The 71,724-nt window shown below is 39.8% G+C and overlaps 4 protein-coding genes and 2 non-coding genes across 12 annotated transcripts; all 6 read right to left on the bottom strand.

Annotated features, from left to right (window-relative positions):
* Positions 1-6,387: 6,387 nt before the first annotated feature.
* On the bottom strand, positions 6,388-11,184 carry SNRPE (small nuclear ribonucleoprotein polypeptide E). The gene is made up of 5 exons (XM_019711470.3): positions 11,039-11,184; positions 10,524-10,550; positions 9,388-9,450; positions 8,438-8,516; positions 6,388-6,628 (listed from the first exon to the last, which is right to left on the bottom strand). The coding sequence occupies exons 1-5, from the start codon at positions 11,090-11,092 to the stop codon at positions 6,573-6,575; spliced, it is 279 nt and encodes a 92-aa protein (XP_019567029.1). The 5' UTR covers positions 11,093-11,184; the 3' UTR covers positions 6,388-6,572.
* An 8,582-nt stretch (positions 11,185-19,766) lies between these two features.
* ZC3H11A (zinc finger CCCH-type containing 11A) lies at positions 19,767-52,275 on the bottom strand. 7 transcript variants are annotated; one of them, XM_074322048.2, is made up of 19 exons: positions 52,101-52,275; positions 46,243-46,296; positions 44,843-44,900; positions 39,123-39,320; positions 37,924-38,043; positions 35,081-35,204; positions 34,335-34,538; positions 34,097-34,213; positions 33,747-33,827; positions 32,798-32,908; positions 31,892-31,954; positions 30,453-30,545; positions 29,685-29,753; positions 25,750-26,253; positions 25,325-25,404; positions 23,762-24,074; positions 23,115-23,281; positions 22,662-22,729; positions 19,767-21,755 (listed from the first exon to the last, which is right to left on the bottom strand). In XM_074322048.2, the coding sequence occupies exons 4-19, from the start codon at positions 39,174-39,176 to the stop codon at positions 21,497-21,499; spliced, it is 2,427 nt and encodes an 808-aa protein (XP_074178149.2). In that variant the 5' UTR covers positions 39,177-39,320; positions 44,843-44,900; positions 46,243-46,296; positions 52,101-52,275; the 3' UTR covers positions 19,767-21,496. The 7 variants fall into 7 exon arrangements, with proteins under 7 accessions (XP_074178149.2, XP_074178150.2, XP_074178152.2 ...); XM_074322049.2 differs by having other exon boundaries at positions 52,120-52,224; XM_074322051.2 differs by lacking the exon at positions 46,243-46,296 and having other exon boundaries at positions 52,120-52,257.
* On the bottom strand, positions 45,676-45,774 carry LOC141569321 (uncharacterized). The gene has a single exon (XM_074322054.1). The coding sequence runs from the start codon at positions 45,772-45,774 to the stop codon at positions 45,676-45,678; it is 99 nt and encodes a 32-aa protein (XP_074178155.1).
* On the bottom strand, positions 47,322-50,543 carry ZBED6 (zinc finger BED-type containing 6). The gene has a single exon (XM_074322046.2). The coding sequence runs from the start codon at positions 50,392-50,394 to the stop codon at positions 47,455-47,457; it is 2,940 nt and encodes a 979-aa protein (XP_074178147.1). The 5' UTR covers positions 50,395-50,543; the 3' UTR covers positions 47,322-47,454.
* Positions 52,276-56,900: 4,625 nt separating the features above from the next.
* LOC141569393 (small nucleolar RNA U13) lies at positions 56,901-57,004 on the bottom strand. The gene has a single exon (XR_012493011.1). It is a non-coding gene; the product is annotated as a small nucleolar RNA U13 (small nucleolar RNA).
* Positions 57,005-67,720: 10,716 nt separating this feature from the next.
* TRNAK-CUU (transfer RNA lysine (anticodon CUU)) lies at positions 67,721-67,794 on the bottom strand. The gene has a single exon. It is a non-coding gene; the product is annotated as a tRNA-Lys (tRNA).
* Positions 67,795-71,724: the final 3,930 nt, after the last annotated feature.

Genomic DNA, 71,724 nt, shown 5'->3' on the forward strand with positions numbered 1-71,724 from the left:
ATTTGACCTAGCCATCCCACTTCTAGATATTTACCAAGAAAGTTAAATCATGTCTGCACAAAGGACTATACATGAATTTTACAGCAGTTGATGCATAACTGCCCCAAACTGAAAACCCAAATGTTCATTAACTAATTAATGGATAAACAAAATGTGGTATATCCATAAAACAGACTACTCAGCAATAAAAAGAGACAAACTACTGATACATGGAACATGAATCGATTTCAAAAGCATATTATATGAAGGAAGCCAGACACGACAGGCTATATACTGTTAAGAATCTGTTTATATGACATTTTGGTAAAGACAAAACCAAAAGGTCAGAAACTGGACCAATGGTTGCCAGGATCTAGGGTGAGTGGACGGACTGAATGTGAAGGGGCCTGAGGAAACATTTTGGGTCATAGAAATGTTTTGACTGTGGTAGTGGTTACATGACTGCAAACATTTGTCAAATGTCCATCAAAGTATACACGTGTAAAGTGTGAATTTTAGTATCTGTAATTTATGCCTCAATAAACTTAATTAAAAAAACAAAACTAAGCAGATTCCCCAAATTATGTCTTCTTTTTTGGTTGAATGAGTTTACTTTTCCCAACACATATTCCAAGACAGGTTCTTTCGACTACAAATTACCATTTTTAACTAGACAAATACTTCTTGGGCAGTCCTGAGGCCTAATAAGGTACTTTATATGTATTGTCTCATTGAATTATTCCAACTTTATGAAAGTGAGGCTGAGAGGTTTGGGTAATTCTATAGTTGGGATTTAAACCCAGGTATGTGCACTCCCATGGTCATCTTTCCCTCTATACCTCACTGCTTCCCCCAATCTCTAAAGACAAGGACTAAATTTTATATACTTCATTATGTTTAGCATGTATAATCCAATGAAAGCTGCCACTGGTGAAACGTAAGAAACACCTTCCCAAACTGAGTACCTTATCAGTATAGGATCTGAAGCCTGCTTTTCTGGAGAAAATATTCCCTTCCCCACTCTACTTCCACCATCCAGGAAAAGGCCTTCATTTCTTCTCCCCAGTACCCTCTGCAACTTCTTAGTCTAGCAAAACATCTCTTAACTCATGACGGCCCTGGGGACCAAGCTAATCTGTAAATACTCCTGAGACAACAGTTTCTATGGACATGGAATGACAATCCAAGATCATCTCTCTCAGGAATTATTTTAACTACGTAAGTATACTGTTTTATTGAATAAAATCAGTCACATCATTTGTATTTCCCCATATATTCCAAGGTTATCAATTCAACTGTCAACTTTCTCAACCATGGCATTCAACAATTCTTCACTGAACAACTAATCCCCTACCAAAGCTTAAGAGGTATTGAAGACAGGTACCCCTGTTCTGACATTGTTCTGTTACAATGCTTTAGTTGTAACAAAAATCCCAACCAGGAAATTAATTTTCTCACATAATTGTTTGGTGGTAGAGAAGTTCCAGAGTTGATTAATTCAGTGGTTCAAAAGTCATCAAAGATTATAATTTTTTTCCATTTTTCTACTCTGGCATCCTTAGGATGTTGGGAGTTAGTATTTCATATAGTAGCCTCACAATAAGTCTGTGAGTTTCATTAAAACTGATACCTGATGGCTGGCTTGTATGAGGAAAACAATTTTCTCACGTGTACTTTGGAAGGCAATTTAAACGTACCTATAGAATTTTTAATGTGCATATCCTTTGATCTAGCAATTCCACTTCTAAGAATTCATCTCACAGAAAATTTAAGTGGACAAAAACAGGTATAATGTTATTACAAAACTTTTAAGAGCCTAACAACTGGAAATAGCCTAAAATTTATATCAATAGGGATGACTACTTAAATTAAGACTCATATAATGGAATACATCTCAGCTGTTTGACATATGTCCAAGTTTTGTTAATAAGAGTCAAACTGCAGAGTATATCTGCGTAAATAAAAATAGCTATAATACCAAAAGCACAGGCAACAAAAGTAAAAACAGATAGTGAATTACATCAAAATTAAAAACTCCTGTGCATCAAAAGACAATCAACACAGTGAAAAGGTAACCCACAAAACGGGAGAAAGTATTTGCAAATCATATATCTGATAAAGTTAATATCCAGAATATGTGAAGAACTACCTCAAGAACAAAAATATGTTTAAAAATGGGCAAACAATTAGATGGGAGGGGTTTGGGGAATGGGGGAGAAGGCAAAGGCATTAGAAAGTACACACTGGTAGTCACAAAATAGTCATAGAGCTGTGAAATACAGTATGGGGAATATAATCAATAATGTTGTAGAGATTATATAGGGTGACAGATGGGTACTGGACTTAGATTGTGTAGATGCCTGACCACCACTGCGCTGTACACCTGAAGCTGAAGTAGAATATTGAATGTCAACTATAATTATATATATAGTCACAGGATGTGAAGTACAGTCTAGTCAATACAGTCAATGGTACTGTAAAAGCCATGCACGATGTCAGAGGGGTAGAAGACTTGGGGGAATTATCACTGTGAGGGGTGTAAATGTCTAATCATTATGTTGTTTTGTATACCTGAAACTAATTTTAAAGTCATTTACAAAAATGGGCCAAGAACTTGAATAGACACATCTCCAAAGATACACAAATGACGAATAAACATATGAAAAGATGCTCAACATCACTGTCATGGGAAAGCAAATCAAAACCACAATGAGATATCACCTCACAACCACTAGGACGGCTGCTATCAAAAGCAAAGTAAGTTTTACTGAGGATATGGAGAGAAACTAGAACCCTTGTGCACTGCTGGTAAGAATGTAAAATGTTGAAGCTGCTGCAGAAAACAGTATGATGGTTCTTCAAAAAAACCCAAAAAACTTCTGCGCATATCAAAAGCAAAGTAAGTTTTGCTGAGGATATGGAGAAACTAGAACCTTTGTTCCCTGCTGGTAAGAATGTAAAATGCTGAAGCTGCTGCAGAAAACAGTATGATGGTTCCTCAAAAAAACAAAAAACAAAAAAACAAAACAAAACTTCTGGGCATATACTCGAAGGAATTGAAAACAGAGTCTCAAAGAGATATTTGCACACCCATGTTCATAAGAGTATTATTCACAATAGCCAAAAGGTGGAAGTAATGTTTCTATCAGACAGCTGAAATGTATAAACAAAACATGATATATACACATACAATAGAATATTATTTAGCCTTAAAAAGGAAGGAAATTCTGACATTCTGCAACATGGATGAACCTTGAGGACATGAAATAAGCCAGTCACAAAGACAAACATTGTATGATTCCCCTTTTATGAGATATCTGGAGTACTCAAACTCAGAAACAGAAAGTAGAATGTTGGTTGCCAGAAGCTGAGGGAGGGAGGGATGGGAAGTTGTTTTTTAACGGGTACAGTTTGTTTTGCAAGATGAAAAAGTTCTAGAGACTGGCTGCACAACAATGTGACTATACTTACAGTTAAATATGGTTAAGACAGTAAACAGCATGTGTATTTTACCAAAATTAAAAAAAAAATTTAAAAGTCAAAACACCAAAATGGTAAACAAATGAAACTATACATATTTGTAAAGAGTTTAAAAGGGTAAGCATCTAACTCTTAATAGTGGTTACCCATGGAGAACACTGATAGGAAAAAGAAGCACTTTTGTTTTCTAGTCTGTATCCTTCTGTACTGTTTGAATTTTGATCATAAACATGTACTAAGCTAACATCTTTAAATTCTTTTTTTAAAAAATTCCATTGGATATAACTTTTAAGTTAAAATTAAACAATAGGTACTAACAGACTTAAGTCCTTATGCCATCTTAAGTTTTACCTAGCATCTCATCTCTTCCCAAAAGCATGCCATGAGTAGGTGGTTATTAGTTCTAAAAGGAGTAAGTAAGGAAAAGTTCCTGTCACTCAGTGAACATGAGACGCTGCCTGTTAGGCTTACCCCAGAACTGCCCATGACACTTCCTAGCCAGGAATGCCATATACAAATTAGAGATCCTCTCTCTAATTTTCAAACTGACAAATAGGATACAATGATAACAGCTAGTGCCTACAAACACAAAATCCTAGGGTTTTCAAATTATTCTTAATTCTTCTTTCTCCCGACCTACTAACAGAATACCAAGCCCACATCAGCACTTTTTCAGTCAGATTTTCCTCCCTTCCCCCTTTCAAGAATGTTACAAGAGAGTTAGTGGGTGGTTAGTAAGACCCTCTCAGAAACCAACAGCCATTCCAGAAAAGTAATTGCTCACATGCCAAAGACTGCCAACATGAGCAGCTGCAGCATGTTTTAATAACCTTAATGAAGCAGAGCACAACACCTCCTGTACCACAAATTCTGATTGGAAGAAAAAAAGATTGTGGAAAAGTACTCCTTAAAAAGCAAACACCGCAAGCTTTGGTAAAGCACAAAAGCAAGCAGATTTCTAAATACAGAGCTCAATTGTAAGAGTTCAACTATACCTTATTTCTCACTATCATCCTTTGCTCTGTTAAAAATGGAAATTTCCATGTCTTGATCCATTCAGAATAAGCCACAGCAGGCAGTTTTGCTTAAATAAAGCAGCCAGGTCAGAAAGGCCGCACAGGGAAATGGAGGTAGCAGCCAGCAGGTTTTCTTAGGGATTATATTGCTCCAGCTTTTATCCTTCCCAGGTATTCTGGTGCCAAGAAAGCTGCAGTCTTTGCTCTGAAAAAGCTTTTCACCAGAAAGGCTAATGCAGTCTCAGGGCTCCAACCCCCTCTGCCGCCCAATGTTTTCTTTGCATGTTACAGCAGGTTCAATGAATTTCAAACTCAAATGTTAAAAAAGCTAAAGCAGCCCTTTATTTCAAAATATTACCAAAAAAGCACAAGTTCAAATAGGAGCGGAACAGCTTATTTGAGTATTAAATGAGTTCCCTCAGATCAAGCAATTATGGTGCCAGGCACAAAGTAAGTGCTCAATAAATGCTGGCTGTTACTCTCATCTCTCTTCTGGTACCGAACCCTTTTCTATATTGTATTGTAGTACACTTACGTAAATGTCCTTGATGAGATGGTCAACTTCTTGAAGATAGGAATCATCTTTTGAATTCCTTTCAGCACCAGTCATAATGCCTAACACAACAAATATTTATTGATCCATTGATCTATTCTATACTTTTTTTTTTTTGACTCCAGAGTTTTCTTGTTTAGAACAAGCAATACATTTCCATCTAATTTTTTCCTGGGGATTGAAGCATTAGCTCTAAGTTCTAAGCTGAACTGATTTCTACACTCACTTACAAATCTTTTTCACAAAAGGTTTTTTACTCAGTTTAAAGAAAAGTTCTGTATCTCCCTCATAGGCACCGGGAAAAGCAGGAAAATAAACTTCTTGGTCCTTCCTCACTTGCACTTAATAATACTGCCCATCACCAGAATTTAAGATAGGCCTTTCTCATCTTTCAACATCCAATTTAAATAGCACTTAGCACATGGTATTGAAGCTATTTGTTTGCCAGTCTGTTTCACTGTTATTTCTTCAAGTTTGTGCCTAACAACCGATGCTCAATAACCATTTAACAGAATTCTAACTAGACCCACCCTGAGATACTGGGGGAGATTTGTCCACACAATTCTATTACCGTGTTTCCCGAAAATAAGACCTAGCCAGATAATCAGCTCTAATGCGTCTTTTGGAGGAAAAATTAATATAAGACCTGGTCTTATTTTACTATAATATAATATATATTATACAGTATCTTATATAAGACCGGGTGTTATATTAATTTTTCCTCCAAAAGACACATTAGAGCTGATGGTCCGGCTAGGTCTTATTTTCGGGGAAACATGGTAGGAAATGAGCAATTACTGGGGGAGGAACGAAAATTCTTAGAGATAAGAATAAGAGACAGGTGTTTCTCCAACTAACATAGTATTATTCTGCCTAACTTACCAGTGCTGCTTGTAGTCTTTTTTCAGGTTACCAATCTCACAGTGCCCCTCCTGTTAACTCTTAACAGAGCTCTTTTTAATGTACTTTTAAGGCATTTCATTCTTTGCCTGTACCTAAATACTTTTCACATTCTGATCTTAGATCACAAAGACATCACAGTGACTCTATGAAAGTGCTAAACAAATACTGAAGCTGGTATAATGTCCCCAACCTACTGTAGTTACAAACTCTAGTGTTCCAGTATCCAGAAATAGAATTGATGAAAATTACACATATTAATGTAATAGCCTTTATTTTGTGAACCGCCCCCTTATCTACAACTCAATTTTCAGAAGCTTACCTGTTAGGTAAAATTCCTACTCTTTGCCTTAAGAATCTATAGGTCAGGCTCTGAGAAAAACAAATGCCCAAGGCCAACTGCCACCATCCAGAACACTTTTAAAATATCAACAGCTAATGGTAGAAACAGCCACTGAGTAGAAAGAAACAATGTAAATTTTTTTAATAAAAACAATTCCTCAGCATTTATTGTCATCTGGTAATAACATAAAAGTAACTGGAGCAATATGAATAAATGTTTAAGAACTATACTCCTAACAAAGAAGACCTAAAAACACAAACTGTATTGCCTTCTCAACAATTTCTCACTTCGTTAGTCATTTCTAGTTGGAGACACTTTGAAGCAGAGTAATATTATCTCCTTTTAGCATGATCCGACCTGCAATACAAAATTAAAAAAAAAAAAGCTATTAATAGCCATTCAGACAACCCTTTTTAGCCTCAGAATTCTGAATTGTTCTTAAGCAATTATGAAAATACTTTCTCTTGTATGTGAACATTTTCAAATATCCATTTGTTGAAAGGCTGTGAACATGAGAGCACGCACTTTTTAAACAATAACCTAATGAAGGTAGACACATCTAGTTCAGGCTCAGGAGAATCATCAGGACCTGGAAAAGAGACCCTGAAGCCCACCACTCATAAAAGTGCTAGTGAGCTGTGAACCAGGACATGAAACAATTAAAGACAAAATGCCTGCATAAACCTAAGTTAATGGGATTGTAACAAAAATGTTTCAGTTTGTCTTGATGAAGTCATGAATCCTGAAAACCCTCTGTTAACTGGGTTAAGAAATTATGTTTATTGATCAAATGTTTTGGAGTTATGACTACATGGTAGGCACTGAGCATATTAGGGAGCAAAAAAGATGGGACTCGTGCATTTATGGAGAGATATAAGAATCCCATTAATGAATGTTCCACTAAAAACTCAGAGAGCACAATATACTCTGCTTCTTCCCATCGCCACCCCAAGCAAAACTAAATCAAACCCCAGGAGGAGGTGATCTGAGTCCTAAAGACCCGGGGAACAGGATATGCAAAGATTTATAGTGGGGCAAATGTGCAGATTCAAAGAACTGAAAAGAAGACAAATGTGGATGAAGTTCAGAAAATGAAGCAGAGAGTGATACAAAACAGATGGCGGTAAGACCAGATCATGAAGATCCTTGCAGAATGCATTAAAGATTTTATCCTACAAGCAGCAGGAAGCCATTGAAGGATGTCAAGCAAAGGGATGACAAGGTCAGACTGGTGTTTCTAAAAGATGACTGCAGCATGCAGATCAAACTGGAGGGGAATGAGGTAGTTGCAGAGAAATAAATTAGTCAACTGAGTATCTGTGCCATTCAGTAAGGCAGGGAACACTAAAATGGCTCTGAAAGTGTGAGGCGTGGAGATGGAGTTTGATTTCAGGTATGCTACCTTTTGAGAAGCCACTGAGACATTCAAGTATTCAAGTGAATAGGCTCAGAGAGATATAGGGCTGGACGCAAATTTGGGAGTCAATACAGTCACGCACAGCTTAACAATGGAAATACATTCTGAGATATGTGTCAATTAGGCAATTTCATAGTTGTGCAAACATAAAGAACATGTCCACAAACCTTGACAGTATACAGCCTACTACACTCCTAAGCTATATGGTATACCATTACGGTATATGCAGTCTGTTGTTAACTGAAATGTCATTATGAGGCACATGACTATATATAGATGGTAACTGAAGGTGTAGTCTTGAGTGCCTAATAATACTGAGTGACGGGGGGCCTACAACCAAGCCTTGAGCAATTCAAACATTTAATGGTTGTGTCCCAAAGAATGAATATATGAAGAAAAGTCTGAAAAGGAGTAACTGGAAATTAAAAATGAAAAACTTAGTATCACAGAGCCAAGGGAACAAATTGTTTTAAGGCAGGAGAGGCCAACAGTCCCAAATGCTGTTGAGAGTTCAGTAAAGTGAGGACTAATATTGACCATTACATTTAATACCATTAGTCTTTGGTGACCTTGGTGAGAGCTGTCTGAGTAGAGAGACAGAAGTAGAAACGGAGTGGGGTAAGGAGTAAGCGGCAGAGGATGATTTCACCAGTGTAACCCCCCACCAAAATAACTTCTCAAGGGGAAACTAAATTTAACATAAAGTGAATACATTTCTAAAATTCTGTTAAGACCATCTATATCCTTACCCAGCTGTTTTCTTGACTTTGTTTTAGAATGAATCTCTTCTGCATCATCTAATACGAGGTTCATATACTCATCAAAACCCTAGAAAAACAAGCCATTGACTGTCATCGTCAAGTAAGATCACATCCAAACCATTCTAAATAAATATACCTATCTAGATACAGAAATGCCAACTAACTTCAGAGATTCACCCCTTCACTGCTCTTCCTGCTACACCACCACCTCCCACCTCAAGCCTCTTTTTAAATAATAAAGCAAGCCAAAATTTACTCCAAATTATTCTGGAACCTTCTGGACTTAAGATTTTATTAGCTATGCCAAAGAGCCACTCTCCCCAAGAGTTTATTAGCTATGACAAAGAGCCACTCTCCCCATCTTTTATAACCTGCCAATGTAGAATATGTGTGTAGATATATGAATTAACTTCTGCTACCACTTGTCCCATGTTCCTCACAAAATACTATCACCACTATCACTCTTGTTTTCCAACTAGTAAACAGGGACGGTGACATTACTGAGGAAATCTATGATATCTAAAGGCATACCAAAATATCCTAACAATACTTTCGGCCATATTTCATTTTTCTTTAAAACATCATTTAGGGTATTCTGCCATCCTGGAAATCTTATTTCACTAACCCCTCCCAGCTCTATCAGGTATCAACCCAGAACTAACAATCCATTAATCTTCATCCCATTCTAATTTTATTTGTTTTTCACCTCCTTTTAATATTAACATTGTTTAAATAATTTTTAAAAATTAATTTCCCCTCTATTTTAAGAATTACCCAGTCTCTATCAAGTAGAACAATGAGACAAGGACAGTGGGCCCTGAAAAACTTTCCTTGGGTTGTGGTCTTTGACTTTTTTATACATTGCTCTGGCTGGCCATTTTTTGTGAGATCTTTTTCTATAAGAAACTGCTTTGAGATAAAATATCCTGGGTACTCACAATGATACAGCCCTCTATCCGCATATTCACTTGCTCATATAGCCACACCTGAATCCGAGATCTCTGAAATAGTCATAAAAATAGAAATGTTAAAAAATAAGTACAGAATCCAATCACTTTGGTCAAACAACAGAAAAATATGGCTCCTGAAAAAAAACTTTAAAAAATAAAAGCCAAGAGTTTTAACCTTTTGACTCATATCTTAGAATTAGTAACCAAAATTAGTTACTTGCCAAGAAACATTCTCATTAATAAACGCTACATTGAGACTATCTAATTTGATCTTCCTGTAGTCTTGGGCCTCAATCATATTTCTTATTGCTTCTAGTTTCAATCATTTAGAATGGAAATTGATGACATAGCACAAAGTAGTAATTTCTGAAGACCCAGGGCTTCTTTCTTATCTGCTATAGCAAAATCCAGCTCTAAAACAGCTTTCTCTAGTTTCTCAGTTTTCCATATCTCACACCTAACAACTAGGGAGAGACCCTCAATTCTGGTGATTAAAAATTACAATGCTTGAGATTAATCTGTTTTTCAGTTGTGTTGTCACACACTAAAATTTGTCAGAACAAGAACTACGTTTTCTTTCGGAGATAAACACTCTGCCCTGCCAACTCTGAATTTCAGCTGCCAAAACCCCCCCCCCCGCTAGGAAAGCAGGCTGCCACTAAATGCTCTGAACCTATCCTTCCCCCTTTAGTGTCTTTTCTGCATTTTTCTCCCAAGTACTAAACCCACCACCTTATTACGTGGTTTAAAGCTAATTGGAGTTTTCTCCCAATGTTTTATCGTAGGGAGAAGACGGAACAGTTCCAATGTTCCGGCCATAATCACTACCAACAAAAGTACCGATACCCAAACACCAGTCCTGTCTACCAATAATTACTTTCTGAAATTACTAATTTTGGTCTTGCAAAGTAACCACACAGTTCTTTACATGCTTGCAGCTGGCACGGCTACATAGCATTTTATGACGTTAGAACTTTCCTTGCACCCCTTCCCCTCAAATACTCCTCCATCTCCACAATTTCATCTACTCTTAACTCTAGAACACTGATCAAACAGGACGACAGAACAAGCAAATAAATTAACTCTTTACTTAAAAAGTACGAAACAACGAACAACTTACGTACGTTTTGCAAGTATCTGAAGATGAGGTTCTGCACCAATGGTTAAGGAAAAACACACGCATAGCCTCTGCTTCCTGAAAGCGGTCAATCCTACCCGCATCGCACTCTGACTTCGGAACGCAGTCTGGAGCCCACACCACGAACACGGCCTAACTAGGGACTCAGCAAGGGACCTAATACCCGGGAGGAGCTCCCTCTCACGCTCCTTCTCTCGGAGCTCCCGGCGCCGCCATCTTCCTCCCCCCCGAGGCCGACGCCTCCCGACGGTACTCAGTGTCTAATTAGGGTAGAGCCCCTCCGCTGCCCACCCCTCGCCGCCCTCGCCCACTGCCCGGCGGGAGGCCTCAGCCCCCTCCCACCCCTCCCGCCTCAGCGGCCCGCGTCTGGTCCCAGCCGCGGATGCCCCGGGGGCTCACGGGATGCGGGTCCGCACTCCGCTCCCTCGGGCCTGCTCTGTTCGCTCCTTAGCGCCCCTTTTCTAGCCGAACCTCGGGGTCCTAACTCCACGCGTAGGATACGATGGGCTGCACCATCACCTTCTGCACTTTTTGGCCCTGGCCACGGTACGCCATGGTGGAAGCTGACAAAGACCACACTGAGCCGCACGCTACCTCAGGAGCTACTTCCGGAAAAAGAAACGGAAGCGGAAGTGTGCGGTGCTCGCGTGGCGACCTGGGAGACTCCTGGTAAACGCTTCTCTAGCTACGGGGATACGCTTTTCCTTGGTGCTCTGTAGCCTCCGGGGGAGGCCAAATTGAGGGGACTGCGCTTTGGAGCGGGGGTCGGTCCTACAATGCCACCTGGAGGGAGGCGGCCGAGATGCCGGCACCGGCGCGTCTCCGTTTCCTGAGCGGCCGCAAGAGCCAAGTCGTCCCGTTGCGTACCCGTCTGGGAAATGCTTAGTGCTTTTGTGACGCCTGCGTTCCTGGAACTGAGCTTGATGGCAGCGCTGTGCGGGACAGTAGGGCGGCAAGAAGCCCAAACCCAACACTCACGCCGGCTGCTGTCACCCACGACCTATGCGAATTCAAAGGCAGCCTCTGTGGTTTGCGCCGTCAACGATTCCACTCTCATCTTGGTGGAAGTTACTGTGAGGTGGCGACAGAGCGTCGCTATTTAGAGCGAAAGCCCTGACATCTGACTGCTGGGCTCCACTCCAGCTCGCTTGCAGTGTATGACCAAGGAGAAGTTCGTAAGCCTTGCTGCATCTCGGCTTAGTTGTCACCAAAACGGAAATAAAAACATTCCTTCCTCCTTGGCCTGAAGTTTCAGTAAAATAGTACTGCACAGTGTGTGTGTGTACACGTTAAGGCCGGAGCGTTTTAACATCGTTTCCTGGGTGACACAGTTGAAAGGGGAGAAGCTGGAATTCGTTAGGTTATGTCATGGGCTCTCGGCCTCGCAGAAATGTCATTTAATTGGAATACCCATTCTATATGTGAGGAAACTGACGCTCACAGTTGAAGGAACTTGTGTAAAGGGGACAAGTGGCAAGTGGCAGAAACATAACTTGAGGTCTTCTGTTTAAGGAGGATAATACTAATGCCACCTCATAAAGGTGTTGAGATCAAAGAATATGAAAGTGATTTTTAAACTATAGAGAGCTAGAAAATGCATGGGATAATTATTTCTTTTAAGAAATTTCCCTGCCCCAAACCTAACTGAGTATCATGTTGTGCACAGAGGAAACTCGAGTTAGATTTGCTGAATTTAAAGATAGCGTGGATAGAACTGCTATACCTACTCCATCTCAGATGCAGAGATGCTTAGCTCCTTGCTTTTGCATTTTCCTGTTTCTGAAATGATTTCTAAACTTTGGGGGATTGATCTCTATAACCGATTTTGACCGATTTGACCGATTATACATCGCATCAGAAGTGATTTACTTTTTTAAAAAATGATTTTGCTTTTTTACATTGAAGTCTTTTAATGAGATTTAATCTACAATATATCCCAGTGTATGCTAGAACTGATACAGCTTTTAGAAATGATGGCTGCCCGGTTTCCCATCTTTACTAAAAAAATATAATCCTTTTTTCCCATTCAACTTAAAATGTTACATTTATAAATATACCAAGTATATGTAGGTGTGTGTATGTATACAGTGCATATTTTGTTCAATTGATCTTTGTGTATCACTGTTATAAGTATTGTAGATTTACAATGTTTTGTTATTTGGTAAGACTAGAAGTAATAAACATTCATAATAAACTAGAAGTAGTCCTACCAAATAGAATTTTCCTAGCTATTCTTGGTTATTTTTCTTATAAACTTTAGAATTAGCTTATCTCATTAAAAAATCCTTTTGGTATTTTTACTGTGGTTATGTTAAACTCTAGAACCTTAGAATTAATTTTTAAAAATCTAAATACATGATGTCTTTCTACTTGTTCAAATTTCCCTTTAAGTCTTTGAGAAATTTTATATATATATATATATATATATATATATATATATATATATATATATATTTTTTTTTTTTTTTTTTTTTTTTTAATGGCTATTTTTTTTTAAGGGGAACAGGACTTTATTGGGGAACAGTGTGTACTTCCAGGACTTTTTTTTTTTTTTTCCAAGTCAAGTTGTCCTTTCAATCTTAGTGGTGGAGGGTGCTGTTCAGCTTCAAGTTGTTGTCCTTTCAGTCTTAGTTGTGGAGGGCGCAGCTCAGCTCCAGGTCCAGTTGCCGTTGCTAGTGGCAGGGGGCGCAGCCCACCATCCCTTGCAGGAGTCGAAATGGCAACCTTGTGGTTGAGAGGACACGCTCCAACCAACTGAGCCATCCGGGAGCTCAGCGGCAGCTCAGCTCAAGGTGCCGTGTTCAATCTTAGTTGCAGGGGGCGGAGCCCACCATTCCTTGCGGGACTCGAGGAATTGAACTGGCAACCTGTGGTTGAGAGCCCACTGGCCCATGTGGGAATTGAACCGGCAGCCTTCAGAGTTAGGAGCATGGAGCTCCAACTGCCTGAGCCACCGGGCCAGCCCCAAGAAAAATTTTTGTTTTCTTTATTTTTTAGTTTCTTTTTTCTCATTTATCTAGTTTAATCATAGATATTTCATCTCTTGTTCTTAAAAATTATCTTTTCCTTAATTGTAATAGCTGTTTTTAGAAGAAAATGATAAATTCAATTATATAAAAGTTATAGTTTTGCATGTCTAAAAAGCCACCATAATAAGCAAAGTCAAAAAATATAGGAAAAACATATTTGCACTATATAAAATATATTTGCACTACTATAGCAAACAAATGGCTAATTTTACTAATATATAAAGAACTCAAAAAAAAAAAAATGCTGTTCTGATTCTCTACTGCTGTGTAAGAAATAGTCCAAAACTTAGTTTAAAACAACAACTGTTTTGTTATAATTCATGATGCTGTGAGTCAAGAATTTGGGCAGGTTCAGCTGGGTGATTTTGCTGCTCCAGAAGATGTATCTAAGGCTTTGGTGTGTGTTTTTGGAAGGCTGGCCTCAGTTGGGACCCTCTCCATGTCTGTCTAGCCCCTGGCCCTCACCACATGGTCTCTCTGGAGTAGTATGCTTTCTTGTATGGGGGCCCAGGGCTCTAAGAAACCAAGGCTGAAGTTACCCTTAAAGGCCAGGCCTAGAACTAATAATGTATTCACACCCCAGATTCAAGGGCTAGAAAAACAGAGCCCACCTCTTGACAGAACGTGTGTTAAAAAATTTGCAGCTATTTTTAATCTGACACAAAGACCCCCCAAAAAATTGGCAGTGTATATGAACAATCAATTTACATCAAAGGAAATACAAATGGTGTTCAAACATATGAAAAGTTGCCCAACTTCACTCATAAGACAAATGCAAACTACACCACACTGAGAAAGCATTTTCCCCCATTAGATTGGCAAAGATAAAAAAAATAGTGGTACTGTCAATTATTAAACTCTACTTGTAGGTATTTAATTCTACAGATAAACTTACATGTGTGATATAACTTAATAATTGCAGCATTGTTTAAAATAGCAAGACAGGAAACAACCTAAATGTCCATCAATAGGGATTTGCTAAATTATTGTATATTCAGAGTGTAATACCATAGACAACTATAATCAAGATTGAAGAAGCTCTTTGTGTCCTGATATGAAATTATATCCAATATACAGTAAGACAAAAAGCAAGCTGTGATATGTCTGAGACTTACTTCAAAATAATCTAGTGGAGCCAGTAGGGCTGGATCTCTAATGGGATAAGCCTAAGGAGCAAAATTTAAGGATTCACAATCATATCTGCGAGTACAACCCCAAGAGTGAACACCTCCTTGAATTGTGCCCAGGCACCTTGCTTACTTTACCCTAGTCTGAGCCTTGGGGGCCAGATAAAGGGATGGATAAGTTGGTATGGGTATAGATGAAACAGGATTTGTAATGAATTTGTAATTCACAATTTAAAACTATTCAGAATAAAAACATAATAAACATTCATAATAAACAAGGTGCAGAATACCATGTGTTTTATACATGATATTGTATGGAAATATATTTGCTTATATAGCAGATACTCAGATAACATAATTTCTTTCAGCATCATTTCATTATAACATTGATGAGATGCGTAGGAACTTAATTTTTGTTTATATCAATTAGCTTATGGTAAAATTGGTTTCGTTCCACATTGTCTTGCTTGAAGTGCAGACCCTATTGATGATGTTAAATAAGGACTTACTGTGTATATGCCTAAAATATCTGTGGAAGAGTGTATGAGCAACTGATAACGTTGGTTTTGGAGAACTGGGTAGCTGGGGCAGGAGTAGGAGGGAGGAGGAATACCATTATATACATTTTGAATCTTGAAACTTTTGAATGAATATATCACTAACTGAATGAATTCATTGATAGTGGAAAATACTATGAAACATTTGTTTCCTTTTTTTATTGAAACTAATCAATGTTCTTGTAAAATTTGAGATTTTCATGTCATTCCCAAGGTATCTGCAAAATAAGCTTGAGAATTACTGGTCCAAAGAGACACCCTGAGAAGGGGCACCTCCAGGCTTCCCAAACATTGAAGAAAATCCTTCCTCTCAGCTTGCAGTGCCTTCCATCTCAACCAGAAGCCTCATAATTTGCTGAATGGCTGCGATTTAGAAGCATGCCAAAGAATGGGGATGAGAAAAGACAGGGGCAGTCCAGCAAAGAGCAACAGTCCCTAAGTGGGTCAAGAACTGTTTCATTTATTCAGCAAATATTTATTGAATGCCTTCTGTTATGGGTGAAGTGTTCCCCCATGAAGCTTGTATGTTGAAGCTCTAACCCCCAGTACCTCAGAATATGACTATATTTGGAGATGGGCCCTTAAGAGGTAATTAAGGTTAAATGAGGTCATGTGAGTGGGCCCTAATCCAAGGTAACTGGTGTCTTTATAAAAGAGATTAAAACCGGTGTCTTTATAAGAGATTCCTGTGCATGCAGAGGAAAGACCATGTGAGGGTAGTGAGAAGGTGGCCATATGCAAGCCAAAGAGAGAGACCTCAGGAGAAACCAAACACTTTGATCTTGAACTTCATCTTCTGAACTGTGAAAAAATAAACATCTGTTGTTTAAGCCACCAGTCTGCTGTATTCTGTTATGGCAGCCCTAGCAAACTAATACACACAAACTAATATACCTTCTATGTGCCAGGTCTGTACTAGGTGATGAGAATATATAGGTTAGTAAGAATATATGTCTCAATGAGTTTATACTCTGCCAAGGAAAATGTACAGGTAAACGATTTTAAAACAGAGTATATGCCTAGGGGACAGGCACCAAATCAATTTGGAGAGGGAAAGCAGAGTGTTGGGAGAGGTAGCCTGGAGGTCATAGAATGTGTAAGGAGTTAGCCAAAAGAAAAGAGAAGAAAGAGACTTAGAAGACAGACAACATTAACAAAGGCAAAGGGCTAGAGAGAGGTTAGTGTGAGAGAAGTCAACAGCGAGAAGTTTTGCTGGAGTGGAAAGCATGAAGGGTGAGTGGCAGGAGAGGAGGCTGGTAGCATAGGGTCTTACAAGTTATGCTGAAACCTGAATTTAATTTTTAAGGGAAGGGGAAGTCATTGGAGGATTTTAGGAAGCAGAATGACTCAGATTTGCATTTAAAATCTGCATTTCTTTTTAAAAAATCAGTTCATACCTTAGCCACGAATAGTTGACAGCAAACTCAAAAGAATGACACAAGGCAAACTGAGTACTAACAGGATGATCAGAGATCACTAAAAACAAACCTTACCTGCTAAATTTGGCCTTCTTTGCAGCTCAAATCATCTCCTTTGCTTAGCTACACAAAACTCCAGCTGTGGCTCTTCAAGGAAGCTTTCCCTGGCATCTCAAACACATTCTCTTTCATCCCCTCTATAGAAGCATCCACTTAATACCTGCACCTACTTCACTCCTGTTACTTTCCTCTTTAAAGTACAAGGTGTGATCAAACAATACGGTGAATGTGTAAATTTAAAAATTTTATTACCGTAAAAGACACTGCCATTAATCTCCCTCAAAATACTCACCCTCACTTGGAACACTTACCCCATCATTCTCACCTCATCCTGAAGCAATTTTGGAAGTCCTCTTTCATGAGTGTCTTTAGTTGCACTGTCATAGCTGCCTCAATATCCTGAATCATTTTGACTTTGGGGAAGAGCCAGGAGTTGCATGGCACCATATCCAGTGACTAAGGTGGATGAGGACACACCGTAGTGTTTTTGTTTGACAGAAATTGCCGTATACCAGAAGCGATGTGTGACACGGAGCGTCCTGATGGAGGATGATTTACGGCACACTTTAAAACACATCTCTCAACCATAGCTCACACCCGACTGACTGCACCAAACAAGATGGAACTTGTCACAATTATTAAGGGTTCGACGTGCAGCTTCCCATATTGAAGATCCCTGCCTTCAGTCGGCAGCAGCCTTCACTGTATTTATCACACCGGACAGGCTCTGTCACATATCGCTTCTGGTATGGCAATTTCTGTCAAATAAATAAGGTCCTCATCACCTTATTTACTGGATCTGGCACCGTATGACTTCTGGCTTTTCCCTAAAGTCAAAATGACCATGAAAGGTAAACGATTTGAATCGATTCAGGACATGGAGGCAGCCACGGCAGCGCAACTGAAGATACTCATGAAAAAGGACTTCCAAAACTGCTTCAGAACGTGGCAAGAACAATGGGAGTGTTCTAAGCGAGGGGGAGTATTTTGAGGGAGATTAATGGCAATGTGTCTTTTACTGTAATTTAAAATTTAAACATTCACCATGTTTTGATCGCACCTCGTTTTTCCTCTGTATTTCAAGGGGAGGGGTTTGCCTTATTCCTGTTTATCCCTAGTTGTCAGTGGTGTTTCATGGTTAGAATTCCTAATGCTCTGCGGTGAGCCTCTTCAAGGAATGGCAGCAGAAAAATACTGTGGCAGGTTTGTTTTCTTCCACATTTCCTCACAGTAGCTTGTCTAGACTTGACCACTCTTCTTGAGCTCCTAACCCAAATAAGTGACCTCGTTAGCCATTCCCACCTATTGGGTAAGGTTTCCTTTCATTGTTTCTTCCCCTTGAAATTTCTTTTTGAGTGCTCTCAATCCATCCAATTTCCTATTTCGTTTCTACTTGTTCAACAAAGAGGAGTTTTGAGCATTTTTCCATCTCTGCCTTTTTCTGTCTGAAATCTTGGCTGTTTACCCTTATTCTTAACTCTGTAGGACATTACTTTACTCCTGAGGACAAACCAGTTAGTCTAAAGGCAAAAAACCCCCAAGGACAAGCAATACCAAGTTTTAATAAACTGTTTTTTGCTCATCACCATAGATTCAAACTCAGTTAATACCTTAGCAGTTAAACCCAACCAAACCTAAATACTTTAATAGGCCCACTCAGTAAATCTTGTGACTTCCTGATTTTTTAAAAATATGTTAAAACCTGGATTGCTGTTATTTGGGGTCATTGCTATTCTTTGCCTACTTTACAATATTAAGAAAATGGTTGAGTATATTCTTTGTGCTTATGCCCTTAACTAATACCATTTTGTAAATTCAAATACAGTGAAGCAGAGTTCGAATAACTTGTTAATGCAGTCAGAACTGTGGGTGGTAGAAACTTGCATAGATTTATTGAGCAGCTTCTAAAGATGATTTAAGAAAAAAGCTCTTGAAAGTTTCAATGAATCAAAATCAATTACACATAATATACTTGTACTTTAAATCTGAACACACTGACTTTGACACTACAGTGAAGATAAAAAGCAGTGATCTTTAATGCGGTGTTAAGATTTAGTGTCAAAATGGTTATGTGATTTAAGAGTACATACTAAGTACTCAATAAATGTTAGCTAGTTTAAAAGTGTTACTTTTTAAAGTAGCAACTGGAGACCACACAGTTCTTGTTGCTAACCTGACAAATTCAAAGCAAGTATTTTCAAGAATTGCAGAAATATTCTGGCAAAATGAAGCCAATTTTAGAAAAGGATCCTAAAACTTTAATCAACATAGAATGACCTTTATTTCTGAAGCTATAATTATTAAACATCAATCTCATCTCTATGGTTTCAAAGATTGGTCAAGATGAAAATAAATTTTGCTCCAGGCATACGAAAGAGAAAACCCATTGGAATTTGAGGTTAAGGTCACAATTTTAGGGATTACTTGAGACAAATACATGATTCACAAACTATCTTGAAATTTCTGGCTATGGCTAAACTCTGAAACATGTCGGCCCCTTTTCTGTTAAAATTGAAAGCCATCACTCAAAACTAAATACATAATGTTTTGCTTTTTGTGAAAAGTTGATTCAACTTGTTGGGAGTACTGTTTGGAAGAAAAAAAATCTATGTTCTTTGGTGGCTAACAAATTTATATGTAATCCCATAACAAAAAATGGGACACTACTGAAAAAACCTGGACTTTCCTAAATTAAAAATTTTATATGCCTTCGTGCTTGAAAATTCTAAATTGTTATCCATCTGAGATCACTTCTAAATCCTTTTAAAAAAATTAATAGCACTACTTGAGTAACAATGATAATGGCTAAGTGTCAGGGTAAGAAAAAAATCCTCACATATAATATTCATTCTTACCTAAAGCATATGTGGCTAAAACTAAGCATACTTGTGGGTAAGTTTGGAAATATACCTTCTAAGAGGTTTCTAAAGCCAAATAATATCTGTGAAACTGGAGCACGAAAGACCAACAACATTCTGAACGGGGCCTCAACTGAGGCAGATCCTAGGCTGAAGTGACGTATGACTACTTAACTCACATTAAGACTTTCCTACACCAGTTTTATTTAAAACACAAATAAGTATTTCTCTTTGTGTAATGGCAAATGGTTCAAATAATGCTGAGCATGAATCACTGACGAATACAACCGCTTTAAATATGAAAACAAAATTATTTTTTAAAAAGCAAAAGAATAAGGTTATATACAAACAAGACCTGGAATCTATAAGCTGATTCCAAAAATGAAATGAGTAGAAAATCTGTGGTGAAACCAGAACATTCCACCCCTGCTTTGGAGAAGGGCTATTATACAACATTCAGTCAGCTGTAGATGGATTGGTAGAGAGGTGTCTATACATAAATTTCAAGTCATTTTTGCTTGTGCACAATCATGAAATCTTCCCAAGACCAAATAGGCAGTCCTGTGGCTTTTTTCCTTTTTCATATTCCCCACAAGGCGACATGACGTTCAACTCTGGATGAGCCGCTTACAACAGCAGTTCCTTAGGAGCCAACATGACAGGTGGGTCAGATTTCCCTGTGAGAAACAACTGGCCACCTACAGCAAAATATAAAAACGGACAGTCCTTCTTTCCTCTTCCTTTTGATTATGTACACTGTCTCCTTTCAAGACTATTATCCCCAACATACTTGTTCCTTCAGTCTAAACCTTGAGGTGATATGAAGGAGACCAACATCAAGAAAAGAAAATTCAATTCAGAAATGAAGAAAACTGGAAGGCATACAATACACCCCCAGAACGTCTCAAACAATCCCTTCCACAGTCCAGTTCACTGTACCGCTACAGTCCATAGATAAATATCGGCAGCTTGAATGAATGCATTTCCCCCCCCGGTGGTTAAAGAACACCAAACAAATACTGGGCAAGAGGAGTTTGCTCGGAGAGTCAGAAATAGAAAATTAATCCAATTTTTATCACTGTGATAATTCAATGCTAGTAGGAGGCAAGTATTAAATAAGAGAAGGGACAACTTTCATACCAAAAAAAAAAAGAATTCCTTAATCATTATGTCACCATCTCTTACTAAGAATCCAGGGAATCCCAGAAATAGAAAATTAGTTTCAGAGGACCCCTGAGGCACTTTAAAGCCTTAAAAAATTACAGTAATAATAAATTAGCTATTGCTCTTCAGAGGCTTATACAGCAGCAGAAACATGAAAATCAGGTCTAAAAAGTTATGTCCAGATTACAGGCTTCCTGAGCTGCTCAGCTCTCTCTAAAGCTTAGTTTAATCTCCAAATACTTTTTAAAAGACACACAATTGAACACAGACTGCGTGGACTTGTTGTTGTTGTTTAGTGGAAGTGTGGAATTTGGTCCTTAATGGTGGCAGCTGTCTTCATCTTTTTTAAACTCAGGTAACATTAAGCACATTAAGACAATACATAACAGAAATAATACAACAAAGGGGAAAAGAAGCCAAAACTGACAAACACCTCAAGGAGTCAGTCACTAAGTTCTCTTGCACTCTTCACTTGGATCTCTCAGTCTTTTTGTGGAGAGAGGGCTAAGACAGAACTTTTTCTTGAAGATGCTAAATAATGGCATCAAATGGATGAAATGGTTATTAAAGGGACTTTAAAAATCTGACCCCAAGGAATCCAGGACACAAACAGATAATTCAGAGGTATACTTCTGATTTGGGGCAAATTCTAGACTAAAGAAATGAACATTTTGGGTAAATGTTATAATAGATGAAACTAAGTCCAGGTTTTGGCAAGTTTCCCCCCAAATGTTCCACTACCACCTTCAGCTATCAATCATTTCTGACAGCTCAAGCAGAAGGTCATCTTCATCCTTCCCAGGATCCAGGTCGATCTCAGCTTCTAATTTGCCTCCTGAAATCTCCCATATTAGTTTCTCAAAATCATCCTCCACCGACAGCGGGGGCTTTCCTGTTGAGGCAGAGCTGAGTCGGCGAGTTTTTGTGGCCATTTGGGATGAGGAAGGGCCAGATACTTCTGGTGGGGAGGGATCTGAAGAAGACTGGGTTGGAGGCAGCACAAGACTGTAAGAAAGAAAAGCCCCCCAAAAGATTATTAGAAAACTGCCTTGTGTCACTGGTTGGCTGGACCACCTAGTCTCAGGGACACAAAGAGTTTGCAGCAAAGAGTTGTTTCTGAGGACACACAAAAGGAATTGTTTTACTAATTTAGGATAAAGCATTTTCATCCTTTTAAAGCAGAATTCAGATGGGTGTTTAAAACATTTTTTAAATAATACAGGCAAAATAGAAACAATGGCACCTAAGGAGAGCAGCAACCCTGAGCATCATGTTTTATTGCAATTAATTTGAAGTTTAGCAGATTTATTTAGATGTGGCTAAATTGTAAATGTTTATGTTATTCCCTAGAGAGCATAAACAATAATGGTCTAAAGTTTGATTTAAAAAAATTGCAAGGGGCCAGCCCAGTGGCTCAGGCAGTTAGAGCTCCATGCTCCTAACTCTGAAGGCTGCCGGTTCGATTCCCACATGGGCCAGTGGGCTCTCAACCACAAGGTTGCCAGTTCAATTCCTCGAGTCCCACAAGGGATGGTGGGCTCTGCCCCCTGCAACTAAGATTGAACACCGCATCTTGAGCTGAGCTGCCGCTGAGCTCCCAGATGGCTCAGTTGGAGCGCGTCCTCTCAACCACAAGGTTGCCGGTTCGACTCCCGCAAGGGATGGTGGGCTGCGCCCCCTTGCAACTAGTAACGGTAACTGGACCTGGAGCTGAGCTGCGCCCTCCACAACTAAGACTGAAAGGACAACAACTTGAAGCTGAACGGCACCCTCCACAACTAAGATTGAAAGGACAACAACATGACTTGGAAAAAAGGCCTGGAAGTACGCACTGTTTCCCAATAAAGTCCTGTTCCCCTTCCCCAATAAAATCTTAAAAAAAAAATAAAAAAAAAATTGCAAGGTTATTACCTGTCTCTAGGTTTCTCTGTCTCAGGCACAGTGACCGATTTGTCCTCAGAAAGGAGTGGGACAACAGCCTACAAAAGTAAGAGTAAGGTAATTCAGTGGGAGAGTCAGGCTTTTTTATTTGAGTATATTCACTTTCTTTTGCCACCTATTTAGAATCATGGCTATTATTCTTTAAGCCTGGGAATCCATGAATAAATAATCCAAAGGTTGACTGTACAAATAAGCAAAATATTTTAAACATACCAAAATTAGCTTTTAAAAATCCTATCTTCCACTACTCCACAAATGTCTAACTATAAATGTAAAATACAGTAACAACCTAAACAAAAAAATGTTTACGAAATGGCAGGAAATATTACACACGGATGTAGATAGAGAGGTAACAGAGAGTTAATTTTCCCTGCTTTCCTAACACATAGACTAAAGCATCATTGAGTTGGGTCTGCTGCTTACCACAGCTGCTTTTCTAGCTGGGCTTTCCTGCAGGACACTGCTGGAGGTAAGTGGCTTCACAGCTGCAACGACAGCAGGGTGGACCTCCACTGCCTTGCGTTTGGGGGCCAATTTGGGGGAGGAGACAACTTTAACCACAGATGGCTTCACATTCACTTTGGGTTTAGCTACAAGGAACAGAAAATAATTGATTAATAGCTAGAAAAATTCCTCTTTTACATGGAGAATGACTCAGAATATAAAAATTCCTTCAAATAATTAAAAACAAAACAAACAAAACCAGACTGAAAATGATCCACAAGCGATCTGCACTACACGTGACCATAATGTAGATGTATACTCAAATGGTTCCTTTTCAATGGCTCTTAAATTCGTTACTGCTCTTCTATTCCTTGTTTTTCTTCTTCAAAACCAGAGGAAAGATACACCACAGAAAAGTTTAAGGCAAAGATTTTTAAATAGCAATTTTAAATTGAAAAAGAAACTCTTCTAGTTTTGTCTTTTTAAATAGAATTGTAAGAATTGTTACTAACCACCTGTGTGACCAGGTTACAAGGCAAATGAAATTCAACCCAACTGTTGCCTGGGAATTACTGAAATTTGTTAATTTTGAGATCCTAAGGCAACACACTAGAAAAAACACTCACCTTTCCCCCTTTTTTCCAAGGTCTGTGCTGTACATTTCACATTCAATATTGAGTCCCCAATTCCTGAGGTTTCTACCTCTGCCTTCTGAGACGACTTTGTGGGAAGCCGCTTTGTCAGGTGCCGTGTAATGCTTGGCTTCTCTGCTATGTGGGTATTGCAAGAGTCTACATCTCCCCAAACAGGTGTCAAAACTGATTTTTCCTTCTGTGAGGTTGCCCTCTCCGTCTGTTTCTGTAGGTGCTTTTCTCTCATGGTCTCACATCTCTTGACTTGAATTTTAGTGATGCCAACTCCTGTTGTCTCATCTGAAGCCTATGGATACATTTAAATGACAAAGTTAAAATCCAGTCCCTCTAACAACCCGTATGACAGTTACTAAGCTACAAGGCTAACATCTAGATCAAGCAATGTCACATGATCCAGAACACAAGATCCTTTGCTCTTCATTTGATATTAAATAAAAAACACCAAGCTAAAGATGAAAGATTAAAAATGTGTGGAACAATAAAAACCCAAATTCTATAGGCTACACAATCATGACCCTAAGTCTAATACAAATGATTTCTAAACAATCAGACACTTGCACAAAGATTTTTGTACAAAGATGTTCATTATTTTAATTGTGTAAAACAAAACCTACATGTCCAGTAAAAACAATGCCTTGAAGAATTATTAACACGGTGAAGTTAAAGCATGGTGCAAAATTATGCACTGTAAATTCTCAATTACATTCTAAACATGAGTCAAACATTAAACAAGTTCACATACATGTGTATATACCAAAAGGCTTGAAGAAAATTCATGAAAAAAACGAATAGTGGTTACTCATAGGTTGTGGAATTACAGTTTCTCATTCTATAAAAATAAAAATTCCCAAGTTTTGTACAATGAATTGGCATTCTCTCAAAGGCAGGACAAAAACTTAAGTTTAAAAAATATTAATGGCCAGGGCTGGCCCGGTGGCTCTGGTGGCTGGAGCACCATGCTCCTAACTAACGCCCGAGATCACCGGCTCGATTCCCACATGGGCTGCGCCCTCTACAGCTAAGACTGTGAACAACAGTTCCCCCTAGCTGGAGAGTGGCGTAAACTGCCAAGAGCTGTGGCGGGCTGCTGAGTGCTGCCACACACAGGCTGTGGCTGACAGCCAGCGAGTGCTGCCAACCGACTGCCTCAGCCTGGGGAGTGCAAGGCTCATAATACCAGCATGGGCCAGGGAGCTGTGTCCTATACAACTAGACTAAGAAACAACGGCTTGAACCGGAGGGGGGGAGGGGGAGGTGGAAGAAGGGAGAAAAAAAATATATTAATGACCACTTAAAAACTTTAAAAGGGCAGAGAACACTGATGATATACAAATAAGTATAGAAAACTCCCACAGAAAAATAAATAATTCTTTTTCTCCCCACAGAAAATTATAAGCATAGCGAAAGACTACTTAGCTAATATATCAGTGAAGTGTTAAATAGAAATTTATTATAAGCCAATACTAAAAAGCACATTTCACCTTTCATCTAGCCTTCACTTGCCATGGACAAAATTGTAAAAGGATTTTAGCTCACCTCTGTAGCCTCTGTTCTAGTAACACTACTCCGAGAAGCAACTTCACTTCCTTCTTGAAGTTTCTTTTCTTCTTTTATACCTGTTCACATCGAACACATCATTAATTATTTCATTTAGGCTGAGACTTCATGACAGATGAAGTTAAACAAAACTTTTCTTAATGAAAATAATGTTAAGATAGGACAAATAAAATTGTACATAAAGCCCATTAGTCTGCATAAAGTTTCAAAATGCGCATTAAAATGTCAAAGGTCTATATCGTGCTGCAGTTCAGAAATAGCTTACCTTCATTTAATCCAGTGGTTTTCAAAAGTTATCTGAGTAAAGAAAATCCCTCACAGAATTCCAATGAATATCCTGTGGGACACTGCCCTCTGAAATATTATTTGGACACTTGGTATTACAGACCAAGCTCTTTTGTTACCTGATTTTTTGGTGATACGGAGAAGTCGCCTTGTCCCCGAGGTGGCCTCAGGCTGAGACTGGGAGCTGGTGCTGCTCTCGGGAGTCTGCTGCACCCTCAGTGCCTTCTCCAGTTTAATTTCCTCTAGTGTCTTGATACGCACCTCCTGCACAGACTTTGTTCTACCTGCAGGTTCCTCTGACTGTCCTTTGTTGGCAACTAGGGGTGGTAAAACCACTGTTTTTTTAATTTCGTTATCAGTCTTTAACTTGATACTCGTTATATCCTTTGTGCTTTTTTGTCTCTCTGCTTCCTGCTGCCGATGTTTCTTCTCAGCCAGGACCTCAGAGAAGGTCTTGATTCGAATACTGGAGGAGCTTCTTGTTCCTGAAGTAGAATCATCAACTTTTGAAGGTCCTTCTGTTTTGAGTTTATTTTGCAGTTCTCCACGTTTTTGACTGGCTCTTTCAAGAAGAATTTCTTCCAATGTCTTTACATGGATCTCACCAACTTTAGCAATTCTCTCTGTTTTCATGGGGGAAAAACAAGTCACTGTACTTGGAGTTCATCTTTCAATGACTTACAGTCTCTATTCTTGCATCAGGACAGAGTCCAATAGAGTGGTATCATTTACGTAGGCAATTAAAATGATCAAAAAGACATTAGTTTCCATCTCAATTTTAGACTACTGCATGTTTCAGGTAGTGGCCCTCAAGGAAAACTCTTAGGGAGGCAAAAATTTCTGATTTGGATTTCCATGCACAAATTTATTTTTGAGGAACCTGAAAGCCATTTACTAGTTGGAGAAACTTATCATTATAAATCTTACCAGTAAAAATAGCAACAAATTAATTTTTCCACTCACTCATAGATATAAACACTGTGCTGACACTGTGCTAGAAATGTAATGTAACGCTAAGCAAAACACAATCTCTGCCCACACGTAGTTTACAGTCTAACATACCAATAATGAATCAATGAAGTATGATAATGACAACAACTTTGAGAAAGTAAGTATAATGCTGTGTAGGCGCATGGAGCAAGAACACCAATCTTTGTCTAGGAACTGTTTAAAGGAAGCTTTACAGAGGAAGTAATATTTAAGTGATATTTGAAGGACAAAAATGGGAAAGATTGGCAGGCCACTGAGCTATTTTTAATGATACATTAATCATTCTACATCTGTTTAAAGATCAAGCTGCACATGTGACAGATATGCATATTCTCATTACTAAAGGGCTAAAGAAAGAAATAATGAAGTGATGTGGAAAAAACAAGAATTTGGGGATTATACAAACACATTTAATTACTAAATAACAGCTTTTAATGCAAGACTGTAAACAAAAAATATCCTTTTATAACCTTAAACACGCCATATTCTGTCTCACCTTCTGAACCTCTGAATATGTGTGTCCTTCTACGTGGAATAGTCCCTACTGGTTTCATTTCTGTTGTTTCCCAGTTAGTTTTAACTGAGTTCACCTTAGATCCTGACACCCTCCAAATCTAGTTTGCTTCTCAGATCACAGCACTGATCATACAGTACCATAATTGACTGCTATTTCCAACCATACTAGACACTTCATGAGAACAGTGACTACATTTAGTTATCTGCAATATTTAAGTACAGTACTTATTAGACAGGAATCACTTATTTACTGATTTCCTTAGGTTTATAAATGAAAATTCTTCCACTTCAAGATAGTAGACTGATCTCAAAATTACCATTTCAAGAGAGTACAACATAAATGGTGACATGGAGACCATTTCCCTATCCTACCAAAATTTCATCAAAACTATAAAGACATTAAAAGTAGAATAAATCCACAATAGCAATGGAAAACAAGGATGTCACTGGCAGAGAATAAATCTTGAGCAATTTCTGAGACAATAAACAGATGTTGAATTTACAGAAAAACAGAAATAGATAAACTGTAGGAGTGAGATATTCTTCCCAACAGAGCCAAAGAAAACTGCCAAACTAGTATGAAAAGCAATAGTGGGTAGAAATTTAAGGATGGCCTATAGACCCCCATAGAACAGTTGGGCCAGTCATGACCTTCTGAAAATTGCTCCCTAAAAAGAGAATATGCTGGGGAAGGGAGCACATTATGAGGATGCTGGGGCTGGAGAAAAAGAAGAGCATGAAAAATTTCAGGCTTTTACAAATGCCCAGCAGGAAAAGGGAGATGGCGCAGGAAGAAAGCAAAAAGCAAAGCTAGAAAAGTAGCAGCACTCTGGAAGAAAGTCTTTCTTACTATAGTAATCATATCGGCCCCCAAGGCCTTCCAGCCTGCAATCCATACGAGCTGCCTTTTAGTGTACCCTCTCCATTTAAGCAGACATTTTAAGTCAGAGCTCAGCCAAAAGAGAGGAATGCTTGGAAAAAAGACTTTTAGAATCACAGAGGAAACCTAGGCCAGGTACTTACAATTATGGAAAAGCAACAATGTTAAAAACGAACCAAAATATATCGAGTGTGATGAAGTAGAAAATATCTCACACACACACACACACACACACACACTTTTTAAAAATTTAAATTAGAAACCCCAGAGCAGCTAGGAATACGGGTGTAAAAAAGGACTGAATAATAAAAAAAAGACAAGGCTGGTTGAAAATCAGCCATCTAGAACAGGGATGGCAAACTGAAGTCCATGGGACAAATCTGGCCATGGTCTAAATTTTAAAAATAGAGCTTTATTCGAACACAGCCACAGTTATTCATTTACATATTGAATATGGCTGCTTTCACACTGTAATGGCAGAGTTGAGTACTTATGACTGAGACTGTGGACTGCAAAGCCTAAAATATTTACTATCTGACCCTTTGCAGAAAAAGTTTGTCAATTCCTAACCTAGAAAATAAAGCCAAGCAAAGACCATAAAAAGTGAGACAAAAAACCCAAAGGGATGGATTGTATGAAGGCCTGGTTAAGACTGGTGGAGCATGTCCAAAAACTCCAACATCTAACAAGAATTCCATAAAGAGAAAACAGAAAGGTTGTTTACAAAGGAATGAGAATATGTGACATCATCACATTCCCTTTTTATAAGTGTTGGTAAAATCTTAATATCCAAATTAGGTAAAAATCAAATGAAAAAGGAAAAGCACAGGCTAACACCATTCATAAATATAGATATAAAAATTAAAAAGCATCCAACTGAATCCAGTAACGTATAAATAAGCTAAATAGTTGACTACATGGATGTTCGTTCCATTATTAAATTGTACATATATGCACTTATACATATTTGTACATATATGCACTTAATTGTAATAATGTACAATTATATACATAATTGTACATATATGCACTTATGTAGTTATATCTAGCAATTTAAACAGTTTAAAAATTAGAGTACAGGAAGAATATGAAGAAGAAAATTAAAATTACTTAAAACCTCAATACCCAGATAAAACCAACGTTAATATTTTGGTGTATTTTTTTGCAGTGTTTTATCTAGGGATATATTTTCAAATTGAAATCATCTCATACATATGGACTTCTTCCTGAGAATAAGTTCTATTATAAGAAAATAAATTTCATAAAAAGAATAAAAATTTTAAAAAACCCCAAACCTCTTATTTTACCCTAAGGCAATGTGTTCTTTTACAACCCTTTTTCATTACTGTTTAGAACATGATTTTTCATGACAGTAATTATTTTAGTACATTAACTACCCTAATTTAATTTAATTCCTTTTTGTTGGATATTTATGTTGTTTCTAATTTCCTATTATCAAAGCTATGATGAACAATCATTATGCCATTTTTAAGTACAAAAAGAGAATTCATACCAAAGTAATCAATTACTTAAAAACCAAATAAAACCACAAAAACCATAAATCACAAGCCCTAACTTAACTCAAAAGGTAAACAGGAGAACAGTAAAGATTTTACAGTAAGGAAAAAATATATCAAAAACTGGTCTTAGGGTATCAAAAACTGGTACCTGCTGCTTCCTCATTGTTTGGACCAGCTGATATGCCTAATCGTTCCCTCAGAGACTTGGAAACTTGAGCTATTAAAAAAAAAAAAAAATTAAACCAAAAGTAGAACAGAGGCTTTTTATAGGTCAAACATCTTTTTCAAAGGTCACGAATTAGTCTCCAATGCAAATACTTTTTTAAAATGTCTCCAGGTCTTAAACTTTTCTTTCTACAGTAAGATCTATGAAAATCATGGATTCCTTAGAGCACTCTGGAGAGCTTAAAAATTTCTCTTTCTTTAGATCTGAAAAGCAAAAACTCTGAATTTAATAAAATAATTTTGTTACTACACAACCTTCTAAAATCTTATTGGCATCAAAAGGTCTTCTCCCCCAAAATCTATATGAATATGCTCTTTAGTTATGAGAGTCTTTAATATAATTGATAGGCAAAGAGCAAGGGAAACTGGCTGCAAATTTTGTGCTTCCATAACACTGTATTTTTCCTGCCACAGAATTAATCACAACATATAAGTATTCCTATCTGCCATTATACTGTAAGCTCCTGAGGATTGTGATGGTGTTTATTTTATCCAATGGTGTTTACCTAGAATCTAGCACAGTAAACACTCAAATGTTTGGATGAATAAAATGGATACCAAAAATAATCTAATTTATCTGAACAAAAGAGTAACAAACCCTACCCATTAACACTACAGGACACAAGTGTTAGGAACACACACACACACACACACACACACACACACACAAAGTGCACTGCAACAAAGGTACCTTTCTTTGGTGTTTGATCGGTTTCTGGAGCATCAACTTTCTTCCCTAGCCTCTGTGCAAGGCTACGCTTTAATGGAGGATCACTGTCGCCACCTACAGCAGAGGAAACTTAGTTTAGGAGTTCAAGTCAATCTCCAGCAAGGTCAAGAAATATAGGCAAAAACCTACAATGTGAAATACTTCTTTAAGTTTTCTGCATTTATTAATATATGGTGTGTTCATTCACTTGCTTCCTTAGTACTCAGTGTTAGAGAAGGAATAAAAATGTCCCAAAAACAAAGAGGTAAAGAAAGGGGCAAAACTTAGAATGTACAAATTAATATTTACCTAATAACTGACTAAAACTAGAAAAGATTTGTAAGTCCTGGTTAAGGTTGAAATTCAGAATTAGGAATATATGAAAAAAAACTCTTCATGTACAAAAAAATCTTAACTGGCCAAATGACGAATTCTAGTTAAATTTGTGGTTTAATGTACCAGGGATGATTAAGAGGACAGTAAAAGAATCACAAAATTAAAAATTTTCCTGTGAAATGAAGACTCTGAAGGCCAAATAGCCCTCAATTACAGATGAGAAATTTAAAGTTATGAAAGATTCTGTATCTTAGCCAATTAACCAATTAGTGATGGAGCCAAGTCCTGAACCAAGTTTTCAGACTCTTGGGTTCTTATATTAGACTGGTCGATACAAGTTGTTTAAATGTCATGAGTTGTTAAAACTTTGCTGGATTGCTTGACTGAAGATACAAACTTTGCAGGGTCCCATTAAAAATGTGAAAGACGCTACACAGGGTATGATTTTCTCTCTCCTCTCATTTATAATTTAAATATGAAACCCAAAATCACAAAGTTTACATGTATGCTGATATTAAAATAGCTTATTTCTATATATATATATATTTTTAACCAAAATTTCTCAGGCAGTGAGAATGGTACCAAAAGAAAACACAAAACATAAGATTTCATATTTGCAAGCACATTTTAAAACAGTACAAAGGAATCTATGTCAGAGAAGATTTTCAAAGTAATCCTTTTCAGGCATACACACTAGAGTAGATAACACAACTATTCAGTTAATAGGATAAAATACTTTTCTAAATATGAACTAGCACTAAAAAATTCAGTGACTGATTTATATTAACTGGATATTTCTTTCCCCTCTAAAAACTCAAATTTCAATTTGTCCATAGAAAGATATTCTTTACTGTTTTTTAAACCTAGTACTTTCTAAAAAAATTGGCCATAATCAAATAAATTATAACACTATAAAATTTTATGACTTGAATGTAAGGTGTAATAATGCACATGTGAAAACCATGAGGAAATTTTATGAGTACTTTCAGCCAAGAATACAGGGCATTTGTATAAAGAGAATTTTGGAGAGGGTATCATGTTAATACACAAACAAGCAGAAAACAAAGGTAATGCACAAAACTTACCTACTGAAAATTTTCGTTTCCCCAGTCTCTCGGTGAGACTCAATCTCACCATGGGTTCTTCTCCTAAAATGGCAAAAACAGAATTTCGCTACCATTAGCCAATTTTTCTGTATTCAGTACATACTGATAGTAACATAAATCCACCCAGGCAGTCTCATGAAAATCAGATCTCAGTCTTAAGGAAGGTTATCACATTAAAGATAAAAAGGTTTCACCTATTAAATAATTTAAATAGCCAAATGCACAGCCCAAAGGGAAGCAATAGCACAGTACTAATTATTAATAGTCGCCAAGTATACAAAGACAAGTATACACAGTCTCTGTTCCTGTTTGCCCACAGTGACACAGGGTGATGGTGGGAGAAGGGAGATACTCTTTATTTCCTGTCTACCTTTTTGCTTGTGCACTTCGATATAGTAAGTAAAATCTTACTCCACTGCTAGCTAACGCTCCTATATCACCTGCTTTGATCACTCCAGAAGCGAGCTCTTTCCTCTGAGTCTTTGTGGTCTGAATGGCACAAACATTTACCTGTACCTACACATGATAATTACTTGTGTCATATTCCTTACTAGATTTAAAACTCTTAAGGGAAATATTTCTGTAACTTAAAGGGTTTATTATAGCTCTTTATCCACAATGGACAGTCAAAAAATTATGTTGAGTGGATACAAATAAACAGTAAATATAAAAGTTAAAGATACATATATGTGACAACTGCATGAGTAAGAATTTCAACCTTTTAAATAGAGTCAAATGGACTAACTTCTTTTCATCCTTCTATCTGACCAACATACTGAACTCTTCCTGCAAATCCATCAAAGGTAAAATAGACACAAGGATTTTGCTCTCCCAGTTATTCAAAACACATAGCCTGACAAACCTTAAGACCAACCTATACCTCACCTTGTTTGTTGGACAGAGTTACTGTCCTCACCACAGTCCGGACATTCTCTTTTTCGAGACCTGGAATGGGCTGAGGTTGGAGTAAAAGACTGGAAACTCCCGAAGAACCTTCTAAATAAAGCAAGTCAAAAAACAGCGAATAATTTATGGAAAATAAAGCTATCTCATGTCAAGAAATTTTCTTTTGTGACTAGTAAGTCCAACACAGACCACTGGACAACTACAGGCCAATCAGTCTCCTTGTTCCTGTTTGCCCAGTAACATAGGGTGGTGCTGGGAGAAGGGGAGATAATCCTTATTTCTTATCTTCCTTGGGTATGGTGTAAATAAAACATAAAATTGTTTTAAGTGACTTAGGCACTCAATCTACTTTTATTTACCAATAAAGCTAACATTCTAAAGTTAACCTCAAGAAGCACACCAGCTATCAGGTGTGTCAATTCAACTTTTATTCTTCTAAATTCAATCATCTGCAAAACACAACTCCTATACAACAAGCTTTACCCATAGAGTACTTAGATATAACCACTTGATTCTCTCTAAATACTACTTTTCTCACTGTAATTTTTAGGGTTGTAAATATATAAATGTATCAACCAGACTGAGGCAAGCTCCAGAAGAAAATGCTAGTAGCTCTTGAGAAGAATTCATCTACTACAAAATAAAGTTTTTCCTCGTTTAATATGGTTTATATACTGCTCTTTAAAATTATATTTCTCAAGATAAAGTTCTTTTGGATTCTTTATTGCTTAGCTCTGGATAGTTAGGAACTGAAACACAGTCTTAATGAATTAAAAGAGCAATCATGATTTTAAGTAAGTCTGTGTTTTTTCTTCAAACCAGCCACAAAAGTCATTTTGGCTGAAGCCAAGGGTTCTTATCATTGGAAGGGTCCTAAGTATTCTTTTCTAGCAACACTCAACGATCTATGTCAAAACTGATTACTTACCACCTTGCTTCTTGGATTTTTCCTTCATTTTCTTTGACTTAATTTCCTCAAGAGTTTTTATTCCAAAATTCAAACATTCACCTGAGAAATGCAAATAGCAATCATAATGAGGAATTAGCACCTTTCCACCTTTGCGTTTTATTTGTACACAGCAGGCATTCAGATGTTTTCTAAATGAGTAAGACGAAGTATGTGTAAGAGTGTGTGTGTGGATAGGTGTGTAATGGGGGCAAGGAAGAGGGAGGTGATGGTGATGATCGTGAATTAAATTTCACAGGTAGTTTGGATACATTCAATACTGCTGTTAAGATTTAGGAGTAGGAACCTGCATCAATATATCCTCTTCTTACCTTGTTTTAAATTGACCCCAGGTTTCCGGGCAGAAGCCACTCGTAATCCATTATGAACTTCAGGAGTTGATTGCAGGGTAGGTGTTTTGGTTTCATCACCTTCCTCAGAAAACTGATCTATATTATCAATATTTAAGGGAAATTTGCAATCAAGAACAGGCCTAGAGCTTTAATCCTGATTCTAATTCACTAAGTGACTTGATCACTTACTTGCCTTAAAGAAAGAGCTAAAACTTACCATCATCATCCTCATCATCATCTGCAGCATTGATTACAACTGGTGGATGTGTGGGGCTAGGAACATTTTCTGAACTTTCTACTTTCATCACACTTCGCAGCTGAGGGGAGGGATTAGACTGGACAGACAATTTGTTCTGTTGAACTGTGAGCTGGCAAGCCTTCACTTCCTCTTCTGGTGACTCAGGCACAATGGGCAACACAGCTAGACATACAAAATTGTCATGCATCAGCAAACTTTTTCTGTAAAAAGCTGGATAGTAAATATTACAGGCTTTGTAGATCTCTGTCTCAAGTACTCAACTCTGTAGCACAAAATTTGGCCACAGAAAATATGAAAATGAACGGGCATGGTTACACTCCAATAAAACTTTACATAACAGGTGGAGGAATAGATTTGCCAACCCCTGGCCCAGAGAATCAAGTTTCTTTCAAAAACCTCTATGGGTCTGATAAGAAAATAGGAATGAAGTAAGCTACAATAATCTAAATTGTCATGCAAAAAACACTTGTGAGGCTGCATGGCTTTTGGCAACAGTTTTGATTGTGACCCTGCTACTTATCGGTTTATGAATCTGTACAAGTCATTTAACCTTAATAAAGTTCAGTTCCTTCATCTGTAAATGGAAATAATACCACTCTCTCACAAGAGTATAACAAGGCAACATATATAAAGTACTTTGAACAGTGTACATAGTAGGTGTTCATTATATAGTAATTATTATTTTAAAATGAAAAATATCTCACTTTTGCTTGGAGGTAGGAAAAGACCATCAACATAACGTCCTCTGTTGTGATGGAAAGCACAGTTCAGTTTTTGACATCCCATTGGTTGATTTTCCCAATAACAAGGAATCTCACTGCGTTTTTTCTGTAAGGGGAAAAACACATTGTTTTCAAATTAAAAAATGAAGTGCTGTTTTCTGGACAAAGTTCATATATGGTATTCAAAAATCTGAAACATGAGATGATTTTGAGCAGGAGGAAGAAGGGTTGATAAAAATCACAAGCTCTAAGCATGATGTAGAGATGAAGGGAGCTGGGAAGTGACTTATCTACTATTCTTCACTCCTTGCCCTCATCCTGGAACTCTAAATAGCTATACTTAATTTAGAGATGCAGGATACTAAGGTAGCTAAGATCATGAAATCAAAGAGGGTTTGAATCTCTACTATGCTACTTATTGGCCATGTAATGTTGGACAACTTAATGTCTCCAAGTCTCACTTTCCACAGCGATAAAATGGGAATAACAGTAGCTCTCTACTGATTTCTTATAAGTATTAAATGAAATAATATACATGACACATTTAGCACATAGAAAGGACTAAATAAACTAGTTATTATTTGAAGGTTAGAGTTCAAGGCTTTGAAAAAAACTTTCCCATTTGTGACTTCCCACAGTAAGGCACATGTAATACACTAAGGATGGTATTTTTCCTTCCCAAGCTACCTCACTCTTATGAAGGGGAGCAAGGAAAAAAAAAAAGAAAAAAAAGAATGTCTACACATCTAGAATAAACTGATACATTACAGCATATATGTCCAACAGAAATACATACATTAATTCTAATATATATATTAAATGTGTATAAAGAATATTTAAAGCAATACTATTTGTAATAGTTCCAAAATGGAAATCCTAATGTACACCAACAGCCAAATGGATACACTGTAATAACTTCATACAATAAATGCTATCTGGAGCTTTGCTACACTTAATACCATAGATGCAGAGTGAAAGAAGCCAGACACAAAAGAGCATATACTGTATGATTCTATTCACATAAAGATCAACATAGGCAAAACTTCTCTACTCTATGGTAGAGTAGTCGGGATGGTGATTAGTTCTGGGGGTTTGGTTAGTGATGATGAAGGGGGAAGACAGAGTGTTGGAAACGTTCTATTTCTTGATCTAGGTCAAGTACATTATTCACTTAGTGAAAACTCTTCAAGTTGTAAGATTATGATTTGTGCTCATTTCTATACATACTTTAACTAATAGTTCAATAAAGAAAAAAAAAAGACCTGATAAGCACTTCTGAAAAGTAACTATCCTGATTAATGATCTGCCTTATGTTGGCTCTCCTACCATAATAAGCAGCCTAGGGTTTAAAATTCCAGGAAAGAACAGCAGCATTGCTTCAGAAATTTTAAAATATGGAGGAGAGAAACAATAACCATTACAAGAAGACGCTTAAATGTATAAAAAGGGGCTAAGTCTACTATATTGAGACTAAATGTATTAAAAAGGGGCTAAGATCAAAGTCTATTGATATTTGATAATACGCTGTGTTGGTAGGGATATGGAAGAATCACGTATACTGATAATGGAAATGTAAAGTAGCTCAACAGCTTTGAAAGGCAATTTGGCACAAACTATTTTAAAAATGTTTGTCCTGAGTTTACTGCCACATGTATGGTTACCTACTTTTAAAAAGTAATCAAATATCTTTACCTTTCAAAGAATAAGTAAAATTTATTAGTTTCCTGTTATACCCCCAAACTAGGTATAACAGCTACCACTGTTTTTCAGATCGAAATAACAGCAATTACTCAATTCCTCCTTTTTCAAGGCAGAACCTAATGCCAGTCTTCCTTACTCCTAAGTTTGGCTTTGCCTAAGTTTTTACTCCTTTCTGAGAAGCAATTTTCAAATTACTGGATGACTTCTATAACAGCATCCTCCATACACAACTTGATCTGTTTAATATACTTAATGGATTCTGTTTCTAAATGAAAAGTAATGCACATGCAATGAAGACGACTTGGAAAATGGAAATAAATGCCTGTTAGATACTATTACCCAAAGAGAATCACATACTTTAGTATAGAATTCTTCTACTTAAAAAAAAAAAAAAAAGATTGTGGGTGCCTGGTTGGCTCAGTTGTTAGAGCGCAGTGCTCATAACACCAGTGTCGCGTTTCGATCCCCACATGGGCCAGTGAGCTACGCCCTCCACAACTAGATTGAAGACAACAAGCTGCTGTTGAGCTGCCGGAGGGGCAGCCAGATGGCTCAGTTGGGAGCTCTCAACAACAAGGTTGCCAGTTCAATTCCCACACATGGGATGTTGGGTTACACCCTCCGCAACTAAAGATTAAAAATGGCAACTGGACTTGGAGCTGATGGGCCCTAGAGAAACACACTGTTCCCCAATAAAATTAAATTAAATTAAAAAAGAAAAAGAAAAAGAAAACGACTTGACTTGGAGCTGAGCTGCACCCTCCACAACTATACTGAAAAATAAACAATGACTTGACTTGGAGCTCATGGGTCCTGGAAAAACACACTGTTCCCCAATATTCCCTAATAAAAATTAAAAAAAAAAAAAAAAAAGAAAAAAGAAAGAAATGCAAATACTCCCCAAATATGTCATTTTTACCAAACTGCCTTCCAGAAAAATGATACCAATTCATAATCCCTAACATCTAGATATTAAGTGAGCATTATAATAATGAATGACATAAATTTCACTAGATCATTTTTTAAAATTTCACTCACGTTATGTAAAATGTCATTTCCCCAGTATTTTTTATTAGCCCATCATAATACCAGACTACTTATTATAATACAAATTCAAAACTTACATCAATCTCCATGTGCCGAAACCTGCACACCTGTCGAAAACAGCGCCCTTCTTGCCATAATGTGCAAACAGTTTCATTTCCTAGTGCAGCTTCACAGTGACGGAATGGACAGCTGTCACCCTGTAAACAAAGAGAATACAGAAAAGAACTGTGGTACCGAAACAGAACCCAAGTAAAATGTTCATTATAATAGTTTCCTGTCACCTAAACAAACACAAAGGAGTAAGGAGAGCAAGGTAGAGGACAACTGAGATGTAGTAACAAGAATAATCAGCGATCAACAAATATATAATTTCCTACAACCTATTTCCTGACAGCACCCTTCATCTGATCTGATAAGAATGATACAACCTGAGAGACAGGGTTGAAAAAGACAAATGGGAGAATTAGATACTCTTTAAAAATATATTTTACAGCTCCTCTTCAACACTGTTTCATACATTCCAACTTGTACAATTAGCTTTTGACAGAAAATCAGAAAGGAAGTTAACAGATTAGGATTTAAGTATAATCTCATGGTTCACTATATACTTTATACAATGGTATTATCTGAAACAAAAGCTACTGTTGTGTAAACTGCGTAAGATCAGACCTTTGCTCAAAACTGGTCATTTTAAACACAGCACCAAGATTATTTAAGAAAAGTTTTATTTATAGAACTAGTGATAAAGAAACAACAGAAAACAGCAGATAAATCTAAAGGGAGCTACCGTAGAATCAAGCAGAAAACCGGGAAGTTTTGACGAAGAAAAAGCAAAAAAGCTACAAAAGCATATTTAGAAGATGGCTTTAGTATTCAGCAGGCAATCTGAAGAAATAAGTCAAATTCAATCCATGACAGTTTCTAGAGTTACAGTACAACCCACCCATTCATTTAATACGATAAAAACAAAATTGCAAGCCACAGGCCAAAGTGCCCCTAATTCCAAGGGCACCCTGAACAGATTAATTACAGGTAAGAGACCACTGAATGATGACTAAATGCTATGGACCTCTTCACTTTCATAGAACAGGAAGCACATAAAATGACGAGGGAAAAAAAAAGAATGAATTATCCTCAGAATGCTATCCTTTACTAAAAAAACTGACAACAGATAAACAGTTCAGAAAAACAAAAAAACTTAGTATGTTGGGAAAATCTTATCCAATTTTATTAGGGCAATCATAGAAAAAACTGATTTAGAGATTCCAATTCTTACTTTGGTGCATGTAGAATAGAAAAAAAAATAGCAGTCTTCTCCTTGATTGGGCATGCTGGTTAGGTCCTTAGATCAGAAGTGGCTTCTTGAAAACAAGCCACTGCTTCCACAAGGCGAGGACCAGCTTCAAGTCCTCTTGAAACGGGTTAATCTTCCAAAAGACAACTCAATCACAGAAATCGTCTTTAAAATGCAATCCTAAAATGAGGAGACAATGAATTGAAGCATTTCAGGTAAATTTCTTCCAACTTCCTCCTCCAAATCACCTGAATAATGAAGTCACATTGTTAAATCCAAAATTTAATAGTAATAATATGTACAGACTCTTGTGAACAGATTCATAGTTTATTCTTATGTGATACTGTACATTCTCATCTGTACTGTAAAATTTTTGTTAAGGATAGCCATGCCCTTTTTTCTTTTGTAGTCTCTGGTGCTTTTTACACTGCTTCAGCATAAAATTAAATAAGCATTGCTAACTCAACAAATGATCTATATTTTAGATTATAATGGGACTGAGATTATTTTACACAAAATACTTGCTAAATCTACATTTCTGACATGTTAATTTTTTACATGTCATAGTTTATTCTTATGTTAATTCTGACATATTACAAAAATTTCAGTATTTTCACGAGCATTTTTGTTATTTCAAAAATATACAATTATGAGTAGGTGGATATAATCATATGTAGGTGGAGAAAACCTCTTGAATGACTGGTGAAGCAATTACCCCTGAAAACACCTGTAGAGCTAGCTTACAGAACGAAGATGGCCAAAGAGTTGCACACCATTCATAAACAAGTAGCAAAAGAAGTCCTTGGAGTTCTTCCCATAAAATACAGTTGGCTCTTGAACAATGCAGGATGAACTGTGCAGGTCAACTTATAAGTGGATATTTTCAATTGACCCTCAGGGTTCAAACTCACATTATACAAGGGTCAACTCCAAGGTGGAACACCATGTATGCAGAGGGATAACTACAGTTATAAGCTGATTTTTTTACTACAAAAGCAATTTTAATGGAGAAAGGATAGTCCTTTCAATAAATAACGCTGGAATGACTGAATACCTGCATGGAAAAAATATATCTAGACACAGACCTTACACCTGTTACAAAAATTAAAATGGATCATAGAGCTAAATATAAGATGTGAAACTACACAACTCTTGGAAGATTAACACAGGAGAAAATCCAGATAATCTTGGGTTTGGCAATAACTTTTTGGATACACCAAATGCACAATCCATGAAAGAAAACACTAAGTTGGACCTCATAAAAATCAAAAACTTCCACTCTGCGGAAGTACCATTAAGAGGATGAAAAGACAAAGTCACAGACTGGGAGAAAAAAAAATCTCTGCAGAAACTCGTAACTGATGAAGGACTGATATCCAAAATATACAAAGAACACTTAAAACTCAACAGTAATTGTTAATTTTTAACAATAAAAAATGGGTAAAAAAAGATCTAAACAGATACCTCAGCAAGGAAGATATACAGATGGCACATAAGCATATGAAGAGATCATATGCTTGTCAGTATCAACATTGCATGTCATTAGGGAGTCAAAAATTCCTTTTAGAATAGCTAAAATTCAAATGCAAATGCTGGGGAGGAAGAAATCTGGGAGAACATACACCAAAACAGTGGTTACTGCCAGGGTGGTTAGGATTATAGGTAGCTATTTCTTATTTTGTTTAATGCTCAGAATAACATTAAATTTTTTAATATAATGCAACATACACATAAAAAAATTTAAATCTGCCCTTACTGGCCTGACCATCACTGATCCACTACAGAATGGGACATGGGTTGGACCTTTAATAGCACCTCACTGATCCATTAGGAGGATTCCCCTGGCCCCAAACCCCAGGGAGGTTTCTACATTCTTGGGTACACAGGCATTCTACATTCATGGGTACATCAAAAGGTATCAAGTCTTTAAGAGATAGTGGAGTAACACATACGCAAAAAGGAAAAGTAGATGAGAATGAAAAAGTTTTACAATAGAAACATTTTTTAGAAAGGAAAAGAGAAGGCTTAGACATCAATTTCATTCCTGAAATCAGTATCCCAAAGAAGATACATGAAGGAAGACCCTCTTCCCAACATATTAATCAACTAACAAAATGGTACTTATGAAATAGCAACAAAATAGCATGATTGCACATTTGGGTTTTTATTCCTTCTTTTTTTGCAATTTTTACAAATTAGGCTCTGCAAAACTCCCTCAGAGATAGGCAAGGCATGGCGAGATTGAATCCTGAGTGTGTGGGCACTCCCTTTCTCATGTTTTAATAGTTCCTTCATATATGTTTTACACATTGAGCTTCTACAACTTTCAGTAAGGGTAAAGAAGGAATATAACTGCTATTCAAGAAAATGGCAAAACAAAATCTAGAGATTAAAAATTGACAGTAATCACTACTGCCCCAAAAAACCCAAACCAAGATGCATACTGACATATTTCTTAAGTTTTAAAAGGAAAAATACGTAAGTATCCAGGATGCCAAGAAAAACCTGATTACTTTTCAACAGAAAATAGCTGTCTGAAAGGCCAAGATGACTAATTGGCCCTCTCCCACTCCACCCCGGAATTAATGTAGGAAAAAAGAAATTCCTTTAAAATCCTCAAGCTCTCAGCAAGTTTTAAAAAACACAGTTTGATACAAATGAACACATCATTATGACAAAAGAGAGAGAACAAGAGAAAGCTTAAAAAGAAAACTCAAATTTCTAGCCTCTTCTTTCAAAGATTTTCAAATTAAAAAAATTTTGAAAGTTGGAGAAAGACAAATACTGTATGATTTCACGTATACATGGAATCTAAAGAACGGAATAAATGAGCAAAGTAAACAGAAAAAAAAATTTTTCTTTTTAAATCTCTTTTCAAATCTAGAGGGATAAACATTTTTTAAAAAACACACACAACAAATGAATTATAAAATATTACTGTCAGGCCATCTCCCAAAATACAAAGAGATATCAATACGAGATGAAAGGTATATTAACATGAAAATTCAATTAACATGAAAATTCCAGAAGATTCAATTTCTATACAATGGAAATTCTAAAAGGAAGGAATGGAATTGGTAGAGATAATAAAAATACAAGAAAATTCCCCTAAACTGGATGAACTTGAAACTTTTTAAAAAGGGGCTCATCAAATGCCAGGCAGAAATTTTCTTTAAAGACAGCTCTATACCACAGATACGGTAAAAGTTTTGAATTCCAATGATAAAAACAGAATTATACAGACTTCTAGGAAAAAAAGCAGACTGATAACAAGGGGGAGGAAAAAAATCAGACTTAACATTTGACTTATCTGAATCTCTCAATGTCAACAGACAAAATGCTAAGCATCCAGAATTTCAGGGAGAGATTATGACTTTAGATTTAGCCTTTCCAACTACATTTCTAGATTTCAGGACTTGGAAGAAGTTTTTAGACATGAAAAAGTCTCAAAAAGCATATGATCTATGTACTCCACATATTTTTGAACAAATTAACTTAAGGAACTAGTTTAATCTGAGAAAGACAATTTAGGAAAAAACTCAATAAAAGGAAAAGAACAAAACCATGTCACAGGCACTATTTCACTGCTTTCTAAAAAAATCTTTAAAACAACTGCTTTGGATATCCGATTTATGATACAGCTGCTAAATCTTAATTAAAGCAAATTGAAGCACAGTATATTGAGTAGCATCACATGATCAAAAAAGGTTTATTCCAGGACTAAGAATGGCTTGACATTAGGAAATTCAATACATTAATAGAGTAAAAGGGGGTAAAACAAAAACAGTGGATGTATCTTAAGATTTGAAAAAGAAAAAAATGGTAAAAAAGGAAAAAAGCATTTAAAGTGGCTTTTTTAAATTAAAATGGCTTAACAAAACAACAAACTAAAATGCAACATCTATTGCTGATAAAAACTCTTAGTAAATTACAAGTAACCTGCTTAGCATAAATGCACTTAATCATTAGGAACCATCAGCACAGGCAACATGATAAAACACTAGAGGTAAGCTCACTCAAGGCCAAGAAAAAAAGAACAGTCTCCACTATCATTCAACACTGTTGCAAGAGTCTAGCATAAACAATGGGGGGGGGGGGGGGAAGGTACGACAACTATAGAGGATGAGGCAAAAATTTTAGTATCTGCAGATTATATGCTTGCAAACTAGAAACTCTAACAAGCAACCAAATGTTTAAGATGATAAAATGAGTAAATTTTCTAGATGCCAGCAACAATCATTCAGTAAATAACAGCGTCCCGTTCACAATAAAACTATAAAATATATAGGAAGAAAATGAAGAAGTATACAAGACCCACATTAAACTAAAAAGAAAACCAAAAAAAACGAAGACCTGGATAATGGAGAAATAATGGCTTAAAGAAGTTTACTTTACCCCCAAATAATGTATACATTCAATGCACCTCAAGTCAAAATCCCAATGAGAGTTTATTATTGGAACTTGACAGACTACAAAATCACCCAGAATAACTGAGAAGAATAAAGAAAATTAAAAGAAGAATAAAGGCGTTACTCTACCTGATATTATAGTAGAGGTGAAACACAAGATTTAAATGCAATACTGGCAAATAAATGAGTACAAGATCAAGAATTCAAGTGAGTCTATGAATAAATGTGATTCATGAAGTGGCATCTGAAATTAACAAAAATTTGGCCACCAATTTGGAAAAAAAATTCTATTCCATACAAAAATGTTCCAAGGGAATAGAAGCAAGGACTACAAATTGGCTTTAGCTCACTAATTAAAGCACTATACTAAGACTGTGGATTCATAACTGCGTTCAACAAAAGACCAAGCTATATTTGACAATGTCTACTATGCTTATGTGAGGGAGAAGGCAATGTCATACAATACAATCCCTAGCTTACATTTTTAATATAAAAAATACAACTAACCAAGCACTCGGAAAATATGTATGGCATTTTTTTATACTCGGAAAATATGTATGGTATTTTTTTATAAGATCAGGGTGATAAAAAACCTTTCCTTGCATGATACCAGTTAAAAATCTTTACAATAAAATTGGTAGATTTGCCTACATAAAATGAGAAACATTTATATAGCAAAAGATCTATCAGCAACATGGCCAAAGATTAGTATCTTTACTAAAAGGGAGTGTCAAGAACTTTTACAAATCAAAAAGACCTCATTAATTATTCAGTAAATTGGTACAACCTCTTTAGAATGAATTCTAACAATTCTACAAATTCACATCTGAGAACTGGTTCTAAGCAACAGTGCACATAGATGTGTGTATAGGGTTGTTACTGGATGTGGGGCTATTTTTGTTTTTAATGGCAAACCCAAATGTCTATCAATGAAAGATGTTAAATTATGGCACCGCCATATAAAGGCACACTGAACAGTCATTAAAAAAAGATGAGGCAGGGCTATATGTACGGACATGGAACTATGGGTGACAAACTATTAACAGTACTTTCCTCTGAGGAGGTGGAATTACAGGGAGATTTCACCTTGGCTACATTTTCACCTTTTTAATAATGTGCATGTATTACCAAAAAAAGGGAGGGATATCTCTATCCCAAAACCAAATACTTGTAAACAATTACAAGAAAAAATGTCTTGACAATGGCTAATTTCTTACTGATCCAGGAAAATTATGTCTTAAATTACAAAAATGTTCACTCCCTTAATGAGGAAAAACCCATTTCCACACTTACATTAGCTGGTTGCTCTCAACTGGAACGTCTGTCTTCACTGAGTTCCAATCTATCACGCCTGTAGGTCGAACCAACACTCAATCCATGAATTAATAATAATGAGGCAGAAAGAATTTTCCTCCTCACATTGCCAAGGAAACCTCTCAGCCACAATTCAAACACAGGACGTGTTTTTAAAACATCTCCCAACTACTGGGAGATTAAGTCCATTCGAATAACCTTTGTCAGACTGGAGACAGCTAGGGCTAGTTATCTCCTCAAAAACAAAAACAAAAACAAAAACAAACAAAAAAAGAGTTCATTTAAAGATGAACTTGAGAGTCAAAGGATTATTTTTTTAAAAATCCATCTTCCATAGCCGAACAATAGGATTTAAAAAGAAAAAAAGAAAAAGAAAAAATTAAAAAGAACATCAAAATTCAATAAGATCCAATTTCTGGTCTTCAAGATTTCTTCACCTATTAAGAAAAAAACAGAAACCTTCCCCCATCTTTATTATCTGTATAATAAAAACATATTTGTATGTAAAAATATAAGTGTTTTATGTATATAATATACATATATACTAACTGGCTTATACACACACGCACACATACACAAATGTGTAGAAATTAAACATTTGGGTAAGTTTCCCCTTTTAAAACACACTACAAAAGCCGTTAGGTTTGGGTTCATTATAAAAGTAGTGAACTTATACCAAAGTATCATGAAGTATATTAATATATTACACAAAATTTTGCCCAGCCCACAAAATTAAGATGAAAGGAAGTCCTTACACATATATCAACATGTATAATATGGATGTATGGATATCATCATCATCTTTATCATCTTCAGGGAGTGTTTAACCAAAAAAGATAGAAACGTATAGTTACAGAGTAACTACAGAGTGGTGCAGCAAGCTGTAGAAGGCAGAGCAGCATTATAGCCATACTGAACTGGCACTGTCAAAATACTGCAAGTTTCTATCTAAGGGCAGATTTTTTTCTTTTATAGTAACACCAGTGTCAACTGGCATGAAATTCAATATTGGCCCTGCAAAGGCTTGCTTCTGCAGCCTGTTTCAAATTCTTTATTAGTGATGGCTACAACTAAAGTTGTTGTAATTATCCATTTACTCCAGTTAGTAAAAGGGTAAACTTTTGAAGTTGAAATTTCATTCCACAATGGTACATTTACCATTTAAGAATTTCAAAAACAAAAAGGAAAAAAACCAAAAAACCCCAAAAACGATTTGATACATAGAAATGAATTCTAAATTTTGAAACCAGTCCAGTAACAAAGCAATTTTGATTCTCATGTAAGAAATACTACATTATTTCTAGGCTAAATCTTGCCAAATACTATCCAAGACAAAACTAAAATCAAAACTTAAAAAAAAGTGGACACCTTTTACTCACACTTAATACTAGTCAATTTTCCAGGAAATTTTTGGGCAGGGAATATCCCCAAATCTAAAATGAAAAAAAGGAAAAATTGGGATCTTACATTAGTTATTCAGTCTGAAACTTTTATAGACTTTTACTAAAAGTCATCAATTTCAGGCCTCCCACTCAATCACAGAAATATACTTTCAGAGTGGAAAGGGACCTTAAGGATCACTGAGGTCAGTTCTCTCATTTTACCAGTGAGGAAATGATTCCTAACACATGAAAATATTGATTGCTTGTTTTCAGTTAAGAATAGAGTCCAGAACAATCTCATAGCTAAGAATACAATATTATGGATCATTCATTCGGTATATCTTTTAAAGACATTTAAGAATACTTAATATTAGAAAAACATTCTTTGGAAAATGGATACTGAGTTTGTCAAAGTATGCTCATGGACGGGGTGCTTTCATCTCAATTACCACTCAATCTTTTTCAATTTTGTGAACTTTTGTTATGTCATTTACCCATAATTAGGCAAAAGTACCTATACAATCTTGTTTTTATACAATTTTATAAAGGTTAAAATAAAGGCAATTAAAAGATTAAAAGTAATTTTTCCTAATTGTTTTCTAATGTTTCCCTTTTATATAGATCCAATCCTAAAGGGTTAACACTATCACACTAAGTAAACTAAAATTATAAAGCTGACCAGTATGAGGAGGCAATTAGAAATTTCCAAATATAAACAATTTTGCGAGTTTTGCTTTTGCCAAGCTATAAGTATGAATCAGGGTTTTTAAAGAAATAGAAAAGTGGGAGTTGGGGTTGGAATACCATCTTAGCACATTTTTTTCCTATCAATTTCAGAGCAATCAAAATTTCCATGTTTCGGGAAATTTTTACTTAAAACCAATTACTAGTTCAGTCTACCAGTCAGAAATAGCCTAAGGCCTTTCAATGCTGCACTATATTTTTTAAATTAAAAAACATCTTTTCTCCCAACTGGTATAAACAGAATTTCAAGTGACAGCGACTTTGTTACTATTGTGAAATCATTAATCTTTATACTTTGTCAACATTATATTACTTCTGAGGAATTTTTAGCCCTTTTTGTTTTTCAGGTTTCCCCAGATTCATGTATAAAGAATAATTAGTATAACTATATGCAACAACTGTAGCAGTTAGGATACAGTAACATAGCAATAAGTTGCCCATTTTAAATGGAGAAAGAAAAAGAAATTAAGATAATATTTCTTTTTCATTGCTTTGAACAACTTCATTCTCAGGATCCCAGCTCAGAACCAATGTGGAATAATCATAGTTAACATTTTTTAAGTTCATTTTCAGAAACATCAGCTGTTCTATATTGTCAAAATCCAGGTTCATAGTCTGCTTTGGATGAAAGTGGCTATTTGCAGTAAAGATACATTCAGATTGCCAACTACACATGGGGCAGCTTAAATACTGAATGGCAACTTGGGTCAAAGCTGGCCATATGCTCACCTTCCTCTGCCAGTAAATCAAAGGGTCATCACCTCCTGAGATCTCTGAATACTTCTCTTTGAAGTATTCATCCACTACTGCTACAGCAGAAGGAAACATGAAGCTTCTGCCTCCAATGGCAACATTATCTGCAGCTGAGCTATCAATAGACCCTGAATTGGAGGTGCCTTCTCTTATAGATGAGGTAAACGAATCAGCTTCTATAGCTGATGGACCAGAAGCTTCTGAAGTTGCAATATGGCAGACCTCTGGTGAAGATTCCATATAATTACAAACTTCTTCTGCAAGGATCTGCTTATAAGTTTCTAAATCAGCACCTTGAGGGAAAAAGTCTTCCAAATTGTTTTTAAAGCAAGGATCTAACAAAGCAGCCAAGATACAGGGTTTAGATTTGAGCATGGCACTTAGTAGGGTGTCAGTTTCAAGTTTCAGAGATAAACTGTCCACCAGATTGAGCGCCTGTGTAATACCTCTGACTTGAAAATCTTCTCTGAGTTTCTGTAGGGAAAGAAGTAGATGATGAATTAAGGGTAGCACCTGATTCAATCCTGTGGCCTTCACACTCACTTTCTGGGTGGCTTCCTCAAATGGTTTAAGAATATCACACACATAAGTCATTAGAGTCCACTGAAGGGAGGTGAGTACAACTCCACTGGCTCTACCAAGACTATGGTGAACTGAGTAGCAATGCTCCAAGAGCCATTTTAACATATAAAAGGTAGAAATCCAATGGCCAGTTTCATCTTGCTTCAAATTCTTCCATGGAAGTTGGCGATCATTTTGGAACTCTTGCAGTATCTGACGGGCCTTGACTGAATGACTAAAATGATGACAGGTTTTCCTAGCAGCCACTAACATATTCTCAATGCTTTTGTGCTCACAGAAAAAATCCTGAATGACTATATTTAAACAATGCAGGAAGCATGGCACGTGGGTAAAACCACCATCTTTGATTGCATGTACCACATTAGAAGAATTGTCAGAAACAATGAAACTAGGGATGAGGAAATTAGGAGAAAGCCACAGACCAATCTGGTCATTTAATTCTTGTAAAATGTTGGTTACCAAACAGTCTTTGGCCAAACCTGTTACACAAAGCACCGCCCATTTTCTAAAATTGGGGACCCTGCCATTATTGGAAGGTACAGTTTCCAAGGAGACCCAATGTACAGTCACAATAAAATAGTCAGTGGATGGGTCATGGGTCCATATGTCCACAGTCAGGTGGATCTTTTGGCTCTGAACATTCTCCAAAGTTAAGAAAATTTTTTCTCTGACCCAATCATATAATTGAGGTACAGCCTTAGTAAAGAAGTAAGACTCAGATGGTAACCTGTAGTCAGGGGCTACAATCTGCATGAACCTCTGAAAGGCTGGGGTTGAGAAGTAGTTGTAAGGATGCATATCCTCCACAATCATTTGAATAATTGCCTGACTTATTTGACTTGAGACTGAATTTTCACAATATGTTGTTTCTCTCTCCTGGGCATGCATCAGAGTATCTTGTTCTGCAACAGGAACAGGACTCTCAGATTTCCTATTTTCAACCTCTAAGACAGGAGGTTCATCTGAATCAGAGTCACTAAGGTCCTCAGCTGTTAAATCTTGGCTGCCTGTAGACTTCTCTCCAAGCAAAGCATCGTTCAGGAGATCATCTCTCTCAGTCTCAGCCTCATCTAATCCATTTCCAACTGCACCACTGTCTTTATTGGCAACAGCCCAATGGATGGGATGTGTGGCCTGCAGGTGTCGCTGAAGTGTTGAAGTTCCTAAGTGAGAACCTGGCCTACCTCGGCTCACACTTCTTTTACATATGTTACACACAGCTCTTGAGATGTGTTGAGGATCAGTATAAAAAAAATTCCAAACTGCAGATGTCTTGGCTCTTGTTCCAGGAATTAAGGCATGCTTGACAATGTTACTTTTGATGAGAAATCTCCCCCTTTCTGCCCTCAGGGCATCAGATACTGATTTATCACGTTTCTTACCCATTCTATTATCATCTAATGAATCAGTAGGAATATACTCAAAGCTTCCGTTGCTTCCAGCAGAAGAGGGAGATAAAGGTACATCCAAAGTAAAATCCTCCTCCCCACTAGTGACTCCAAATTTGTTGGCCCTGGTCCAGTGAGGTGAATGCCTTGCCTGCAGATGTCGTTGAAGAGTAGATGTCCCGAGATGGCTGCCTGGTTTACCCCTGCTAACACTTTTTTCACAGAGGTTACAAATAGCTCGCCAGGTGTACTGGGGGTCAACATGAAAAAAGTGCCACACAATGGAGGTCTTGGCTCTGGTACTAGGTAGGTAGATCTGTTTTTCTATATTGCTCTCAAAAAGATGCTCTTCATCCTGCTCAGGGGCACTGGAAGCTAACAAAGCAGGGGTATCTGCAACAGGCCTCCCAGATCCCAAATCCTTACTAAATTTTTTCACAAGGATCAGTTTCTTTCTTCGCCTTTTCCCCTTAATTCGCAAACCCTTCTTTCTTTTCTTTTTAGCAGGCAATTTTGCCTCTTTATCCATTCCTTCTGCCACCATTTTTCTCTCTACCACATCTTCTTTATCTGTATTTGAATTACTAGGAACACATCCCAGAATCCCAGCACCACTAAAAGTACTGCATCTTCTGCCAGAAGAGAGTGATGAAACTGGTACACTTAGGGTACATATGCTCATTCTCTTTAGGTCTCCAAAATTTGTACCAGAATTTGTTAGTGGGTTTATTATTCAAGCAGAAATACAGCTGCTCCTCTTTACTTGCATTATCTTTTCTCCAGTTTCTATGGGGAGTCAAATTCCCTTTGGACCAATGACTTCCAAACCAGGTTATTTTTGGAGGAAAAGTAACAGCAATGGAGAACATTCCCAAACTCTTTCTCAGAGAGCTTTAAGTTCCCTTCCAACTTTTTGTGTTCTGAATTCAAATTGTCCAATTTCCTCATGTTATAGAAAAAAGAAGCGAGGCCCAGTTTCCCAGAGTCATAGAGTTGGTCTGGAGCAGCTAGATGCCAGGTTTTCCAAATCCCAGGCCCATGTTCTTTCTGCTTCATCAAAAACTGTATCTGCTTGAAATGCTTTCACCTTTTAAAACATGTATTTTTATGATGGCTCACAACAGCAACATCAATTTCCCTTAATTCTGAAATTAATTATTTTCAGGAAATTTAATTTAAACAAAAACATAGTGCATCATTTAACATTGATCACTTAGGACTGTGACTTGCCAATAAAACACAGAAAGTAAATTCTGGAAAACTAAATCAGACTCCACATACTGGTCATTAACAAATGCTAGCTGACCCCTTTCAGTTCTAACTAAAAGTAATACAATTTTTAAAAATGTGGGTGGCTTTATTAAAAAAAAAAGCTTTGAGAGTAAAATTAGAAAAACAAGGTCACAAGATGCATTTTTAATTTAGTTTGTATTGAGAACTAATCCAAGTTTAGTTTTCAGTCATTTTTTAGACTGGAGAAGCTTTACGGCCTGTAAATGAGTAACTCGGAAGTCGGACTCTATCTAAGCAGCAAAAACTAAAACATGAGCTTTAAACCACTTCCGTTCCTTCTTGGTTGATCCCTCCCCTTCCCCCAATACCTACATACATTTATCCTAAAAAGCATCGCTATCACTAGTTCCACAGCCTCCTCCTCAAGGTCCAGAACCAAGGCCTGGAAGATGTCAACAATATGGGCCTTCCCCATAGGAATCCGCACCGATTATGGGAGTTTAGGGGGTGCTCTTCATTACGGGTTCATCAATCCTACAAGGAGAACATAAGTGTCCCTGTTGCTCTTGACTCCGATGCTGGGTATGGGAGTGTAATTAAGGTGGGGAGGGGTGTAGGATACCAGAATATGGTCGGTGGCTTTCTGTGTATGGAGTTTGAGAAAACCTCCAAAGGAGTGGGCCCCTGGAGAGGAACGAGAGTAGTAAATTCAGCTCCTGGTACTCGGGGTAGGCAGCGGGGGGCCGCTAACCTAGGGGAACTGGCCCGAAGGCAATGTAGTGTCAACTGGTTCCAGGCGTCGGAGCACGAGCCGGCTTGCTGGGGCTGCTCGGGGCTCCCAGCTCCGCCAACGCCGGATGTGGGGGAGGGGAGCAAGGCCGGCTGAGGAGGGAGCAGGCGCCGTGGGAGTGGGGTGAGGTGCGCTGGGGGTGGGGTGGGAGGATGGGAACAGCGAGCGGGAAACCGGGGCGCCTGGCCCGCCCCGGCGAGGGCAGGGGGAGGGGGTGTCGTTGCCGCGGGGCTGCAAGGCTCGCTCTGACTTCCCGGGCTAGGCCGCGACCCAGGGGCGAGGGGAGGCCGCGGCCACTCCCCTCGCCCTGTCCCCCACTTCCCCGGCCCCAAGCCACCCGGGAATCAAAAAACGGGTCTAGTTACCAGAGAACAGAAACTTTACCGAACCGACGACACTATCCCCGACTCCCGCTTGCTGCCACGTCTTTCTTCTTTCTTAGTCGCTGCCGTCCGCCGTCTTCACAGGAGCAACACCAGCAGAAATCCAATACTGCCAGCGTCAAAGATGGCGCCGGGCTACAGGCTCAGCTCTAAGACTGGGGCGGTAAAAGTGCCAGCACGACGCAAGCACGAGGATTCTGGGAGATGTAGTTTCCTCTATGAGGCGATGCTTAAGATGGCGCGCCGTTCACAGGGTCACGTGAGAGGGGAGGTGCTAGGCTACCCGGGCCACCGTTTCCGAGCGAGGAACGCATTTTAGAAAGTCAGGAATTTCTTGAAACCATCATTGAATTTTTTGGGGGGGCGAGGAGCTTGAATATTAGAAATTTATTTTCTCATAATTCTGGAGGCTAGAAATCCAAGGTCAAGGTGTTGTCAGGTTTGGTTTCTTCTGAGGCCTCTCGTCTTGACTTAACCGATGTCCTCCTTCTTGCTGTCCTCACATAGTTATTCCTTCATGTTCCCATGTTTGCTTTTTCTTTTTTTAAAGGTTTTTGTTGTTGTTGTTTAATCAAATGAGGTAATAAGTGAAAAAGCCGCAAGAACTGTGTCTACCAAACAGTAGACACTCAATTTATTCTCACCAAAAGTGTTTGTTTAATGAATAAATCTTCCCAACCGTGTAGACATCTGATTTAGAAATCAACTACTTTTCCCATGCAATGTTGAAGGATTTGCGCATGTACTTTTATTTGAAAAAGTGAAGTTGGGCTGTGGGGGAAGTTATATTTCTTTAAAAAAAAATTGTATTTGAAAAACAATTCATGCTCAAAAGTTCATGAGGGGTGGGGCATGAGACAGAAGAATATTAGCAGTGGCCTCCCCATAATTATTAACATTAGCCTGTATTTTATCTCATTCCTGAGAAATAATCTCTAGCATATATTCTTTAATTTTTTATATACAAATATACTTAAATATATTACACTGATAAATTAGGAGCCTAAAATCCCCCCCCCCCCCCGGGGTTATAGGATCAACAGAACTTGCTTAGGTGGTAACATTTTACTGAATTCTAAAGGACACACTTCTGCTACTAAGAAAGGATACACTTGATGGGAAAGCAAATGGGACATCAGGCACTTTTTATTTCCTTTTGGGCTTGTTCCACCAGCAACCAGCTTGGTGAAGGCGTCCAGCCAGTCCACAACTGGGTACTTACTGAACCTCCTCACACTTGGGCTTTTATTTTCTTTCAGTGTGAAAAGTCTCACAAGAAATTTCTAGACCCAGTCCCTATATTCTATGATTCCTATACAAATTCCTAGACCCATGTCAATATTCTATGATTGCCATGTCAACCAGAACTAACAAGCAGTTTCCTGGTAACCAATTTCTGTTTGTGCCACAACACCTCTTTTTTTTTTTTTTTTTTTTTTTCATTTTAACACAGGGCTTTCCAAACAGCTGAAGGGTTTTCCAGCCTAGGGATTCCCAAGCTGCAGTCCTGGTCTGACTGGTATGCTATGTATAGTTATATTTCATCAAATCTAAGGTATCATTGTAAGATACAAAGATGCAGTACTTTCTGAAAGAAAAAAAAGACTTACAAATTAAACTCTGACAGGCCATTGATCAGATGGTAAATTTGGAAAGGATGTCCATCTTGGAATGAAGGAAATACAGTATTTTAAAGATAAGAATAAAGATAAAACTATGCATATTGTTTGTAATTTGCTTCCCCACCGCACATTTCACAATGCATTTTGAATTTCTTTTCGTGGTCATCCCTGCTTAGAAGTCTACCATATGCTCTTTAACCCATACGACAATAAGGCTGTTTTGCAATAAGTTTCACCAGTTCCTTTTGGGTGGAAATAATCATGTTTCAGTTTCCATTAGTTTCCCCAAGGGGAAAAGAAAACTAATAGAGTAACAGGGACATTGTAGAGAGCAGATGATAAAAAACTGGGGCTATTAAAAAGAGGGAGAACTAGTCAAGAGATATTCTGAAGGCCAGGGGCAGAGTCCATACGGGGATCCCCCTCCCCGTATATACAAACATAAATCTTAGGGGTGGATGTGAGCTTGCCCCTTGTATAAGAGGGTAAAGTATCTAGACGAAGGGCACAACGCCAGATTCCTCCTTCTCAAACCCAACCTTAAATCTGTAGGAATAATAGTTGCAATTAGAATAGTTCCAAATTCTAATAACATCTAAATGTTCATGGTTTGATGGTTCAGCCAAAATATTTCTTGTACAGAACTTAATTTTTGAAAAACAAAGGCATGATCGAAAGTTAATACGCTAGCTCGTGTGACCGTGCCAATGGTTAGAGGAGGAAATGTTTCTCTAATTGCAGCAATAAACATTCAGGGAACGGTGTGGCATGAAATAATTGCACATTCTACGGTTACTTCAAATATTTTTTGCAAATTTCTTCAGAGATTATTGCAGAAATTGGATGAAGATAATCTGGAGGCAGCGTGGTTTTGTTTTGGACAATGTGAGCCTCCACAAAACCCAGGAAGTATGTTACCTTGTTGGTCAGACAAGACACACTTTATTATTTTTACCACCAGTATATACTCTCCAATGATGAACCCCACTGAAGAAGTTTTTTTCAAAAATTAAGTTCTTTGCAAGAAATATTTTGGCTGATCCATCAAACCATGAACATTTAGTAGATGTTATTAATTATTCCATTGCAACTATTACTCCTACAGATTGTCATAATTATTTTATGAATATGTATATAAAATTACCACGAGCAGTGGTAGGAGAACCATTACTATAAATGAATCTATAAGTAAATAAGTATTTCTGATGTTAAATATTTGAAGTTTATTATTAAATACATGCAATAAAATATTTAATTTTAACAATAACAACATTGGATTTATTTTTATTACAAAGATTAAGAAAACATTTTTGTGGAAAAATTTGATCTGCAAAAGGATGAATTTGATTTGCAAAAAGATGAATTTTATTTGTAAAAGGGTGGATTTAGAGTGCAAAACCTTTATAGGCAGCTGGCTTTCTCCAGAGGGAGAGAGGGAGAGAGAAAGAAGGAGAGAGAGACCAGAACAGAAGCTGTAAAAGCAATGCTTTTTATGATCTAGCCCTGGAGGTGGTTCTTCCAAATTCTACTGATCACACACATCACCCCTGACATAATGAGGAAGGGGACTAAACAAGGGCGTGAATAACAGGAGGCAGAGATCATTGAGGTCTATCTTGGATGCTGACTACCATGCCAGGCATTAGTGATAACTGAATCCTCCACTTAAAATTTTACAGGTGTGATGATTGGAAGAATTTTTCACAGACTAGCTTCTGGCTCCAAACATTTCATACCTTGTTTCTGCTCCACAATCTACATGTCACTTATATCAAGATGTAGGACCTCTGGCCTTACAACTTTGGGTCACAATGCCAGATGAATTCACCCAGTAGGTAATAGGGGTGTCATGCAGGGACTCTGTCCTGCTCCCCACACCAGAACACAGGATATGGTGAGGCCAAAAAGGAACACCAACGGAGCCTTAGATAGGGGAGTCATACCAATATATTCTCATTTATGGCTGGGTTGGAGACACAGGAAGCAGAAGCCGCAATCTGCCGTCTGCTTCTCTACCAACCAATCGACAACCCCCCTTGCCAGTGTATCCACGGTTGTTATATTAGTGGCTAATGGCTAACCAGTAACAGCTGATGGCTACCCAGCCACAGCCGATGGCCATCTGATTATAGCTGATGGTCATCTAATAACCGAGCCAGCACCTTTCCACGTGAGCCCGAAAGCCTGGAAACTGCTCTGTGAAACTGCTCCACACTCCACTCCTCCAGGATTGTCTTGCCTCACAATCTACACGACAAGCGTCTTCCACGAGGGGCCCTGAGTCAGGAATCCAGCTCACGAGAAAAAGTTTCAGTCCAGTTCAAGTAATGTCCCAGGGGGTGTCCCTCGATGTCCACCTATTTCTTGGCACAGCCAGGGTTTCTCAGAGCACTGCCAGTCTTTCTGGGCACCCCGCATCAGAACGCAGGCACAGCCAGGTTTCTCAGGTACCGTGCTGGAACAACAGTGGCTCACAGCTAAGGTGCTTACATATTCTCGATGGTGGCCAGTCAAGACATAGGAAAGAAACATCCACCTGCACCCCAACAAGGGGTCTTCCTGCACCACAGTCTCGCTGGCAGCTGGGCGAGACATAGGAAGCAAACGTCCACCAGTTCCACTACATGGTGGTACATTCCCAAGCAAACAGTCAAGCGGTCCATCAAATCAGGGATGGAAGGCAATTCCCCATAGTCCACAGTTCAGCAATCACTTCCCAGCCCATACGGCCACAACGACCTTTGCCTTCTTCAGCCTATGCTGGTTGGAGAACCGTTCACGTCTTCCCACCCCTCCACGGGGGTCCAGCTCTCTGGCAGCTGCACGACTTTTCCTATGTTGGTCGGAGAACTGTCCACATCTTCCCACCCCTCCCTTCATGGGGGTCCAGCTCTCCAGCAGCTGCTCCTCATAGGATTCCTGGGACTGAGCGCTCACACTCACAAACCACCCTTTAGAGAGCCTTGGCAGGCACCATACCCTGCTCGCTGTGCCACGTGTCATGCAGGGACTCTGTCCAGCTCCCCGCATCAGAACGCAGGATATGGTGAGGCCAAAAAAACCCTCCAAAATAAATGAACAAACAAACAAAAAAACAAAAAAAAACATGGCTCTTAAGCATTTGCTATTAAAATGTCTTACTTTTGCAATTTTTTTTTCATGTCAGACGGATAATGTGCCCATGTCATAACAAGGTTTGAGGGAGGCACATCTCACACAAGAATGTGAACATCCAGTCATCACACTTATGAACTACAAAAGGATCTGCAAATTTTATAATGACCACATGAACACATTACTAAGACCCTATCCAGAACCTTGAAGAAGGCTTGTGAAGGCGTGTGGGAACAGAGTCCCAGAGAGCAGTTTCCAGGCTCTCGGCCTCACGTGGAAAGGTGCTGGCTCGGGTAGTAGATGGCCCTCAGCTGTAACCAGTTAGCCAATTAGCCGCTGATATAACTGCCTTGACTGCGTTGGTTGGTTGGCAGGCAGAAAAGTGGATGGCGGATTTCAGATTGTGTGGATCCTACTTCATGTGTCTCGCCCGACCGCCAGCAAGACTGGGGTACAGGAAGACCCCCTGTTGGGGTACTGGCAGATGTTTGCTTTTGTATCTCCAACGCAGCCACCAGTGAGAATATAGTGGTATGACTCCTTTATCTATGGCTCCGTGGGTGTTCCTTTTTGGTCTCATCATATCCTGCTTTCTTGTGTGGGGAGCAGGAACTGAGACCCCCGCATGACACCCTGCATGACAAGGGCCGCTGTCGTGCGGGAGACCCTGCTCGCTGCGCCATTTGTCGTGCGGGAGACCCTGCTCACTGCGCCATTTGTCGTGCGCGGAGGCCTTCTCGCCGCGCCATCTTTCAGGCGGGGCGGCCTGCGGGGTCTCTGCCCCCGCTCCCCACACAAGAACGCAGGATATGGTGAGGCCGAAAAGGAACACCCACGGAGCCATAGGTAGGGGAGCCATACCACCACGGTCTCACTGAAGGCTGGGCCCACTGGACGCTGATCTGCCATCCGCTTTTCTGCCAACCGACCGACCGACGACTCTTCTCCACTCTCTCCTCTGTTCCTCTCTCTCGGCTCTCCTCTTCCGCTCTCCTCGGCCCTCCTCTTCCGCTCTCTTCGGCTCTGCTTGGCTCCTGGGCAATCCTCGTAGCCGTAGCAGTTATACCAGCGGCCAATTGGCTAACCGGCCACAGCCGACGGCCAATCAGCCACAGCCGACGGCCATTCACCACCCAAGCCAGTACCCCTCCACGTGAGGCCGAGAGCCTGTAAACTACTCTCTGGGGCTCTGTCCCCACAGGCGCTGAAGATTAAGCTTCATTAGCTTCATGGTAAATCCTTCTCTCTTCATGTAGTGGTAGGATGTGGGGACAGAGTCCCAGAGAGCAGTTTCCAGGCTCTCAACCTCACGTAGAAAGGTGCTGGCTCGGGTAGTAGATGGCCATCAGCTGTGACTAGTTGGCCATCAGCTGTAACCAGTTAGCTATTAGCCACTAATATAACTGCCGTGGCTACGCTGGCAAGGGAGTTGGTTGGTTGGCAGAGCAGCGGACGGTGGATTGCAGTTAGCAAGGGGTTGGTTGGTTGGCAGAGAAGTGGATGGCGGATTGTGGCTCCTGCTTCCTATATCTCCAACCCAGCCACCAGTGAGACTATAGTGGTATGAAACCCCCATCCATGGTTCCGTTGGTGTTCCTTTTTGGCCTCACCATATCCTGCATCCTTACTTGGGGAGTGGGACCAGAGACCCTATATGACATAGGGTGTGTTGACAGTGAAATCATATGATGTGGATTCAAATCCTGACCTATCCCTCACCCTGAAACTCTAATTTTCTGGGCTCCACAGGTTGAGAGTAGCCCCTGTTTGTACTTCCCAACATTAAAGAATAGAGTGGAAAGGTAACTCCCACATGAGTAGCTAGCCCCTTCTCCAACCAAGTATCCATCACCACGATCCATCACCTATCGTCTTTGTATTCCGGCCTTTGAATCTCAGCTGTCTGACATGAGTGAGGAAATAGGGACCAAGAGAGTGTTCCAGCAAGAAGCTCTGGATAGAGGTCAGAATTACCTACTAACTCCTGGATAAATTACAAACTTCTTGCTCTAGCTGCAAGACCTGGTCTGGTATCCCTGAAGTGAACCTTCTAGTTATTGCCTTCCCCTTTTCACTTCCAGCGCTTTCTTAGGCTGTTTGATTTCCTCACGTAGAATATTTTTTCTTGGTATTTCATTTTAGAATGGGGTAACTGTAGTTTTATTGGGTGATGAGTTAGTTAAGAAAAGACAGACTAGGTTCTCATTATCAACATCATCATTTACCTTACACTAAGTATTCTCCTATTAGGTGGTTCTGCTAGGCATTGTGGGAAATCCCAAACAGGCATAATATATGGAAATGCCCATGTGGAACTTTCCTGGAAGACATGATAAATATAAAGATAAATAACTACCAGGTAGAGTACACCAGGAGTCCAGTCATGGTTTAGACCTGGGGTTACAAATTCAAATGCTTACATGAGCCAGGCACATGTGTATATGAGTATTGCATGAGGGGCGGCCTGCGGGGTCTCTGGTCCCGCTCCCCACATAAGAACGCAGGATATGGCGAGGCCAAAAAGGAACACCCACGGAGCCATAGATGGGGAGTCATACCACTATAGTCTCGCTGACAGCCGGGTTGGAGACACAGGAAGCAGGAGCCACATTGTCCGCAACCCGCTGTCCTAAATGCAATCCGCGCTTGCCAGCCACCATCTTCTTGCTAGCCCCCATTCTTCTGCTAGCATAGCCATGGCAGTTATATTAGTGGCCAATGGCTCACTGGTTACAGCTGATGGCCAACTAGCCACAGCAGATGGCCATCCAATCACAGTTGACGGCCATTTACTACCTGAGCCAGCACCTGTCTATGTGAGGCCGAGAGCCTGGAAACTGCACTCCTGGCTCTGTCCTGACAAGTATGGTGAGCCAGAGGTAAGAATAAAATTTGAGTGCACGCCCTAGCTAAAGGGCCAGCTGTTACCACTCAACTCCAGCCCATTCTTGCCAGAAGGGAATATAGACCCAGTGTTACCACATTTTTTCATTTTTCAAGAGAAACTAGAAATTCAGACTTTTATGTGAAAATTTCTGACTGTAAATTTGGAATCTAACTCAAATAAAACAAAAAAGATCACATCGTGGGTTGCTCTGCAACCTCCACTTAAGGCCTAGGAGAGTTAGAAAAAAAAGGAGGTCATTGAAAAGAGCGGTTTCAGGAAATACTTTCTGAACAGAATGAAACTTAAATTGACCTCAAGTAAGACAGAGGTGAGCGGTTAAGCAAAGACAAGGAAAGAAGCTATGTTAGGGAGACCCCTACAGGGCAGAGGGGAAAATGCAACTAGAGAAGAGTCCACAGGGCATGGAAACAGTAAACATTGTAAAAGTAAGATGGAGTAAGATTATGGAGAGCCTTGAATGGGACGGTGTTTGAACAATATTTTTTGGACAATAGCAATTCCTTGAAAGCTTTGTAACGAGACAAAAAAGTAAAGGATGCGACATTTTCACATTTGTGTTTCAGAAAGGCTGAACTAGAGGTGAAATTGGGCAGGAGTGACCACAGTGAAGCATCAAAGAATGGTCCCTCCTTGATCCTACCCATTATTTTCTCTGTCTCTTGTATTTTTAACTTATCTCTCTCTGGTTGTTTCCCAAAGTCTAGTAACGTACATGACGCCCCCATTGAGTGAGAAATAAAGTTGGAGTGGGGGGGAGCATTATGCTCGATTCCTTGTTTCCTTTTGGCACACCTAATTTCCCAACTTATCTTCATTGCCAAGGTCGTTGGCTACTTTTTCAGCTCTCATATATTCTCAGTATATTTCATTTAGGTTGATATCCTCATGGCTTCTCTGAAATTACTGTGGTAGGGGCGTTAGTTTTAAATTGGATGGATTGTTTTCAGTGCTTATTTTTTCTCTTATTAACCAGCCTTTATTGACACTTTATTATGTGCCAGGTACTGTGTTAACAGCTTTACATACATTATCCAATTGAATCCTCTCAATAACTCTATTAGATAAACAATATTATTAACCTCTTTTTACAAATGATTATAAAGTTCCAGCGATGTGTCCAGGTGTCATTGCTGGTAAGTGGCAAACTCAGGATTCACCCCCAGGTCTGCCCAACTCCAAATCACTGGCCCTCATTCACCATTTTCTCTTTCTTTTAATTCCGCCTCCCATGGGTCAAAGGACAAAATTCTATCTTGGTTTCCTTTTAAATTCGCTAGCTGCCGTTTCTCTAGTTCCTTCACAGATTCTTCTTCTCTATCTCTCACTCAGTTGTTGTTATTCCCCAGGATTCACTCCTCAGCCCTCAATGTTTCTTACTCTACATTCTCTCCTTGGGTTACTTCATCCATTTCCTTGGTTTCAACTATGAAATAATTATATCTGGTGACTCTCAGATCTGTATCTCTGACCCAGATTGTTGTCCAACTGCCTATAGGGATCTTCAGTTGGGTGTTTCAGAGGCACTTTAAATTCAGCATACCAAAAACTGAAACTATCACCTTATCCCCAACATCTCTTCCTCCTCCTGAAGTCTTTGTCTCAGTGGATGTCGCCACTAAACATCCACTCAGTTATAAGGTAAAAAATCTGGGAGTTAACAACGACTCCTCTCTTTTCCTCATCTACCACTTCCAAATACTTATGAAATCCTATTGAATTAACCTCCTAAATATCTCTTGAATCTACGTTTTTCTTTTCCATTCCCCTGGCTTCTGCTTCGTTGAGGCCTTTATCACGTGCTGCTCATTTTCCAGATTGCTGCCACAGCTTCTTCTTTGGTTTTGCTGCCTCTCCATCTTGCCCTCTCTTTAGTCTACCTTCCAAATGACCACAGAATTTCTTTCTGAAATGCAAGTAAAATCTAAACAACAAGAACACACACACACACACACACACACACACACACACACACACACACTTGCTTATGCATCAACAGTTTTCTGGAGAATCTACTTAGCAGTGGTTAACTGAGGAGAGTTGGGCTGGACATCTGAAGTGGAAAGGAGACTTTTTATTGTATGTTTTTGTACTGATTCAAATTTTTTTAATGTATGTGTTACTTTTAGTATATAAAAACTGGTTTTTAAAAAAGACACCTCTACACTTTGACCCAGCAATTCTAAATCTAGAAGTTTGTCCTGTACTTACACATGAGCAAAAATGACACACATATGTGGATATGCTATAACCTAAATGCCTATAACTACTATAAGCTAAATAAAAAGGAGTACAGCCAAGCAAAAAAGTTCTATGCTGCCATGAAGAAGAGTGATGTGCTTAGGACTAGGCACCTCTGGGTATTAACGTGTGCGAGCTTTATAAAATGTCACCGTCTGTGTATAACAGAACATCTCTAGAAGAGTTTAGAAGAGACCTGAACGGTAGTTGCTGCTGGAGAGGGACGAGGAGCACAGAGAATCCTGCTAGTGGCATGGGGAGCAGCTTAATTTTCACTGGTGTATAGGGTTTGACTTTTATACCATGTTTATGTATTTATCTACTCAAAATGTTTTCAAAGCATATAATTTTAATCTATTTTATGAGAAGAGGCATAATTCACTTGGTTATCCCATATTGCCCGGAAGCTTTCTTGCTTCTTCAAGGTTGTCCATCACAGTGATGAATGAGTTAATACTGGTTCTTTGAAGATACACAGTATTATGCAAAATGAAGGGAGGTTATACTAGTAATGGCTTAAGTTTTGCATTCCCTGATAGGCTGGCTAAATATTGTTTTATATAGGATAGATCCTGATATATACACTATAATTGAAACTATACTGGTCACTCCTCGTAGCATTTCGTCCATCTTCACAAACACATGATCTTTCTGTATTGTAAGATCTTTAAAACACATTGTAAACATGTCCCTTAATTTGCACGTATTTACGAATTAGAACAATTGCTAACCTGCTTAGTAATATTAAAATTTACTCCCCTACTGAAAATCCTTCAGATATTGCCCATTAGCTTTAAGATAAATTCTAAGCTTCTGTTAATAAAGCTTCTATTAATAGCTTTTAGGATAAATTCTAAGCTGCTATTGATATCTATTAATATTGAAAATCTTACTCCTGCCTACCTATTTATCATGAAAACTTACTGCTCTACCCCCTTCCAGTTCTTTGTCATGTATGGTGACCTTCAGTGACCTGAATGTGTCCTACTTCTAAAGCCCCTGTGCTTTCACCCAGGTAGTTTCTTCTGCCTAAAATGCCTCTTCTTCACCCTCAATCATCCTACTGGTTTGACTGGTTACCTCTGGGTTCCAGCAGCCTGTGCCTTGTCACATCGTTCAGGAATTGACTTGTTGCTCATTTGCTTCTTTTTATAGACCATGTATCTCTCATTGAGAACAGCAATGTCTTGCTCATCTACAGAGGTCCAGTGCCTGAAGGCATTCAATATGTGTTTGTATGAATTTGGGGGAGTAAATGCTGAGACTGGGTAGATAAGGGAGCAGGGTTTGAAGGGCAGGGATAGGAGTTTGGATGACTACAAGTAGGGAACCATTGTTTCTTGTGTAAAGGAATGACATGAAAAAATGGACAGGGTGTTGGGGGAATGGGGGACAGAGATGCTGGAGAAAGAGAGATTAAGTAATCAGAAGTTGGGAGTAATCTGGGTGTGAAGAAATGAAGGCTAAGATTAGAGCTGAGGCCCTGGGATGAGTAGGAAATCTGGAATTCCCCTGAGGGGAATCTGCTTTGGGGAGATGGATGAGATTATAGGACAGAAATAGGTAATAATAGTAACAGCCATCATTTGTTGAACTTTTGTCCAATGTATGTGCTAAGTGTTTTGCAGGCCTGGTCAGGGCCTTGAACTCTTGCTGAGAGAAATTTAACAATGCCCCTCCCCAGTGTATCTTTGGGGCTTGCTGTGGGGGCGGAGCCCCAGAGAGTAGTTTCCAGGCTCTCGGCCTCACATAGACAGGTGCTGGCTCAGGTAGTAAATGGCCAACTGTGATTGCATGGCCATCAGCTGTGGCTAGTTGGCCGTCAGCTGTAACCAGTGAGCCATTGGCCACAATATAACTGCTGTGGCTACAGAGAAGAGAAGAGAAGAGAAGAAGGAGAGAGAAGGAGAGAAGAAGGATGGGGCTAGCAAGAAGATGGCGGCTGGGCTGGCAAGCGTGGATGGCGGTTTGCGGACAGTGTGTATCCAGCCTCCAGTGAGAGTATAGTGCCGCCAGAGAGAATAAAGTGGTATGACTCCCCTACCTATGGCTCCATGGGTGTTCCTTTTTGGCCTCACCATATCCTGCGTTCTTGTATGGGGAGCGGGAGCAGAGACCCCGCAGGCCGTCCCGCACGACAAATGGCGCAGCGAGCAGGGTCTCCCGCACGACACGTGGCGTAGTCGGCAGGATACGGTGCCGGCCAAAGCTCTCCAAAGGGCGGTGGAGCAGTTTGTGCGTGTGAACACCCAGTCTGAGGAAGACCAGGAGGAGCAGCTGCCGGAGAGCTGGACCCCCGTGGAGAGGTGGAAAGACGTGGACGGTTCTCCCACCAGCACAGGAAAGGCCATGCAGCTGCTGCAGAGATGGAGCCCCGTGGAGAGGTGGAAAGATGTGGACGGTTCCCCAACCAGCACAGGCCGGAGAAAGCGAAGGTCGTTGCAGCCCTGTGGGCCGGGGAAGTTCCTGCTCAGGCAGCCCGGATGCAGGACTTATAGTCCCAGGAGGTAACGCTTGCTGAGTCCTCCATGGGAGATAAGGGTGAGGTCAAGGTCATCCCTCACCCCCAGGACAGCCCTGGCGAATGACTATGGACTATGGGGAATTGCCTTCCATCCCTAATTTAATGGACTGCTTGACTGTTTGTTTGGGAACTGTTGTTAGTGGAACTGGGGGATATTTGCTTTTGTCTCTTGACTGGCCGCCATTGAGAATATGTAAGCACCTTGATTGTGAGTCGCTGTTGTTCCAGCAGGGTACCCTGAGAGGCACAGAGAGAGTGGCAGTGCGCTGAGAGGTCTGGCTGAGCCCTGAAGATACCCTGGCTGTGCCCAGGAAGTCGGGCTGTTCCCAGAGAGAGTAGTAGAGCCCTGAAGGTACCCTGGCTGTGCCCAGGAAGTCGGGCTGTTCCCAGAGAGTGTGGCGGTGCCCTGAGAGCCCTGGCTGTGTCCAGGAAGTGTGGCTGTGCCCACAGAGAGTGGCGGTGCCCTGAGAAGCCCTGGCTGTGTCCAGGAAGTGTGGCTGTGCCCACAGAGAGTGGTGGTGCCCTGAGAAGCCCTGGCTGTGTCCAGGAAGTGTGGCTGTTCCCAGAGAGAGTGGCAGTGCCCTGAGAAATCCTAGCTGTGCCCGGGGAAACTAGTGGTACCCTAAGAAGTCCAGGAAGTCTGGCTGTGCCCAGGAGTACTGGTGGTGCCCTGAGAAACCCTGGCTGTGTCCGGGAAGACAGGTGGTACCCTAAGAAGTCCAGGAAGTCTGGCAGTGCCCAGGAGTACTGGTGGTGCCCTGAGAAACCCTGGCTGTGTCCGGGAAGACAGGTGGTACCCTAAGAAGTCCAGGAAGTCTGGCTGTGCCCAGGAGTACTGGTGGTGCCCTGAGAAACCCTGGCTGTGTCCGGGAAGACAGGTGGTACCCTAAGAAGTCCAGGAAGTCTGGCAGTGCCCAGGAGTACTGGTGGTGCCCTGAGAAACCCTGGCTGTGTCCGGGAAGACAGGTGGTACCCTAAGAAGTCCAGGAAGTCTGGCCGTGCCCAGAAGCACTGGTGGTGCCCTGAGAAACCCTGGCTGTGCCCAGAGAGCCTGGCTGTGTCCAGGATATTGCATTCACCCCCAGGCTCCTCGCACAGGTCCCCTCGCGGAAGACGCTTGTCACGTAGATTGTGAGGCGAGAGCCTGTAGGGGTGGAGTGTGGGGGCGGAGCCCCAGAGAGTAGTTTCCAGGCTCTCGGCCTCACATAGACAGGTGCTGGCTCAGGTAGTAAATGGCCAACTGTGATTGCATGGCCATCAGCTGTGGCTAGTTGGCCGTCAGCTGTAACCAGTGAGCCATTGGCCACAATATAACTGCTGTGGCTACAGAGAAGAGAAGAGAAGAGAAGAAGGAGAGAGAAGGAGAGAAGAAGGATGGGGCTAGCAAGAAGATGGCGGCTGGGCTGGCAAGCGTGGATGGCGGTTTGCGGACAGTGTGTATCCAGCCTCCAGTGAGAGTATAGTGCCGCCAGAGAGAATAAAGTGGTATGACTCCCCTACCTATGGCTCCATGGGTGTTCCTTTTTGGCCTCACCATATCCTGCGTTCTTGTATGGGGAGCGGGAGCAGAGACCCCGCAGGCCGTCCCGCACGACACTTGCTTGCTGTGGTTGAGTGGATTCTGGTAGAATCCCTTGTACCTTTCTGCAGCCACAAATTTCTTCAGAAACTGACCCATTGCACAAAGCAAAGGGAATGGGAACTCTGACCACACGGAGATTTAAGGCTAAAAATCATGACTGATGGGTTGGGAAGATTTAGCCAAAGTAAGATTTCACAAAAGAACAATCAGTTTCCCAAGAAGAAAATCCCTATAAGTGAAAATGGATTGGGGGCCAGTGACCCAGACTCAACTCAAAGACCTAAGGGGGAGACCCTTTAACAGTGTATGTTGTATGCCCTGAATGTGAGTTGAGGTGGACGTGGAAGGACGTGACTCTGGAGGAATGTATGTGTGTAAGTTGAATGAGCTTAGCACTCGGAGAGCCAGGCAGCTTTGCTGTGGGACAGCTCTGACTGGGTTTAACAGAGATGGATATATTCCCTTCCTAAGGCCTTTAGGAATCAGTAGACTAAAGTCTTATTCCTTCAGGATTTCTGGGATTTAAGCCAAGAAAGAGATACCAGTGCTGTTGACAAGATCTCAAGCTCTATGGTGCAGTAGACCTGTGGCTGTATTATTAGCAGTGGCAACAGGTGCCTGGCCGCCCATGGCTGGGGTACAGGCCAGTGGACGTGGATGACTTTGTGAGGGGCTCTTAGGGACCAGGAATTGCAGGATCTAGCTCTAAGTGTACTTCAGTCTCCTTTTCACTGTGGGCTGAAGTAGCAAGCAGTAACTAGGGCTATTCATGGATACACAGGTGCCATGGGGAGTCTCAAAAATAAGAGCAGAAGGTAACCCCTGGGAAATACTGTAGTTTTCTATTTGTCAAACAGGTACAGGCTCAGCAACACCTGGAATATTGTTAGGAATGCAAATTCTCAGGCCTACTGAGTCAGAAAAACTGTATTTTAAGAAGCCCACCAGTTGATTCTAATAAACATTAAAGTTTGAGGATCACTGACAGAGCGTTACTGCAAAAGTAAAATCATTTAAACTCAGGCTAATGAAGTCTTGGATATAAATTCTCTATAATCTATAATCCTCAGAACTATCCATTTTACTGATGGAAAACTGAAGTCACTACGTCCTCCATGTAGGCAAATCCAAGAACATGTCTGTGGCTCTTCTGCATCGTTGGTCATGCATGACCACTTCATCTTGGAAACACTCTCTTTTCATGGCTTCTTTGACAACACAACTCTCTTGGTCCCCAACCTACAACATCAGGAGCTCAGTTTCTTTTTCCTGGTTCTTCTCTCTATATTTTAAATGTTAGAGCCTCAGGCGTGGGACCTGAATCTCCTTTCCTCTATCCTGATTCTCTCCTTAGGGGACCACTTTTCTTTCCGTGCTTTAATTTTTCATCTAATTATCTACTCAACATCTCTACTTGGCTTTCTAGTAGTCTCTCTCTTTCTCTTTCTCTTTCTCTCTCTCTCTTTTAAAGCACTATTTGAAATAGGCTTATTTTTATTGTTTTAATTATTATTTTTTAAACTGTCTCTCTTTATTTAAGTATGTTTTTCCAGGACCCATCAGATCCAAGTCAAGTACCTTTTTCAATCTATTTGTGGAGGGCGCAGCTCACAGTGGCCCATGTGGGGATCGAACCCACAACCTTGTTGTTAAGAGCACCACACTCTAACCAACTGAGCTGACTGGCCACCCCTCTAGTAGTATCTCAAATGTAATGTGTTCAGGGACGCCTGGATGGCTCAGTTGGTTAGAGTGAGAGCTCTTAACAACAAAGTTGCCGGTTCGATTCCCACATGGGCCAGTGAACTGTGCTCTCCACAACTAGATTGAAAACAGCAGCTTGAGCTTGGAGCTGAGCTTCTAGTGGGTGACTGGTTTGCTCAGTGGTTAGAGCACGGTGCTCATAACACCAAGGTTGCTGGTTCGATTCCCACACGGGCCAGTGAGCTGCGCCCTCTACATCTAGATTGAAAAACAACCAGTTGACATCACTGTTCCCCAATATTCCCCAATTAAAAAAAAAAAGTAATGTGTCCAAAGCAGAGCTCTTAAGTCCCCACTCCCAAGTTTCTTGTCAGTCTTCCCCATCTCAATGAAGGACACACTACCTGCTCACCATCTACTGGCTTAGGCCCCAAACCTGGAGTCATCCCTGATATACTTTAAGGCCTGTCAGGTCTACCTCCAAAATATAACTCAAGCCTACCCACTTCTCTCCATAGCCACAGCCTCAACCGCAGTCTGAGCCACCATCATGTCTCTCCTGGATGGCTGTTCAAGCCTCCCGACCGGTTCCCCTGCTTCCTTATACTCTGTCCCTTTTCAGTACATTCTTTATATAGCAGTTTTAAAAACAGAAATCAGATCACTTAACTGTCCTGCTTAAAACCCTTAAATGGTTTCCTGTGGCAATTAGAATAAAGCGCTAACCCAGACATCTGTTTTGTGGCCTGAAGGCGCTGCTTGACCTGGCCCCATGTCCATCCTGCTTTCTCATCATTCTCCATCACGCACTGCACTCCAGCCACACTGGCCTTCTTTCTGTTCCTCAAGCACATTGAGACACTTTGTGCTTTGGGCCTTTGTGATTCCTTCTGGAATGCTCTTCCTGGCCACCTCTTTTTCATCCTTCAGGCTTTAGTTCATAGTTCACCCACTCAGAGAGACATTCTCTGACCATTCTATCTAAAGTGGCTTCCTCATCTACCCCATTTCATGATTCTCTCATTTCCTTCATAGCAGTATAACAATTGTCACAATCTGTAATTATTCTGTTTGTCAATTATCTGCCTCCCAACTAAACTGTATGCTCATTAAGGGTACAGTGATTTCCTGTCTTATTCAGTTTTATCCCCAGAGTCTAGAAGCGTATCTAGCACAGAGTACACACTATGTAAATATTTGCTGAATGGATGAAAGTTATACTTTTCATACTCCAGTTCTGTATCACAGTTGTAAAGATATCAGCCATGTAGAAGAAAGAAGGGAGTCCTGGGCATTTGTAACTGAAGGTCTTATTTTGAGTATTAAAGATGGGACTTATTTTAGTCAGTTTGGGCTGCTATAACAGAATGCCATAGAGTGGGGGGCTTACAAACAACAAATATTTGTTTCTTATAGTTCTAGAGGCTGGGAAATCCAAAATCAAAGCCCTGGAGGATTTGGTGTCTGGCAAGGGTCTGCTTCCTAGTTCATAGAGAGCTGCCTTCTCAATCTGTCCTCAGATGGTAGAAGGGGAGAGGGAGCTGTTTTACAAGGGCACTAATCCTGTCACGAGGGCTCCACCCTCATGACCTAATCACCTCCCAAAGGCCAAATACCATCACACTGCGGATTAGGTTTTAAAATGTGAGTTTTAAGGGGACACAGACGTTCAGTCTATAGCAGGACTTGATGTAGAAATCCTCTTTACTGGACTTTGCATTTTAGGTACTCCCTTATATAGCAGGCATATCAGAATGCTAGGAAATCTGTTGAGAATATGCACTCTGCCAACGGCAGAGGTTTCCTGGAAAACATTGAGCTGAAGGTGGAGCCTTTCCCCACAATTAAGAGTTTTAAAGATCTTTAGTGATAAGAATGGTAAAAAAAAAAAAAAAAGAAAAAAAAATTCTCCCAAGACCACTACACGTGTTGGCTGTCAATTTTCATTTTAGACCAAGCAGATTTTTCAACTGTGAAGTGGCCCAGTGTCATCCAGAATCCCCAAATTGGCATCTAAAGTCTTTGCCCACGAAACAAGATATTTATGAAAGTGCCTACCACTGTTTGAGGAAGTGTGAAATAAAGCATAGAGGGGGCTTGAGACTGCTAAGCCACACCCCAAGGCTACAGTAGGGATCTATCAGGAGCTGTCTATCTAAGCACTCAGATCCATCCATGTATTGCCAAAGTATCACGTGGAAGAGTGAGCATTGGATGACTTATCCAGTGCTAGTGGTATCTATTGATTGAATTTGATTGATGGATACATGGGAAGTCTTTTCTTCTTCCATTGATGGGGAAACTGACCTTAAAATGGTTCCCTGCCATGTGGAATTGAGCTAAAATGGTGGCCCAAGCAGAGAGAGAAGTCCTCAGCCTAAGCCCCAGCCCACTTCCGCATAACCCCCTCCAAGCCACACCTTGAGCCAATCACCAGATGACACCTACTCCTTCCCCAACTCAAGGAAGTCCCCGACCCATAAAAACCTGCTCAAAACCTTGCTAGGGGCTCAGTCTTTTGGGAAGGATCCCGTTGAGCCCGCCGGCTCAATAAAGCTGACCTTCCTAACTCTCTGAGTGCCGCTTGGGTTTTTTCGGGTCTTTGATTCTGCAACATTTGGTTCCCTGACCGAGAACCCAACCGTGCTGGCCTCTTGAGACACCGGTTTGGGCAGAGGCGGGCCACAGGGTGGCAGGAGAGCCAAGACAGGGCTAGGCGCGCCCTGCAGATTTCGGCAGGCCTGGGACCGGCAACCTCCCGCCAGCTCTGGCCCGTGGCTCCCTGCCAGACCCCAGTACGGAGAAAGGACGGACAGCCAACCAGGACATCGGACACAGTAAGACCCCGGGGCCCGGACCCAGTTAGGCCTAAGGGCAGAAGGGGAGCCTGATCACCTCCCACTGAGTCCCACTTCGGACTCCAGTGAGGGCCGTTCTGGGGGAGGGCGTCTTTCCTCCCTGAATGAGGGTGTGTGTGCTTGGTCCCGAACGGGATTCTGTGTGGATCCACGGCCTGTCACCTACGGAACCCGAGTGAGTCCCAACCTACATTTCTGTGGTAGCATCGTAGGCAGAACGGTGATTCGCACTCTCGGGGTGTGACCTGGCCTGGAATTTATATGGGCACAACCTTAGCCAAGACGCACCCTAAGTTCCCTCAGGGGAAATGGCCAGGAGGGCGCCTGATTGAACCCCTTCCCTTGTCTGTGCGACACCGAACATCATGGGAGGGAAACATGGGAAGCCCATGGTATTAGATTGCATTTTCAAGAATTTCAGGAAAGGTTTCGGAGACAACTATGGGGTCAAAATGACCCCCGGATGTCTCCGTGCTTTATGTGAGCTGGAGTGGCCAGGTTTTGATGTGGGATGGCCCCCAGAAGGCACTCTACTTCCCCACGATTCGCGGAGTCTGCGTAGTTGTCACCAGGACCCCAGGACGTCCAGACTAGTTCCTTAAGTTGACTCGTGGTTGGAAATAGCCCGAACCCTTCCTCCTTGGGTACGGTTCTGCTCCTATAGTAAGGGACATCCAAGATCTATGTTGCACGGAACCCACGAGGCCGTGCCCAGAAAGACATGGCTAAGGCCATTTACCAGGGGGACCCTGACGAAGAGCCGCCAGCACCTCCCTACGCACCACGGCCAACGGCTGGCACGGCCCCGCCGCTTCCAGACACTCCGCTTCCAGCCTCGGCCTCCCCATGGTCCCAACCCAACCAGCCTGGAGCCCGACTTCATAGGATTAGTGGGAATCGAGTCGAACTGAAGAGGACTGGGTTTGTTCGAACTCGGTCCCCACGAGCCCACGGTTGACTTAGATGTAGGGGGCCAAACAGTGACTTTTATGGTAGATACCAGAGCAGAACACTCAGTAGTCACCACGCTGGTGTCACCACGCCGGTGGCACCGCT

The sequence above is a fragment of the Rhinolophus sinicus genome, chromosome 11 (genome assembly GCF_057876585.1).
Source record: "Rhinolophus sinicus isolate RSI-liver-muscle chromosome 11, RSI-T2T, whole genome shotgun sequence".
Lineage (NCBI taxonomy): Eukaryota > Metazoa > Chordata > Mammalia > Chiroptera > Rhinolophidae > Rhinolophus > Rhinolophus sinicus.

Coding starts and splice junctions, on each gene's coding strand:
- SNRPE (XM_019711470.3), bottom strand. CDS start 11,092: ATGGCGTACCGTGGCCAGGGCCAAAAAGTGCAGAAGGTGATGGTGCAG. Junction 8,517..9,387: donor GGATAGAGGGCTGTATCATT/GTGAGTACCCAG, acceptor TTGTTTTTCTAG/GGTTTTGATGAGTATATGAA. Junction 6,629..8,437: donor AAAGTCAAGAAAACAGCTGG/GTAAGGATATAG, acceptor TTTGTATTGCAG/GTCGGATCATGCTAAAAGGA.
- ZC3H11A (XM_074322048.2), bottom strand. CDS start 39,176: ATGCCCAATCAAGGAGAAGACTGCTATTTTTTTTTCTATTCTACATGC. Junction 38,044..39,122: donor TCTATTCTACATGCACCAAA/GTAAGAATTGGA, acceptor CTTTGTTTACAG/GGTGACAGCTGTCCATTCCG. Junction 34,214..34,334: donor TGATGATGAGGATGATGATG/GTAAGTTTTAGC, acceptor TTGATAATATAG/ATCAGTTTTCTGAGGAAGGT.
- LOC141569321 (XM_074322054.1), bottom strand. CDS start 45,774: ATGGCTATAATGCTGCTCTGCCTTCTACAGCTTGCTGCACCACTCTGT.
- ZBED6 (XM_074322046.2), bottom strand. CDS start 50,394: ATGAGCATATGTACCCTAAGTGTACCAGTTTCATCACTCTCTTCTGGC.